Source organism: Vanessa atalanta, chromosome Z, assembly GCF_905147765.1.
Source record: "Vanessa atalanta chromosome Z, ilVanAtal1.2, whole genome shotgun sequence".
Classification (NCBI taxonomy): Eukaryota; Metazoa; Arthropoda; class Insecta; order Lepidoptera; family Nymphalidae; genus Vanessa; species Vanessa atalanta.
This window is the reverse complement of record NC_061902.1, coordinates 10,902,907-10,974,995: the sequence shown is the minus strand read 5'-3', so window position 1 is coordinate 10,974,995 and position 72,089 is coordinate 10,902,907. Positions and strand designations below refer to the sequence as shown.

Genomic DNA, 72,089 nt, shown 5'->3' with positions numbered 1-72,089 from the left:
ACTCCCTTAATTTAGAGATTACGATTTTTTTATATAGTGTAGTCACGGTATAAAAAAAAAAACATGTTTCTTTGAAATAAGACGGATGACAAAATCATAAAGGTATGGGGTATGTATGTTTGTACATAAAATATTTGTACTAGCAAAGTAGGGCCAATTTCATTCAGTATCTTCCTATCGCTTAAACTGAGTTTCATTTCAACAGTCATGCTATTCAAATGCCAGAAAAGAGAATTAAAGATAAAGAAGCGAAGAAAAAAAAGAAAATTCAAATCGTATCAAAAGTAAAAAAAGATAAATATGTAATCATTCAAAGTGTACCCGAACTGGAGCCCGTCTTCGAGACGCCGAAAGAAAATACCAATAATGGTGAGTGACATATTCCTTTTTTAAATATTAATTTTAAGACCGAATAAAGGGTTATCTAGCCACCGAAAGTCAAGGCTTGAAAAATTGAAACACTAATTGTGCATATTTGAAAGGTGCTATGAAAAATATCGTCAATATCATGTATATGTGTTCTGTCTATACACTTAAAAATTACATTAGCAGCCTGTTAATTTCCCACTGCTGGGCTAAGGCCTCATCTCCCTATGAGGAGAAGTTTTGGAGCATATTCCACCACGCTGCTCCAATGCGTGTTGGTGGAATACACATTTGGCAGAATTTCGTTGAAATTAGATACATGCAGGTTTCCTCACAATGTTTTCCTTCACCGCCGAGCACGAGATGAATTATAAACACAAATTAAGCACATGAAAATTCAGTGGTGCTTGCCTGGGTTTGAACCCGAAATCATCGGTTAAAATGTACGCGTTCTAACCACTGGGCCATCTTGGCTCATAAACACTACATACACTTAAAAATGCAACAATTTTTTATTCAATATTCACAACTTCAAGATTTTTACAGGAGGATGGGAAACGATCCTGAAGATTATTAGGTTTCCGTAGACAAAAACTTTGCATCGTGTTATTCTGTCTGTAGGATTTGACCTTGGAAAATATAACATGATGTGCTATGGACACAAGTCCATAATTACCATTTCTATAAAATCGACTCGAAATTTATAACATAATGCTTAAAATCATACTCGATTATTATCGTTGTAAAGTAAGACTAGCATTATCTCTGAGGTTTATAAAGGGATCGTAGAAGAACTATAAAGCTGCAACGCGCTTGTATGTCGTACACCGTATGGTTAGCTTTATCTCCTACTATAGTAAAACCGAAATTGAATATGATTATGCAAAATATCTACGAGATTGACAGGTAAAATATTAAGATAATTTCCTGAATGGTAAAACGTTTCTGTAATCCGATATAATATTACGGCTATATTTGACTAACTTTAACTTTCAGTAACAATAAACACTTAATACAATGAAATAGTCGGTGTATCTTCTGAAGAGAATTTACCCGAGTTGTTATAAAAAATTTGTATGGCAAAGAAAAAAAAAATCTGCCTAATAATTTATTTAAAAAAACATAAAAAAAAGAGAAATTAAATTATTCATTATTATTACAGAGCACCAAGGATCTTCTAGAAATTGTATACTTATCATATTCTCGGGTTTATTACAGAAGTAAACAAAATTATTTTATTAAGGTAATGTACATAATTTTTTTTTTGTTCGATTTGGGGAAAATATGCTACGGAATACATGCTTGTTTATGATATCTATGGTATGATTTTATCTTTAATATAGTTTGACGAAGTTTTAGGTTCGTGTTTATCTTCCGTCTATAATATTTTGTTATGCAGTTGTCCTGACGCCGCCGCCTGCTCTTGAGCTAGAAAAGAAAACGCCCGAGATGATAATGGACATTTCAAGTACGCTCAAATGCAGCATCAAGAAAGAGGTACGATGTATTCGATATATACGAACATTTTGTTCCTTTAATACCCGTTTATTTTATTATTTTAAAAGTTAAGTCTTTTTTTATATAAATGTATTTAAAATAAATAAACACATAATATTGCGACTTTAAGAACTTTTAGATTTATTTTATAGATATCCTTATTGAAATAGACCTGTATCGGAGAACACCTCAAGCACAGTTAATTTATACATTTACTTAAATAATTTTTTATTCAAATTGAAATCATCATCATCATACTTGTGTTATTTTAAAATTTAATGTAAGATTAAAGATTATAATATTAATTTTCTCTTGTCTCAGTGTGGTCCGTCTAACACTCCGGTTGTCACAGCATTGAACTGCGTCACTCGTACAAGTCGTACAGAACATTGCATGGTAAGTGTTGTTATTCGTTTTACGTACACATTTACTGACAATTATGATTCAATCAATTGTCATATTCACATTGCATTATATAGATATGAGTTCTTTTACATTTTCCAATTACTTTTAAGACAAAAATAATGACTGATCTATAAACTTATGTAGAAATAATTACTTTACTAGGATGGATTTTCGTGTGTGATATCGATGCAAGACGGTATCGTGATGTACACGACTACATCGATAACGACGGCTCTCGGATTTCCCAAAGATATGTGGCTTGGCAGATCGTTCATAGACTTTGTGCACCCACGAGTGAGTAAATATTTGCTGTAATAATATTATCATAGTATTTGTTTTCCGATTTTACAAATAATCTAGACCAGGCATTTCTTAAGTTTAACTTCCTTAAATATAATATCTCATTGGCACGAAAGACCTTTCCTATTAAGGAGGAGGCTTGGACCAAACGTTTGACAGACACATGAAGATTTCCTAGCGGTGTTTTCGCTTGCCGAGCGTCAGATAAATTATAAAAACCAAAGAGCCCTTCAAATTCAGCAGCGCTTCTCAAATTGTCGAGTCGTTGGGCTACACGCCTCATTAAATCTAAATATTGATCGCAAACCGAAAATAAAAAATAGATCATGTAGAAAATTTATTAAATTTTTTTTTAATACAGTTTTGTGTCTGGAAAATATAATATTAGTATATCTTTAAAATACGTTTTTTACTACAATAATCTTTAATTATTTATTGTGTATGTTATTAATTAATCATATGTGGCAATTGATATACTGTCAAATCTGTGAAGGCGTCGAAAAAGTAGTGGCCAACGGTTGTCCACGACGTACACGCACACTAGTATGATGATTGGCGAGTGTTAAGTGTCCAAAATTGACCCATTGTTTTAGTTTTTATCAAGGGCGACACTCTATATATAATCAAGGAAATGAATTTAAAAGAGCTAAAACTAAATAAACGTAAATACCAGAAGTGTTTAGCAGTGACGGCTTATTATAACAATGTCTTTATTTCATAGGATCGCAACACATTCGCATCTCAGATAACGAGCGGCTTGACAATTCCAAAAAATGTAAACGGTACGCAATTAAAAGGTAATTTTTTATTAACAATCCATCGTGCCAATTTTTTACACGTTACGTGGCCTCATCGATCGGCGTTGCGTGTGTTTTTTTTTAAATAAATCTCGAGCGAAACACTATCTTTCACATACAAATGCAAAAATATTTTTCATTATTTCAGCATATTAATTAATAAAAATATATGAAATTACTAAAAATATGTACAGTTCATTTATAAATGGAATATTCTATAAAGGTACGTTTAGTAGCTTTTAATTATTATCAATGGAAATCGAACACTCAGTTGAGTCTTACTAAATCATAATTAGGATTTTTTGTGGTCACAGTACTTACATAAATCTGAATAAACTCATGAGGTATCTTTCGTTTATAAGGTTTCAGTCGATAGTGCTGTCAATCGTGATTTTCGTTACGATTGTATCATTGTTACACTTCCTGTCTAAATTTTTACTAATATTATAAATGCAAGTCTAGCATCGAAGAGAGAAATCAAATCAGTCAGTTTGTCTGTTTGTTGCTCTTTCACGGCCAAACCACAGAAACGAATTTGATTTATATTGTTACGAAGCAAGCTCTAACTCCAAAAAAGGACTTATGCTACATTTTTATACCTAATACCTAACGACTAAATTTTAAAACGCTAAACGAATACGCGGTCGACAATTGGTATTAAAATAATGTCGCTGTCGATTTGATAATTGAATATTTATAATTTTCCAGATATTTGTGTTCGTATGTGGAGATATAATGGATTTTTTTTAAAGTAATATTTACCTTTTTAAACTAGTAATGAAAATAATTGAAATTCGTAAATACTATTTCGTAATAATTGGCACATGGACCAAGTGGACGCTAGTAACAAGAAACGTTAAAAGTTTTCAGTCGAATTTTAGTTTTTATTTGAAAAATATTTTTATATTGTACTCAGTCGATTGTAACTAGCGTTTACTTCTTTATGTTTTGTTTTTAAGCATTTATATGTGTGGTTGTTTTAGAATTGCATTAACTCACCTGAAATGGCTACCTGGACAATAAACCTTTTTAAAGGTATCTACAAGTTCGGTGTTGGAACGTGATCTTAAAAATCTATAAATTAATTCTTTATTAGAACCTTTTTTCGATGAAAGTTAATTTCTAATAAACGACGTTCGGTTTCACGATATAAAAAAACTACAGCGACACTGTTCGGGTTAAAATAAATACATATATGTATGTATGTGTTAGTATATACAACATATTTTAACAGTGGTGGTGTAAGGATTTCACCTATTCGTTAGCTATTTGTGTTGACGTGCTCCGGTTCGAAGGACGACTTTACCACGTCATATTAAATTTCAAAATCGGTTGCGCATTGAGTTAAAATTAGTTAAGGTGGTCGATTGGTTCGCCCGCTCATATAAATAACCAAAGAAATATCTAAAAACTATTGAATCATGAGTAAGTTTTTAAATGTTTTAAATATTTTTCTAAATTTATTATATAATAAATTAATATTAATGAATAAATTATAATTATAAACATTTAAGCTCTATTTTCAACAGTTCCAGCTCAAGGTAATCAAACGTCGACCATGGTTTGTCGGATAAGAAAATACAGAGGGCTCACGTCAGGATTTAGAATTAAAGAGAAGATCGTGTCATACATGCCCTTTCTACTGAAATTTTTCTTTAAAAATATAAGAGATGAAGAAGGTCACGTCATCTACCTAGTCATACAGGCTACTCCATTCTTTTCGGCATTTAAATGTAAGTACTAACAACCTACGTATTTGAAGTTGTTAACTATAAGTTTATAGACAGACAAAGTCGCTTCCCGCCGTATGTATATAATATACTAAGATCTTTTTAATTACGCCTAGAATTTTAATTGCGGTTTTCATCAATAAGTAAAGAGATTCCAAAGGAAGTTTTGCACGTATAAAACATGCATGTTATAATAGAGAAAAAAAATCAACTTTTCTTTCCGGGACCTACGCGTCTATGAACATATTATCTGTGTTTTTTTTGTATCCATATCAGCAGGCAATGTCAGTCAACAGTACCATATGCATTATTTATCATGTATGATCGAAAATCATAAAAAAAATAAAAAATTCGCGGTATAATTTTTTATGATTTACCTAAAAGTATAAGCTAACCTTTAAATATCCTAAAGGATATTTAAATTTGTGTAGGCAAAGTTAGGACAATAAAAATAAGAAGATAACTTTATAACAGAAACAGTGTTGTAATGAGAACAGAGACGCACGTGTTCAGTCCGTGTGCCGGCTATAGCGATCAATTGTACCTTCCACTGAACTTAAGCAACTTTGTACGTAGCGCGTCACGTGGCCGGCGGTCACGTTCACGGCTTGCTATTTATACTGCTGTACGTAACGTCTTTAGAAAATTTATAAAGATAGCTATGATAGTTCGATTAAATGATATATTTATAATATTTTCAGCGGCGAATGAAATCATTGTAAACGCAAAACCATTCGTAATAAGACATTCGGCGACTGGAAGTCTAGACTATATAGATACCGAATCGGTACCATACCTGGGCTACTTGCCTCAGGATATCGTTCAAAAGGATGCGTTGCAGCTGTATCATCCATCAGATCTTGGTTATTTGCGTCAAGTTTACGAGGCCATTGTGAAGGAAGGCGTAGTGGAGCGCTCAAAGCCTTATAGGTGAGTCTTAGGCTAAGATAACACCATCTTCAATCGCTTAGCCTTTCTTAAATATATTTGCGGAAGGCATTTTTGCCTATGTAGCTTGTGACATGGGTTGATTTGTTTCCCGTCATCACTGGCATGGAAGAGTCTCGGTGATTGAAATGCACTAAAAAAAATCACTTGTTTTATATAAAACCTTCTTCATCGTTCTTATATGTAACCTATGGGAAAAATGATTCAGAGACCAACTGCACTAGATTTAGAATTGTAGAATACGAACGTATTCTATATCTCTATTAAAATTATAAATAGGTGAAATTGGTTTGTATGTATGTTTGGTTATCACTGGAAATAATGGAAAAATAAAAAAAAGGGAGAAATTATGTTTATATAATACAATTTTCTTTATTAGTAAATTACAACCGCGCGAAGCCGGCGTGCGTCGCTATTATCATAATATAATTATAAAAAATATTTTAGTAATATCATTTATTATTTCAGGATGTTGACTCAAAATGGGGATTATTTAAAATTGGAAACTGAATGGTCTTCTTTTATTAACCCGTGGTCTAGAAAACTTGAATTCGTAACGGGCAAACATTTTATAATAGAGGTAAACAGTTGTTAATTCATGTTTAAATACTTTCTTTAGAAAAATATGATTGATACTTTAACCTTTTATAAATTCGTAAATAATCATTCTAATACCTAATTTTTAATTTTATATCCCAGGGTCCGAGGAATCCGGACGTCTTCCAGACAGTGGAAACGGAAAGAATTGATAAAATACCAGACGAGGAACAAAAGAAAGCTCAACTTTTGAGACAAAATATAACTCGAGTAATGAATGAGGTCAGTCATAATTGGCCGTACATAAATCTGTTTACTAAAAATTTTGTGTATATTTTTAGCTTTTATTATACTAAGTCAATATTACAAAGATATGACACGCATAACTGCTGTACTTGGTTGTAGGGCTTTTTGCTAAACCATTTTAAACCATTTTAGTGATAAATAAAATGTCTGGGTAGGTAGTAACTATATTCTGCCGCCAAACATAATACTCAGTATATTTGTGTTACGGTTTGAAGGGCAAGTAAGCTGGTGTACGGGCACAAGGTTTAAGCATCTTAGCTCTCAAGGGTGGTGACGCATTGGTGTCGTAAGCCCGTCTGGGTAGGTACCACCCATCATCAGATATTATACCGCCAAACAGCAGTACTCAGTATTGTTGTGTTTCGGTTTGAAGGTTGAGTGAGCCAGTGTAACTACAGGCACAAGGGACATAACATCTTAGTTCCCAAGGTTGTTGGCGCATTGGCGATGTAAGGAATGGTTAATATTTCTTACAGAGCCATTGTCTGTGGGCGATGGTGACAACTTACCATCAGGTGGTCCATTTGTTTGTCCGTCAAGCGGTATCATAAAAAAATACGCTAATGGTAATCATTTACCATCAGGTGGCCACTAGCTTCGCTTTCTATTTATATTAAATATATATAAACTACTCATCTGATTAACGTGAAACTTTCATGATATAGTAGCTTATATTTTGAACAATGTCAAAACTACAAATGATTTATGTAAAATATATATATTTTGAAACAAGTTAGTTTTTTAATTAATTAATTTATTAATAAAAAAGGGGAAGAAATTAACGGCAATTTCACTTCGACCTTCTGTATCTTCATAATAATAATAAACATTTTATATTCACTTCATATTTGAAATAAGTTTCAATCGTAATATATCCATCGCGATGTCAGGACCGAATTGTTTAAGTTAAAAATTGAATCGAAATCAAAATTCAATAAGATTAGTGAAGGCAATGGTAATCGGTTATCATCTCAGGTTATTAAGAATATTGAATTCCTATTTTAAAAATAAGTAAATAATTTTCTTTCCATATATTATCTGTGAACAAGGTTTGCTAATGGTACTAATTAAGAAGTTTTAATAACAAAATTTAACTAATATTTGACCTCTATATTTTATAATCTATGTAGGTCAAAAAACAATAGTAATAAAAACTACATTAAGTATCAATGTGTGTGCGATATTTAATAAATGTTTTATTTTTTTTATTGATATGTTTGTATTAATAGGTTCTCACTAAGCCAGCGGAAGCTGCTAAGCAGCAAATGGGGAAAAGGTGTCAGGATTTAGCGTCGTTTATGGAGAGCCTGTTGGAAGAAACACCGAATAACAACAATGACACGGAATTGAAACTTGAAATACAAGATCCGGACAATAGTTTCTATGTAAGTATTTTTTAATTAAACTTACTCTGAAAGAATCTATTGAAATTGATATATAATCGAAATCAATTGTATCTGTTTTTCTGTTTAATCAAACTGAATCCTTTAAAATGTTCTTTAACTAGAATTTAAGTAAGTAATAAAACCAATATCCAAAATATATGTTGCTGAAACTGATTAATAATAATAAAGCGAAATATATAAAAATATATATATAATTGATTGTTTGTAATATATATTATGTTTGTACATAGGAGCGAGATTCGGTGATGCTTGGTGGTATGTCGCCGCATCACGATTACAACGACAGCAAGTCAAGCACAGAGACTCCTATTAGCTACAATCAGCTCAATTACAATGAAACTCTTCAAAGGTAAGCGGCCACATTGTAAATAGTTTATTTATTTAAGCCAGTAGTACCCAGCTATCAGATATTCTACCAAGAAACAGCGATACTTAGTATTTTTATCCAGTTTGACAAGTGAGTGAGCCAGTAACTATATTCACCAGGGACATAACCACTCAGTCTTTAAGGTCAGTGGCGCATTGTCGATGTATGGTGTTGATACTTCTTAAAATGTCAAAGACTGAGTTTTTTGTACAAATAAGTTCAACGTTTGGGCTAATGTCAACAAATGAAGTTTTTCAGACTCAACTCAAAAATAGTAAATTTTTTAAATATTAAAAGTTTAATATAATTAAAAATGTTATTCTTAAAACCAGAGGTAAGCACGAAGGTTTCCTTACAACTCATAGTTAACAGTAAAAGTCATGGAATTATTTGAAATAGTTTTTTAAATAGTAAACTTTAAATTAACATCTGGTGCTAAAATAACACTAGGTTCCTTTATTACAACCAATACCTCGGTTATAATTTAGCGCATAGTGATCTTTTGTTGAGATTAAACTAATCTATATTTATGACGTACATTTCTTCTTAATGTCCCAAAAAAGATAATTGCTCATTAATATGAATTTGAGCAAGTTACATTTTATAAAGTAAAATCTTTGTCTGCAGGTATTTTGATAGTCACCAACCTTATGAAGAATATCCTCTGGATGATAACAAACTAGAATTAAGAGAAGCTGAGAATAGGTTTGTATTTGGTTTTTCATCACCTCTGCTATTTATTATGTCAATGCATTTATGCATGCATACCATAAGCGGGGTGATTTAAAGTGTGCGAAAATATTGCGCTCGGAATTAAAAGTTTAATCAACAGACATGTTGCCAATTACAAAATTTCGAAATATATTTAAAGTTACCATTATTACGTTACTTCTTATCGTTATACGAATATTTCAGATGTTTGTATAAAAGTAATATTGTTTATTTATTTCAGTAAATGCGCGTTACCAGCAGAACGAGAAATTGATGAATTTGGCGAGAAAGGAAACCTGTTTGGGGCGAATTCACTTCTTATGACACAATACAGTCATCCCTTAGGCGACTACCAAGCCGTTCGGTTAACTGAGTCCCTGCTGAGCAAGTTCGTTTATTTAACTTTATATATATAACTCAACTTAATAAAACACATAACATACAGTATAAAACGTAACAATTGTGGTAAAATTGTAGCTTTCACATGTTGATAACTTAATGTAAATTCTTTGGAGAAAATACGAGAGTCTAAAGTTAAATGATTGTAAGGGAACTTTATTCAGATCTCTTTCATGAATCCCTGCTTTCCCCTTCAACTCACTAATATTAGGAAGCTATAGTGATGCGGGCAGTTATCAAGTGGCGATTAAATTCCTTACTGTTGTACTAACTATAATCGCTTCGGCAAATATTCGGAATTTTGTATTTTACAACGATAATTTGTGAAATAAAAACAAACTTTTTTGTAATTTAGGATAATAAAAATACAATAAGCAATTCCGTTTAATGTCTAAAATGGTGTCTCCAGGAAATAAATTCAAAAATATTGTGTTACTAACTATTAAAGTTGCAAATACATTATATTTTTCTGTTTCCCTTTTAATAGAACCCTTTTTTATTACTGTCCTTATCTTGCAGGCATAACTCAGAAATGGAAAAAGAATTAGTCAAAATGCACCGTGATAACCGAATTTATAGCAAAATCGAGAAAGAGAAAATATCAAACGAAATGAAACAGAAAAAAAAGGAACATCTAGCGAGATGTAACGCCTACATCCAACAATCGATCCTCGAAAATTCAGAACAAAAGGTAATAAGTACTACTATTTAATTTTGAATTAAGACCTTATGAGCATTCTGAAATGAGATTAGTTTTCATAGTAAAGTTAGAACTGAGTAACTTTACTAACGTCAGTCACGTTCTCGTGTCTTTCCCATATCGTTAAAGGGGAGCTCATGGAGCACCAATCCGATTTCCATACTACTAACTGCAAAACTAGTGGTAACTTTATCTTTATTGGGGGACATAACGAGATCTCGGGATGGTATCTCAACTACGCGATGGATCACCTAAACGGGCTTCCACTGCCTTGAATATGCCTCTAAAGATCTCTCCCACATGAACAGCATTTTTGTCGAATGATAAGTAGCCGATATCACTTTACTTATAAAGAGTCAGTTCTTTTTCAACGTCTATAAGATCATCTACTGATAAAACAATAACATTTTGTCAATACTAAGGATATTTAAATAATTATTCGCCAATATTCTATAAAAGCTTTGTAATATTTAGAGATATGAAAGGATTATTATAAGAGTCACTCGCCGTGATAAGAACACGTGAATCTTAATCGAATATTAAAAGCGGATTCAAACCTAATTCACTTGTTGTGTTCCGGTTTGAAGGGTGAGCCAGTGTAACTACAGGCACAAGGGACGTAATATCATACTTCCCAAGGTTGGTGGCGCATTGGTGATAAGGAATGGTTAATATTTCTTACAACGTCATTGTCTTTGGGCGGTGGTGACCAATTACCATCTGGTGGCCCATTTGCTCGTCCGCCTACCGATATCATAAAAAAAAACGAACTAACTACATGAAATTTGATCCGATGAATTCATCTTGTGATTAGCGTTGAAAGAAAACATCAATAATACCTTTGTACTCCTCAGGCGCAAGGTGTAAAGCGTTCATCCAAGCAGTTAGAAGAAGGGACTGCGCACAAACACAGATGTTCGTCTGCGAGATTAATAAGACAGAAGCAGATAGCGAGGGCCGCAAATACGCCGTCCACGCCGACGCCGACAATGGGTGAGTAGAAAAAGAGCCGTCACCGATGCTTTGAACCATCACACTACACATATAATTATTATACAAAAGTACTCTGACCTGTACTATTTTATCGGTATTTGTTATTACTGCTTACTCAACCTGGCCGTCGAGTTAATTCAACGGTATAAATACTTACTATAATACGTATAGGTTTTCCCCAATGAACATCTTTACTCAACAAACAGCGCCGGATGACAATAACATATTAGTTAGTTATTAAAATCATGTCATTTAATTCCGAATACGTACTCATATAATTTAATAATATTATTTCAGGAGTAATTCCGATGTTTTATACTCCAGCGCCAATACACCATGCCACTATGACATCACAGGAATATCATTTAAGCCGGACTTCACCACATATGCCAGGACATCCAAGTTAGTTTTGTTTTTAATTAGTATAAATAAGTTAGCCTGACCCTGCGGTTATTTTCTATAAGGACTTAGCTTATAATACTCCTGAAATGATACGACTGATGCGCTGATTGTTGGGTTTAGAGCTCATTCAGATATCACGCAGCTACAACGCGGGTTGGTAGATACGTAGGTTGCAGAATAAGACACATTTTAGTTTCCTCGCGATGATTTCTTTCACCATAATGAACACAAATTATGCACATGAAAATTCGATATTGCTTGCCTGGTTTGAAACCGCAATCGAAATCCGTGACCAATCCGTGTATCCTTTCAATGTTATAATATTTAATGTCGCATATTTATTTTGATATTTCAAGGTCGTTTTCGTTTATCGTAACTCTTACTTAATAAATGGAATGGTAATCTCTGTCGCCGTTAAAAAAAATTATGATTAAACTAGTGTAATTTATTGAATGTAAATAGTTACAGATCGAATGACACCGCATACTAGTATGAGTGGTGCTCATTACCAAGGACACAGAAATGAAGCTGAGGTACTATTTAAAATGAACACTAAGTGTAGTACTTCAACTTCACCTTCACCAAGTACTCATGTTACAGCTCCGTATCAACCACACCAAAGTAAGTTTATGTTTATTATTAGGTTTTACGTTAAATTTGTTTGACTAACTGTACCTGGCTCTTTGAGGTACCGTATGTTTTAGTTTCGTATACAGATTACAAAACCAGTATGATTATGTGATGTGCAAAATGTGGCTTAAATTTTACTCAAATATGTAAATTTACGTCTCTTTTAAAATATGCAAATCTCTTTATCTACCAGTCATATTTGATAAAAATATCTTTGCATTTGATTGCTCAATTTTAGTTTGTAGACTATTTCACGTCTGCGACCCATGAGGGCGGAGAACGTCCCTTAGGTTAAACGCCGAAAAGACCGAGCATAATAGCTACTACATACATAGTGGTAGATCTTCTTGTAACCTCGTCTGGATAGGTACCACTCACTCACCAAACATTCCATCGCAAAGGCAAAAATGAGCAGGGTCTTGATTCAAGCTATCCGAACAGAAATCTTGTTCGCTCATCAAGCGGCTTTCCAATTTTACATATGTATATCCAAAAATCTAACCATAAATTGGGTTTTGCTTACTATCTACCCACACTATAATATTCTAAGGGTAAGCGAGCCATTGTAACTACCGGTACAATGACGTAATATGTTAGTTCTGAAGGTTGATGGTGCATTGGTGATAGGAATGACTTATATATCTTATTGCACTTTACATTTGCCAGTCCGCCGACCTAAATTATATAAAAAGACAGATATATCAATCATTAATATTAAGATATTTAACTGATAATTGTCCTTATTTGTTGCAGTGCCTTATTTGATGTTTGGTCAGGCTGTCTACGCACCGCCTTTCATGTATTCGTCCATCGATCCTCAAATTTCATATACCCTGCAACAAAGCTTCGTTCCACAAATACCGAACATACATTCTTTAGGAATTTCAACTCAAAATTATGAAGAGGTAAATACATTTATAATTACTAATATGATTAGTATATATTATATTTAATCATCATCATTATTATCATAATATTTCCTCTACCATACACATAAGGTAAATATATCCAAATTTATATGGGTACCTATGTATGATAGAAGAATTAATAAAAGTATATTCAAAAAAAATATGTAAAGGCCACTCTTATTTACAGTAGTTTAGGGTTGACAATTCCCTAATATTCCCAGACAATAAAAGTTATACACTTGCAATATTAGTAGATATATTATTATATGTATAATGTATATATGAATAGAACTGTATCTTAATCATAATATATAACTAATCATTATGCTTCTACTGCTCCGTATTAAATTTCTACCTTGACATTTCTTATTTGCGATATGTTATATATTTACAGATATCTATATAAATATTATGGGTGTATTGTCAATTTCGTATATTTTTTTATATAGTATATAAAACATAAATCTCGTCAAAAGGGCAAAAGTTGCTTTAAGGCAAAAAACAATAATTCTGGTATTAGACAAAGTTACTCCTGTGATCTTTTTATTTCATCGTTTAAATTTTTTATTTTCTTTATCGAACAATTTACAGATTTAAATAAAAGTAAATAATCTTAATAGAGTTTATCTAATTGTTGTTAAGATATTCTAATTGCATTAGGATTTAACAATTGGATTTTAATTTAATGAGAAATAGATATATCGGTCTGGTGTTATTAACGGTGCATGTGCATAATGTATTTTTTAATAAGTACTACTTAGTCACTGCTGATGGGTTTTGCTAGATATTTGTCGAACTTCATGATGATATTTATTTAAATTAATTTGAATTCGTCGATTGTATTATTATCACTGTGCATTCATACAATTTACAATATACAGAGAAAAAACACAGATAATTAAATCTATTGATTAAAGATTTTGACTCAAATGAGGTTGTTTAATTATTATTTTGTTCGAAATATCGATTTCGTTGCTATCAAGCTCCTTTGTCTAGTGCGTTTATTTATGTGAATGTATTGAATTAAAGTGAAAACGAATATTGTATTTACTTGTTTGTATCAGCAGACAGGTCTATACAAAAAGCTTATTAAAGCTGACCTTAAAAAAATGCTGTTTCCGAGATGGGCGATGATTCAATATGGAACTTACTTCATCACCATAGATCAAAAAAAGAAAGAACCACAACCACAGAAACGAAACACATTACTATGTGAATCTGGACAGTATTTTGTATATAGTTTAAAATAAAAAAAAATACGATTGAGTATTAGCAATGTTAAACGAGTACTCATCAAATTAGAATCGTTTTCGTGTATCCTGTGATACAAAAAATAAATAAAGACTATGTTAATTAAAATATATCATATTCTCATTATATCTTTGATAAGGATATATAGTTTTATTACATTTCATTGTCGTTCATATGAGGTATAGTATATTTATACGTAATTAAGTATCTGGACTTTTTTACTCTTAGCAATTTGCTGTTTATTTTTTGAACAAAATTACGTATTGAAAATTTTATTTTTAAATAGTCTTGGCGACGTTAAATTGAAACTTAGTGTCAAAAATAGAACACAGTTAGGATCAGAATAGAATCATACAATAAATCATTCGATAGTGTTGCTATTAAGGAAAATTTTAAGGAGGTAATGACATTTTATGGCAATTTTAAGGAAAATGTTGAATTTTAACTTTACCAGTACCTTGTTCGACAAGACAGGCTAGAAACGCTAAACATGTTTGCTTAGATTTTACGGCGACTGTACTGCGTCAGCTTTTCTTGTTAAAACTTCTTACAGACTCGGGTTTGGGTGTCTCATTTTGCCGGTTAAAGGTTCACTCTTTTAATGTTATTTGTAAAAGATAATTAACCATATAACTCCGATGTTTGTATGTAGAGAATTTAGTTTTACATTGATCCATCCATTAGTCGTCTTCCATAAATATATATGTAGAGAATCGAAAATACTGAATTAAGAAAATGATTAGTAAATACGTGTCTACGTAATAATGTAATAAAACATTTATATACTTCTATATACGTAACGTTAGGTACAAAATTATTAACTATTTATTTTATTATTATTATGTATATTTTTTAAGTTATTTAAAATATTTATTTAATAATAATAATATATAAGAATATCAATTCTACATTTCTGTCAATCATCACATTAGCTGCTTGTAAACTGTGTTTTTCATTAATTTCTTTGTCTAACTTCATGTGTTCTAAGCTTAAGTAAGTTAGCTACTACAACTCACAATCATACTCATAATGAATCATCGCAGGCGTGTAGATTGACTTTACTACCGAAGACTGCCAAATCATTCAATTACCTTACAAGGAAGAGGGAGAAGATAATCGAAAAAAATATATTTCAAGCATGTGATGTCAGTATCTATTCTGCTGAGGCTTCGATCCGGGTACGAATGTCTTATTTTCATTCATCAAATTTGTTATGCATTTGCAATACTGTTTGTAATATCTCAACAGAGGAGCGTGTCTTTTACTGGTCGATTGATATGAAAATTAATCATTGCTTCTTCTTTAAATTGAATGTAAAGTGATATGATATGAATGAATGATAATTTCTATTTAATTCGCGTAACATTTAATAATAAAATGTTTTCTCTGGTTTTATGTGTGATCATCACATAGATATCATTAGGCTGTAAGAATTGTGCGAGGAAACTAGTGACTGAAAACGAATTGATTTATAATGTAAAAAACCATAGATAATACTGCGTAGTGATTATTTAATTTCTTTAAACTTTCAAACGATTAATTAGTATTCATGTTATTTGTAAGCTTTACGAATAAGGCACAGTGGTCTAAACTACCACATACCAACAACTATGTATTAAGTAAACCATTGGTTATCTGATAAAAGGAATCGAATGGCAGAAAATGTGCTACAGTTCGATAAAAAAATATTTGCCTTTATTCGGCGTATTTGTTTCTAGTTTCTACATATACCAATTAGCGTCAATTTGAATATTAATAGATTTTTGGCAATTAGTAATTTTTCGATATAACAATGAAGTGTAAATCTTGGGATTTAAGTCATTTTGCCTTTTTTACCTCAAATACGAGTAGTTACAGTGTCCTAGTAACACGAAAATCGTTTTGTGGAAGTAATTATTTGGATTGACTTAAATATGTAAAACAAAACAGTTTAAATATTTGAGAACATTTGATCTCGGTTTACTTACTATTTTACATGCGTTACTTCGCTTGTTTTATTCAAACCTGAAGTGCGAGGCAGGCTTGTAAGTAGTGCTTGAAGCAAGATACATATTTTCATTTTGTAGAGCATAACAATTTTTGTTCAGGACCATGTTAAAAAAGTAGTAGAAGAATTTTGTCTGCGTGAAAAGTCTGAAGATTAAAGAAATTAGCAGTTTAAGAAAGTGAAGAATATTATTTAAAAAAAATTGAGAACATCCTGTATATGTCGTGCTACTGGGCTTAAGCTTCCTCTATTCGTGATGAGTGTGATCCACCGCGCTGCTTGGATAAAGCGAGTTAGAGGATACATCGATCAGTCAATCTAATACGGATTTCATTACGATTTTTTCACTCGTGGTAGTATGAGTTGAGTTATAAACACAAAATTGGTATAATTGGTGTTTAAACTCACAATATTCGGTTAAAGTACAATGTATTTTAACTACTAGCCGTGTATCTTCTATCGTTTACCATTTCACAGCATAAAATATGTAGTTTTTATCCTTCGGCAGTTATCATACTTTAACATCATGGCATATTGTGACATGCTTACTACTTAACTGTATCAGTCCGAGTTTCCTTTCATATTTTTTACTAGTTATGATCATATATTGTATCAATTATTAAATGAATATTTGAATATGGATATAATAGTTAACAATATATTAATGAATACACCGTAATAATAAAACTATGTACATTAACTTATAGAGCACAGAAGCTATCATTGAAAACCGTAATAAGAGGAAGCTGCGACTGGGCAACAGTGACGGTACGAACGAAAAGACCGACGAAGAGTCCAGTTATTCTTCATTTTATTCGTCATTCTTCAAGACTGATTCTGGTAGTAACGAGGAAAGCGATGGAAAAAATACGAATACTGGAGAAGGAAAAGTGAGAATTATTTATAATATGTTTAAAGTTTTTACGTAAACAATTATCCGATTACGCTACTTTGATGGCACTGTGCTGTAATATAGGTCTATCGCAATTTAACGATTTCATACAATCCACCTCGACGTCGTAAAGGTGTGCGAATTTCATTAATTTCGGGCAGGTAAAGCCACGCGTGTAGCTCTAGCTATTTAATAAAAAAATGTTGCAGTGCTGGCGTAAACCAAATCAAAGTGGGGATGCAATGTCATTTCAGAGTTATGAAATGGTTAATAGTGAGACAAAGGATAAGATCGCGCATAGAAGGAATATTGAACCGCCATGGATGAAACAAGTGAGTCACACTATGGTATAATTATTAGGATCATTAAATACATTCAAATTAAGTGACAGATTTATAACATTAGGTATAAGTTCATCTTACAATGAAACATTAATCATCCACTATTGGAACTGATAATACAAAAAATCTAATTATATTCACGTTTGACATACGTATGTATTTTTTCATGAGGGTTTATATAGTTGTCACTTTGTTATGCTCACTTGCCGTTAGATGGCGCTGCATCTCTTCTTTATATAGTCACGACTATCATATGTATATGGACGTCTGATGGGTTTTGCCAGTAAAATATTTAATAGTTAAATATAAAGGTTTTCGTTCCTAAAGTTTCAATAGATTAATGGTACATGGCCTGCATTATATATAAAGCCAGTAGATTTGATACTAATCCATTAGACTTGCGTTATGGCTATTGGAGTTTGCAATTTAATATTATAGAAAAGAAAAGACGTGCAATTGTTTTTAAAGTTATATGATAATTTAGACTAGTATCGAGTTTAGTCAAAATTCCGATCTTTTATAAAATAATAGTCGCCCATTAGTCCGTAACGTAATTGCTTATAAAAATGTAAATTATCTAGACTTGAAATATAACAAGAATGAGCCTTAGCTCTATTATTATTACAATAAAAAAAAATCATGTACAAAACGCGTTATTGATTTTTTTAATTTGATGTGGCGTGTTTTGTCTATGGCAGTATGAATGCAAGGAATGAATGTTTTAATTATTAAATTGTAGCTTTCTGTAGACCTTCTCTATTTAAACTTTAACTATGCCAAATCTCAAACTGCTCAATACGCGCTTATGCGTAAAAATATATATCTTATATTAATATCTTAGATTATGAGACAATAGGCAGAATAGCGCGAGGCACAATAATTGCTTTCTTAGACATTTACCATGAGTACGTGACGGCGGTCTAGAAATACGTGTTCCATTGCGTGTAGGTAGCCCACAAGGGCAATGAAAAAAACCTACTAATTTTTACTAAAGCGAAAATTATTATACATTTCAGTGTAATCTGACAACACCGAGCTCTTTTCTTTGAGGTTTTGTGTTCCAAGCCATCAGTAAAAAATAAATAAAAATAAATTTAATTAAATTCAAATAACACTCACTATGAAATGACATTCCATCGTCGTTTTCAAATGCCTGCGGACCGTTTTTATAAATACACAAGAGGGCTTAATTATTTATTAAAATGACAGCACTTTCGACGTTTTATTTAATAGACGTTTCGATACGTACTTATCTATATCAATTCTTATATTTTGTGTCTTCACTCACTTAGATGCGGCCCAGCACGTCTAATTATCAGCGTGCAACAAGTATAATCTAATTTGTATTTTTTGCGCCCTTTGTCTCACTTGTCATCTCACGCACACTAAGACATCTTACAATCACGAGCGTTACTCTAGCATCCCAAAGATTGTTTTCGTTTATTCTGTTTCATTATAATTTTCCGTAAGCTTCGCCTGCCTTTTGTTTTATAATCTGAGGTATTCATACCTACTATAACCAATATTGTTAGTTACAGTGGCGGAGTTACATAATTTTCAAGTACATACTGTTTTTGCCACCCGTGCTTACCCCTGAAATAATTCTTTTTGATAAACAAGAAACCTAGCTTTTTCTGGTTATTCTAACTCCAATATTACAAAGGAAATTTAAAAAAAATATCCCTATAACAACTTGCCGGCAAATCTACCACCCTAGGCTCAAACATACCGAGCTTACTAGTAAATCCGCCACTGATAAGTTACTTATATACTATTTGTTATTATCTTATTAAAATGTTTTTATTGTAAAAATTGGTATTCATGAAGACAATTTTTTTATTTAGAACCCAAAGCCAGTCGGGAATATGGACCGTTTGTTGGTAAGTGGTCATGTCGGACCACAGACGTTGACTTGGTAAGAAATTTATACAATTTCTTACAATGTCAATGCGCTGTCAACGCCGAGACATGAGATGTGTGTAATAAATCTCGCACTTATATCGATCACAGAATTAAAAAGTATGGAAGTTTGTCGGTAGATTTCATGGTGTGTCCGTGGTACCTTATCTGTGGGCTACGATAATTCACCATTAGTATATTTAACTATTCACATAAATATTATGTTTCCTGTCATACAAAATAATTGCTTTTTTTTTTCAAATTAATAAACCAATGGTACTGTAATGAATTTAAAAAAATTAAGTACATTAAACAAGGCCAGTGTTAATTTGATTAAAAAAATGTGAATGGATACTGTGAATTCTATTGAATAATATAACTCCATATTCTCCATATTCTGAGGTCTTGCTTCATGTTCTGTCCTTGTCACTCATCAAACAGTGATCAAAGCTTGCTTATTATTATGAATGTTAATATTGTAGCGTATTATTTATAACAAAATTATTATTTTTCTAGGTACGTGTCACTTCGGAACTTATTTACAAATATCAAATACTCACCAAAGACGTGGATGAGGTTCTGAGTTGTGATAAGAAAAAGTTAGAAAAATTAGAACAAGTAAGTATCGACACTAACAGCCGTTTAGGTGATTTGCTTCTTTGTTTGTTGCTTCTTTGTTTGTTTCTATGCTTCTTTATGAAGTAAATAAGGAAGATATTAGTAGTTTGAACACGTGAATAGACCAAGACAGTTTGAAATGTGTTTAGGCACCAGTGAATTATCACTTGTCTAATTTGTATTTATAATTCATTTCGTGCTTGACGATGACGGGCATCGTGTATAAGCCTGTGTAACGTAGATGAAATTCTGTCAGTCGTTTATCCACCAAACCGTGTTTGTGGAATAAGATCGAACCAACATTTTTCTTTCACCTGTATGAAAACAGAATGGAAGGCAAATAAGTAAATCTGTTATTTATTGAATTGGCCACGTTCTCCCATAGTCACTAAAATTATCAACCGTTTTTACCGTCAAAGTGCCTTCAATACAGACTAGAATAGATAGAGTTGGAGGAGACCGATACAGAAATGCACGCCGAGTTATCGGACACATTATAATAATCTGTCGGTACAAACATCCATGTATCATACCACATTGGTTCCATGTATTATTTTTTATTAAAATTCTAGCTTTTTTGTCACATTTTATAAGTATACATGTATATTCAAATGATTCAAATAGTTACACATTTATTTTTTATTTCAGCCTTCATTAGTAAACGAACAACTTGACCAATTATACTTGGATCTTCAGTTACAAGGAGTAGCTGCGAAACTAACTCTTGAGGAGGGCATCACTAGTTCCAGCAGTTCTGGTGAAGAATCGTATGTCACCACAAAAACAAAGGCAAGTACTTAAATCTAATATTCAAAGTTGAAAAAACCATTCAATGTCTCTATTAATTCTTCTTAATTTTGAGAAAATTTAATAAAGATTTGAATTTAATTGATTTTTAGATTCGCCGCCGAAAGCGAGAGTATAGCAAATTAGTAATGATTTATGAAGAGGACGCCCCCCTCCCGCCTCCAGACGAGGAAGACGTTCCTTTTAGTGCGTAGTGTTACAAAAGAAATTTAGTTAGTATTTAATTTAAATTAAAAATACTTATTGTAGTTATTTAATATATAATAGTATTTGTAAATATGAATGCCCTTCAGAGGCATTAACAGCACAATATTGTCATGCCAAAGTTACATTGCACGTTCGTGTTTTTGTATAGGTAATTTTAGTAATAATAAATTCGATATAGATGAACAAAATAGTCGTGTGCATTATTTAATATAAAATATAATTATTAATAGAACTAGAGCTAAGTTATATAATTAGAATCCGTGCCGGTAGCGTGATTGCTCATGGGATATGTAGGATGAACAATCCATCATCGACATTTATTAATAATAATCTATATTTGTTACAATCATTTTAAATTACCTAAATAATCTCTAATTATATCCCGGGGTACATGTATAAGTTTCATCATAAAGTGTTGTATACGCTTACTTGTTTTTTATTTCTAAGCGATCTTACTCACTCTAATATTTTAACTATTTTTTTTTTTTTTTATCTATAAAATATTGGTGTTGTATACAAATTATTTTATAACGTTTTTGTTTTAGATACGTTATGATATTGATGATTTATCTGTATGTAATAGAGCTATTGACTTCTGATATATAAGTGTATGTTGTCCATAAATCATAAAGGGAGTGATATACTAGTGTCGTTATTGAATCGTTTATAGATTGGTGATTTTATATTATAAGTTATTATAATAAATAACTCGCATGAAGTAAAGTGCTAAATCTCATTCAATTTAACATACAGTCTAATTTTTATACGTTCCGTTGCCGTCTCATGCCAAACTGTTTCAAGATAATAATTGTTTAAGCATTCCATATATATATAAATATACAAAAAAAAATAAATATACAAATTGTAAATAGTTCAATATTATATACACTTTGATAATAATAATGAATGTTTGTAAATTATATATTTTAATATCTATATTTGTATTATGAAGTGAAGAGCTTGGGATTGGTAATCCAATTTAGCAAAGAAAATGTTATATGTCGAATGATCGTGGATGATACCGCGGAGCACACCTAGTTTTATAAGAATTTAAGATAAGGAGTATGTTAGAGGTCTGTGATATAATGTTTTCATTATTATTGAACAAAATTTATTGATTACTTAGGTATTATCTAAGAAAGAAACCATTTTCTATAATATATTAAAAATGGTTTTAAATTTTTTAGCTTCAAACTTAGATAACACCGATAACCAAATCTAGCGGCTTCAACTAAAAATGTTTTTTAGTTTGGGCGTATATTTTTTTAGAAAATATTTGCACGTAAACATTAAACATTATACGATATTTATGTACCTATGCATAAAAAAAAACTTATTTCAAAATGAAGTACAACCTTTAATTTAGCATAAGTCTTGGAACGTATAAACGAGCATTTTATTTTGCAGTAAAACGCAATTGTTAGGTATATTAATAATAAATTATTATTAAATAAAAGTCAATATATTAGTTTTTTTATATTAAAAAAAAATAGAAGCATTGTGTTTATTTTGATCACGGTGCTTATCTTATTTAAATTATTTGTGTAATACAATTATAAAGAAAATAATATCATTTTATGACTGTTATGTGTATGTTAAAATTATGTTTGTAAAGGAAAATATCAACTATTAAAATCAAATATTTTCTGCTGCTAAATGAAGGCACAGAATTTTAAAGATAAATAGATTTATTTGATAGTTTATGTACTTGTAAGTTTATAATTGTTTTCAATTTAAAAATTATTAGATTAATAAATATTATACTTGAATCTTATCTGCTTTTTGACTTCCTATCAATTACACCACACATTCGAAAAAAATTTAAAACAATATAAAATATTCCATATTATATCTGTTTAATAAAAAAAGAAACGAGGTCTACAATATCTCTTATTGTTCGTCTTTTATCAAAGTAATATAATAAGATAGTTTATTAAAAAATATACACATATATATTACCTACCAGTTTCCGAAAGAATGAAATGAAAATAAATTTAGTTTTTAAACGGAACACAAAACAATATTATGCATGACGTCAAATTGACAATTAACAATGAGAAAACTAAAAAGAACTGTATGATAACTATGATATAATTTTCAAATAAATTATATTATGACATAGACTTTCAAAACACTATTAATTGTACAAATACCGTCGAAAACACTTAAATAAAACCAACTACTGTACCTACTTATTATTAAAAAACTATTTATATTAACATTGTATATAAAGCTGCATAAATAAATATTTAAAGTCTTATAAACTGACTATAGAAAATCCCATAAAAAATATGTACCTAAAATCTATAATGTACAAATTGAGACCAATTCAATTGTTGGAGCTCTTACTTAATACAGTACCTCTGGAGTCTGCAGCAAGTTAGAGATGGATTGGGTCTGCTGATTCTGCAGCATAGTATAAATTCATATATTTGTAGTACCAAGAATGTTTGTTAGTTATGTAGCAGTAATAATATTGTTTTTTTTACAAACACGTAATAGCCAGTAGAATTTACATTAAAATTAAGATAAAAAACATAAAAAAAATATAAATTAATATGTAAAAAAACAACTTTATTTAATTTGTGTCGCTGCCAGTGATGCACATAGTTGAGAAGGTGAGAAGTATATAAAATTGACTGGTTGATGCTTATTAATAATATATTGTACTCTTATTATCTGATAAATGGAACCATCAAAATAAGTAAAACTTGAACTAGCCGATAGTTAGAGATGAATAGGTTGTACAGCAATGCAGACAGATGCAGATGAGGATTATAATGTTTGATAGGTGTAGAGTATTACTGCTGGCAACAGATGAAGAAGCTGTGACAATAAAATAGTACATCAATTAATTACAGAGGCGTTCAGAATTAAAGTATTAGTTAATGTAAATTAATAATATAGATTGAGTTTATTAGTTATAGGTAGGTAGGTAGGTTAAAGGCTAATTTACTATTAGATTTGAAAAATATGTTACCTTTATATCAATTGCATAAAAAAAAGCTAGTATTATGTCTATGTCAATAGATGTCGCTGTAATTAGTATACAGTCACTAGATGGCACTGTTTAAGTGGTTGTATAAGAATAATGCCATCTACTGTCGGGAATGCATTATATATTCGTGATAATAGATGGTAGTGATTAAATTATTAGTATCTCTTTCAGTCAATAGATAGCAGGAGTTGGATAAATTCGACGAGCCCGAGGCAAAAGGCGGTAATCGTCAAATTCTAATTCTATGCTACGCGTTTTTTTTTATTAAGTACTTATGAAGTTTTGATGGAGCTTGATTGAGATGAATTTTCTGGAGCTTGTAATGTAATGCAAAATAATCATTTCTAAAGACATTGTTATAAGTAATGTTGGTAATTGGAGCTTTGTGCAAGCACTTCTGGGTGGGTTCCACTCATTCATCAGATGCATCCTACATCCAAACAGTAAAATTTAGTATTGTTGTGCTCCGATTTGAAGGTTAAGCCTTTGTAACTATAGTCACATAACAGCATAGCACCTAAGGTTGGTGGAGTATTGGTGATGTAATGAATGTTTAATATTTATATGTATGTCTTAAGACAGTGGGTTACTACATGGCCATTGGCGTTGTAATAAACTTACCTTAAGACGATATAATATATGTCTGCATAACTATATTATAAAAAAAAAAAATGTTTTGCTTACGTTAAGATGAAATAAAAATGAACTTTTCATTACTTTTGCATTAGCTTAATATAAGCACAATATAGCCTTGTTTACCAAGTTTGTGATTTTTATTTAATCAAATAACATGTCCTCCATCTCAGTTCAGTCAATTTGACATACAGTAAATATTCTAAATTATTTTAGTTCCGACTACCGCCTAATGCCGCCTTCACTATTTGGGTAGCCCCAGTCCTGCCGATATTGTAATTCCTTCAATGATAGTCCACACATAGCTTGCTCATTAGCACACTCTATGTGGACTATAGTCTCGTAACAAGTCATAGTTTATTGCTTCGGCAACATGTACTTAAAAGACATCATGAGTTGCGGTTACATTTGACGAAGAGTGCCAAACGTTTCCATCCCAAATGCATTCTTCCGTCGTCATACATGTCGATGTTGTTCGATGTCGACGTAGTTCCTACCCTTTCATGTATTCAGGTAGGTAGGTATATTCACCAAAAACTTCGAGAAATTTCCTACCGACGTATTTCGGTCTTGGCACGATATACCTCTTGAACATGACCTTTATGATGAGACTGATTTATCGACATATGAAAGCACAATAATAAGACATTTTTCTTCTTTATTGTATTTTCATATGATTGTACATGGAATTTAAAACAGATTTCAGGTGCTAGTGTCATTTACGGACATTTTATTCAAATAAAATGCAAATAAAGATTTTAAGTACGTTTCAACGTAATTTCAGTCGTGGAACCCAAAGTCGTAATTCGCAACACGTGGGCGTACGACAGGGCTCACGTAGTCCTGAGAACTCGTTTGCTTTTTCACGATTTTTACCATGGAACCGTAAAAAAACTATTTACAGCTTCGCATTAAATATAACATTTCTTTTTTTTTTTAATTATAAATAACTTAAAAATTAATCATCATAATCCTAAATATAAACAAAACTTTTATATTTAAGATTGTGGTCGAAACATATTTATTTGTTGGTAAAATATCTAATGACGTATTTTTCAAACATATTTTAAGCAAAATACTACTAACTCGTATACTGCGCATTGCACCGACTTTAGATTTTTCAAAAAATATTTACCTAATTAAAGAATAATTCCTACTGTATCTCTGTATTATAATAACAATATAATACTTATACTTTATTTTATTTTGATTTTTTATATAGATTCAGGTTTCAGTTACTTTTTAAATATTTCAACAAATGTAATAAGTGCCTACAAGTTTGTATGGATAGAATACAACGAGGTTGAACTCTATAAAACTGTATAAAACTCTATTGTACATCGTCAAGCGCACACTTGTTGGATGCACTGTGGATACTAAGTAAATAATTACATTTACGCACACAAAGAAATTTTTCCACCAACACCGAAGTCGCTCTACCTGCGCAAGAGTCACATTCCGTCACCCACCTTCACGATTGGCCGCCGAGGCTGTGAAGGCTTCGAAACAGTTTTAAATTAATTTTAGAAAGTTGGCAGTGTTAATAAGTGTATACGTAGTTTAGTGACAAAATGATAACGGCCTAAGGTGAGTTGTGGTTCTATTTTTATTTATAGTTAATAAGTTTAGTGATTGTATTTTTAGTGTTAAATAATGCCTTTTCTTATCGTATTTAGCGTATCCGTTTACAATCGTGTCATTAGAACTTGAGAACGTTTTGATCGTATTAATTTACTGTTTAAAATAATTGATGGTATGGAATAACTTTCGAAATGTACAAAATAGCGCCGTTTATTGAAACATATTTTGTTCACTCGTTATTTTCTTTAACATGATATTCAAAGTATCTTAATAATTTACTCGCTCATATTTCCATCTGCATACCAAAGCTAAATTTATTGCGTTTGTAGGTTCACACTTAAAGTATTTATTTACTTTTAAATTCAGTCACCCATTTTTTTTTTTAAATTGCTCATGTTCAAAATAATGAATAATAAGGAGTGCATATTAAAATTAATTATTAAATTATATATATTTATTTTATTCGTTTAAGATAGTCAATAAATACACAATAAATATTCTTTAGACTATCATTTCCTTAACTGGCGCTTTAAGTCTTAAATTAAGAGTCTTAGTGCTATTATGTAAGTATTTATGAAGATTTAGTAATCCGGCTTAGACCAATTTTTAATCACCTAAGGTTAATAAATTTTACACATGAATACTACAATATTTAGTCATCACGATTATTTTTTTTAACCTCAATCTAATATTAACAATGATCTAAGACGTTTTTTCTCAACATTTTATCTAGATGAGTCATTTTATTCTTTGTAAGATAGGCTAAGAGGTGTATTGTAGAAGTTGTCTTTTGGAATTATGTCAGGTGTCTCTGGTTATTAAATTCAGAAATATAATACAGTTTTATTATACTAACAAAATTAACAATATTATCTCTGTTAGTATTTGATTAATTTGTATCTTAATACATCACCTTAGTGATTATTAGTAAATAATGAATGTTTTAAAGGTTTTGTTCAAATTAATATAATATTAAATAAAAATATTATTTAATAAGTATGTAATATTAAACAAAACTTCGGGCTAATATAATTACATTCTGTGTGTTCCTTTGTAATCCCATTGAGTACATATTTATTATTGCAAAACAAAAGGGTTTCTCACTGTTCGTCCAAATACTGTAAATCCATATCAGAATCCCACGCAAATGGATGCCGCGAGCAAAAATGTTCGTAATATTATTCAATTACAAAATTAAATGAAAATCTCATACTTACATACTTATAGAAGAGTAATTTTGGATCAGTAGATAGAACATAATGATAAATGTGTGATCAACGTGGATCACGGTGATCCCGTGAATGAACCCGAAATCCGGGCAAGCACTGAGTTTCATAATCTTAATTTGTTATAATACATCTCGTACTCAGCGGGGAAGCAAAACATTATAAGGAAAATTGCATGTGTCTTCTGACACAAATGTATTTGGAGAGTGACAACATTTTAGCATCATTTTGGATTAAGCTCCAAACTCTTTGCCCGACAGTAGGACATCAACGTTAACTTACTTTATCTTATTCCGGTATGATTTTACAAGGACTTATGAATAATAATTAAATATAAAACCTTATATTCTAGATATAATAATAAACTAATACAATATAAATACTCTAGTATAAGCATAAACAAAAAAATAGTTACTAATAAACAAGTGGATTACAATTCGGTAGATAGCCCAGCGTCGGACAGAAAAATCCCTTCATTTTTTTTATTTTGTTTATTTCTAGGACTATATGATTATGCGTTTATTTAATAACAGATACTACAAAAATCAGCCGGTTATTAATAATTTTATAATGTTTTTGAACCAAACCATCTGTTTCGTAGGTCATACCTTTTTCTTGTTTTACGTCAAATTATCTCTAGAATAAATTGAAAAACAAAAACTTAGTAATGAGTCTTAGACAATTGTCATATCGATTTTCCTCTCAAACGATTATTTTATCTACCTATACGGACGTTTTTGTGTACGGAAAATTTGGCCGTCTCGTCGAAATTAACCTTCTCGTGAAGTTTCATTTTGATATGTATCATTAAAATATTTTATGTAAATCAACGAAAGGAGTTATATTAAAACCGTGCGATTTAACATCGTCATGTTGTTTGGTATTACGTATCTATATATAAAAATTAATACAAGCTTAAAATGTTAAATATTAACTGATAGTAACGTATTGTCATTTTTAATTTATTAAAATAACATTCGCGATAGTCAGACATATCATATTGCTATTAAGCTCGTATAATTCTTAATATTAATTAAATTATAACAAGATACAAAGCATCGTGATTAATAATAAATCATTGTAACAAAAATTAATGTATTGCATTTTAACAATATATATATTACTGTAAATGCTCGAACCTTTACCGACATGAGTTGGTAAATGTAAGTATTAATTAAAAGGGACGTCTTTTTCGGACTTTTACCATTCCAACCTAACCTAACATGTAAATCCTAAGATTTACCAAGTGAATGACGGTAAAAGTTCGAATCCCAAAGTTTTATGGACATTTACCATTCATAATCGGTAAATCTTAGGTTTAATGGAAAATCTTAAGATTTACCGTAGTTCCACCTTTTACAGTAACATATACATTCAATTGTAAAATTTAAAAGAATCGTTAAAGATCGTTTGTGTGCTAAAGGATATTATAATACTAATGACTTTTTAGTTGATTGCACACCTTGGAAATGAAATAATCGCCTCCAGGCTGTTTCAAATAACGAAAATACGTTTATTATTATTGGACATGAAAACATGAAATATATACTACTATACTTGTGAAAATGAAATAAAAGAAAAATATCCCGCGGAGTTTTTACATTGACTTTGACAATGGCAAATTTAAATCATAAATGATGTTCAATTAAGCTTATATTATGTTTTCTCTTTATTATTTGAATAGTAATGCAACGCTACTACTGAAAGAATATTTAATTAATGAGAAAACTTTACAAAACGTTCCCTGCGTACACCAATCGGAGGACGCGCTAATGAGATATAAAATAAAATTTACACGAAATACACTTATTTATTACGAATAATTAAAACTCAACTAATTCGTCTGACTACCTCTGTTGTGTATGTAACTACGGAATAAATTATTTCATACTGTATGTATATCAGTCAGTTATTTGCTAGAAACGGAACGTAAATAAAATTTCTAAGTTGTCACTGCTCTGAGGGCAATTCCACTAACAAATTGTCACTTTGTCGCAATCGAATCGAAACGTATATTAACTGTGCCTTACATTCAATCCAACAATAGTTAATCATCAGATCTTAAAAGTTATTCACGTCTGTAATTACACTGGCTCACTTAGCCTTCTAACAGAAACACGATAATAAAAAATACTAAAGCCGTACATTATCAATTAATTTTATCATGTTATACAACATATACCTAATATATTTTTCATAAAAATAAAATTATTATTAGATATTCGTTTAAAATTTAGAATTTTTTGGATTAGTCTTTAAGTAAGACTGATCCAAAAAATAATTATTTATATTTCTTAAATACCAAGACGATCGCAAAATCTTCTTTTGTTCTAAAAGCAAGTAATTATTTTCTTATTTGAAATTACAAACCAAGTAAATTGTTTTTTATAAATATAAATAGGTAAATTAATGTATACGGACATGGCAGGCGACATTCGGGATTGTTTAAGGAAAGTCCTTTCTTGTCTCAATCTTATGACAAATCACTTTTAATGAACGGAAGGGAGATAAGAGGCGTTTCTTACATCGTGATAAAATATAAATCATTTTCATCATCGTGATAAAATATAAACATGTACGAGTACAAAAAGTGAAGTAAAAATATTTTAAAGAGCTACAATTTTAAAATTTCGTGATAAGATATTTCGAGGTAACTCGTGTTTGTCGTTTCATCAGAATAGAATAGGTGCACCTTACTTATATTACCCAGGGTACGTTTTCGAGAGACACAATATCTGGGTGGGAAACGGCTCATTATGTGAGCTTCGTTCTCAATAGGAATATAGAGACGATGTTGTCCTAAGAGCCAACAAAGGAACTTTTTGGGTTTCGGAACGTAAGCACCTCAATGTATAGTGTGGTGATACGACGCTAACAGCTATAGCATTCCTAAGTAGCGTCAGATATGTAGCCGCCTGAAAACATCTGTCAAATCATTCTACTATGTATGCAATAACGCCTGCGGAAATGGCACATAAGTAAGCGAGTGACGATGATATTTATATATTATATATGATGACAATATAAGTATATGAGATTACTTATTCAAATTGTCTGTATTCAAAATAAATAACACTTATTTTTGACACAGAATTCGCTAAAAAAACCGAAAAGTTTATCATTATATTCAAATATTTAAGCAGCTCGATACAAAGATAAGAAACTACATTGACATGAACACATTTCAAAACAATCGAATTCATGCAAATTTTGTTTTTATCTTTAAAAAAGTAGAAAGGGATCCCGATGATAAGTTATGTATATTGTTATATATCTTATTATAAGTATATTTTATTGAATCGCAAATGTAACACAGTAATACAAAAGAATTAGATTTTGTGTAGCGGTAAAGTACTTGGTGAATGGGTCCACACAAAGCCCTTTGGTACTCTGGAGCACATTACATAAGTCAGTCAGTCAGTCAGTATTCCTTATTATCGATCAGTAATGAATATCCGGTGATGGAAGTGATGCGGTTTTTTATTGTGACCACATCCTATTATATCCCATTTTAAAATATCCGAACTCAATATTCATATCGCAGGCCTCGCTTATATTCACTATTTTAATATGTAATTCTACGAAGGTCAGTTAATTACTTGTTGGTTATTTAATATATAAATATAACAAAAGTTATTCCTAAATTAAACATGTATTTCTTTAGAAAATGGACAATTGTAATGACAATTGCTTGTAATGTCTGTGTTATGAAAATGGCGTCCGGTAAGTATGTATTGTCTTTTGAGAGCAAAACAATTGCAAGAAAATATCTGAAATATATCAGCATTGGACGTGTCATATCTTATAGAGTATCTAGCTCAAAATATTTTTTTGAGGTCGGGAGGAGTGTGTGGCTCATGTTTGGCAGCCTAAGGTTCGTCATAGAATATCTCAATCGTAATCATTAGATAACTTTATTACGAAGCAGATATTGCGATGTTGAAGAATTTGATTGGCTGCCTCATTAATCAGTCCTTACTCCAAACGTCATTATATAATAATAATTATATCGTTTATTAAATCTAAAGCTGAAGTGTCGAAAGTACGGAACTCGTAATGGTCACTTTTTAGGAAGAACATCGTCATTTTCAACACATAGTTATTATGTTATATCTTGCTTGGATTACAGGGGTATAAAATCCATGTAGTCCCCGGAAGGTAGACCCTAAAGGGCTTTCCCATTAGGGTCTACCAGGATAGGGACTTCGAGAAAATTGAAAGCATTATTATTTCGATTTTATTTGGAATGTGTTTGGAGTTCGGTCCAGGGCAAAAAGATTTAAAACATAATAGGTACAAAACTTTTAAATGTGGATGCTTCGAAAATTACATCAATACTGATTCTAACATCAATACTGGTTATTACGATATTGAATAGTACTACCGTTCACAAGAGCACTACTTTCCTGACAATATCAGGCTTAAAGGTAAAGGCACTTTGCCATTTTCAGTGTTAAGTTTCGTCAGACGATGCCTCCTTAACTTGCGAGGGAACACTTTCGTGTCGTGTCAGCTTTTTAATAGTTCGGTAATTATCTAACAAAAACGATGCACTTTCTCTGTGGAAAGAAATACTTACGAAATGTGCAATATGTTGACCAGCATGGTAGTTTCACGTGAATATTTTCTGTCAATAATATCATCATATCTCATCCATCGAATTAATTTTAGAGATCTATTTAGAGCTTGGTGGAACTTTGGGATAGGTTTGACTGTTGTAGGTCGGAAAGGACTTAGTAATTTGGTAGACCAAGTTATGCAGTCGATCTTTTGAATTCGAATTACGGTAAGGTGGGTCGCAAACAAGTTCAAATGCAAATATTATTCTTCGTTAGATGACATTGCAACAAAGCAGCTTAAGGCAGATGGGATACCGATACTACAAGAAATACCAAGTCTCTTTAATTTTGTTTTTAATGGACCTTCCACCGGAAACGTGGAACATGACTAAGGTGATGATGTTTTCAAAAGAAAGAATGAAGAAGAAAAAAAAATCTTGAAAAATACCGTTCAGTTCAAGAATCAAGAATTACAAGAGGCGAGACAACTCGGCGAAATCTTACCCCCATAGCAGGCCAGTTTTCGATCTAGCTAGAGTACATAGTACAGTGTACATGTTTGTATTGTTCAGTAGAATGTACATAAGATTCATGAATCCAGTCAACGTCACTTTATACTTTGTGCGACTTACGAGAAATTCTTTCAACACCTAGACAATACTCGACTTACATCGACATATATACTATCGGTGACAACGTTTATTTTATTTATGAGTTTAAATAATTGTTTTTTTTTTTTAAACACTGTTATACAAACAATTGATGCAAAATCTAATGGTACGGGTGCAGTAAATATTAGGAAAGTTTTAATTTCTTACATGCTTATGTGGATGTGACAAACACTCAAGTGAGCCCAAGTGTAGACAACAGTCAATTTTATGTCATAGCCACAGAATGTTAAGGAAAGCGGCAGCGACACAAAGGCGTGGGGAATGCCAATGCTGTATTTATTGTTTTTATCTCATTTGTATGCAAGAGAGCCTTCGTCGCTCGAGCTCCTAAAGGCTCTCGGTGAATCTGTGCTTGAACAAACACATACAAAACTGTATTTCAATAACAATTAACTTTGTGTAGGTATGCATTTGTATATCGTATTTAAACAATCAATGTCCTAGTTACTTGTGTCTTTTCTAATATTCGGGTATGCATTTATTTATTATTAATCAGGTACACTATTATTTATTTTATATATTATTATTATTTTTTTAATAATTTCAAATTTAGAATTCGAAGTCCAAGAGTAAATGTCTAAAATAAAATAATTTATTAATTTTGGTAAAATACACATTGCTAATATTGTTTATCATCAAATACTCTGTCAGAATTGATTTCAAAGGATATGCAACTGTGTAATGTATGACGTGTCAAAGCTACCGGATATGATTGGCGAATACTGTTCTGGTCCGGATATTACACCGAGCTGTCTCAAATGCTGTTTGCTCACCTGGCCAGATAACGGGCGTATAGACAAAGTGCTGCTTGAATAAAAGCCAATAAAATATTCACATTGACAACTATGGCGTTGGCAAAAAAGTTAACTTTTCTATAATGAAGCAATGTAAAATTTTCATAATTTTATTTATAATAAAAATAATTATTTTTTAGTAAAATTATGTCTTTTGTTTGTATTGTACTTCATTATAAATTATTTCAATATTTTTATTAGGCTTAATGATATCCGAATGTGAATACTACTAGATGTCTTGACTTATTCTAAATAATAGCAGTTCTATAATATCACCGAAAACCAATTTAAAATTTAGTCTTTGTTAATAAGAGAACCCTTGGTTGATTTATTAATTCATGACCTAATTAATGCATTTAATAAGTGTGCGTTAGTCAAACGATTTCCGAGAATCAGATTGAGTTCGCTTTATAGAATAATATTTTGTTAAGCCGCAATTCCTGTTAGAACTGGGATTATATTGATAGACAGAAAGTCTTACATAGCTTTAGTTTTCATAGCGATTTCAGTTTCAGTTTATATTTACAACATCCGATGCAATATTCATATTGCATTTATGTTAGAATGTGTAGTGCAGGATTAATATTTGCGTGAAAATCCTTAGATATCAGCCATTTCGCCAGATGGATCTACGAGAATTCTGACTGTTCATAAATCTTTTTATGTAATCGTGCTTTCTTTTATCATTCATTTCCATTAAAAAATAATTCGCTCTCATCACATTTCTATCAGAATCTAAAATTCCAATTAACTATAGGTTATCATTATACGTGCTTCAATGTTATAACTACATCAAGTATCAGTTGGACCTCAAGGTGATCTGGCGTTTAGATCACTGCACACTTCGCATATGTCACGTATAGTTTTAGTTTATTAGTATTTAAATTTCATTTATTAACGAAATGCAATAAAATGTACAAATATTTCAGAAGTTTTTTCTTGACTTTTCTTTTATTTCATTAAGAGTTTAATGGAATCTATCCTCTCACAAATCTCATATTTAAAGGAAAAACATATAAATATTACCATTTTTTGTTTTTAGATCGTTTGTTCTTGTGTTCATTTGACCCTAGAGAAACACAAATATTGCGAATGTCATCTGTCGGTCCCTGCGTTCATAATTAATTATTAATCAAAAATTTGTTAGATTTTGAGCAATTTACACAACTGATGAAATGCCTAAATTTTAATTTTATAAAATAGTAAATTAGCGTTAAGTATGATTATTATTTAAGACGTGATCGATGTCGTTGACCATATTTTCCCTTGCGGTAGTGAATGCTATGAATTATGTTATGAGGTTGTTAGCTTGGTTACCTAGCAACTATAATAAAAACTGTGCGATCGTCTCCGTCTCAGTGTTGTGTCCTTGCTGGTATTTATTTGTTATCATGTTCAAAAGTAATATAATAATTAAACCAATGTTTCCACCTTGATAAAACCTTTATTGTATTTATCAAAATTAAATTTTCGTGTTAAAATGATTTTATGTGATGTTGGTACGTATTTTAAAATTTTTATTATATTTTCCTTCACAAAAAGTTAAACCGTGTACAATTTCATATTCACTGTTTAGAAATACAAACGGAATTAATATAAATTATATTTTTTACAAAATTTCAAGGCTCTTCTGTTAAACAAGCAACGCAAAAGCAAATTATGCTAAAATTAATGGAGTCACGTAAAATAATTACACGAGTATTTTTAAGCTGTTGATTTTTCATAAAACAATACTATTAAAAATTATAAGTAGTAGGTTAAGTGCATTATTGGTCTCTGAGACATTATTTTAATAGATATCGATCCAGTAAAGATATTTCAAATTACACAAGCTCTAATTTTAAACTATCAAATAACTTAATAGAAGTAACAACCAAAATTAACTTTCAATATCTTAATGACCTTATTAGCAGCTTACAATTAACTAAATATTTTAAGTTTGTGCGTTACCGCAAAAGGAACCTATTTTATGTTTAGCTTCCCTTTGTATTTGTACAGTTAATATTATGATAGGACATTCAAAGTTTTTTTTCTATAGTACACCTGTTCTGTAGGATAATATGGGGCACGTTTATATGTATCCAATACCTGCTCGCGCGCTACCTGCTCGATGAGTCATAGCCTCTATAACGCTTGGATTTTCAACAGTATTTTGAACATTAAAGACGATGACGTGCTGTGCATTAAATTCTTTATAGACTACTTTACTGTTTTAGCGAAAACGCGTCTTAATTACACATAGTTTAAGAATTATTTCTATTTGAATACTCATTTATTGAATTGCTGGTAATAAAATGGCTTAAAATATAATCAATATTATTAACATAAGATATTAAGAAAATACTTTGATGGATAATGTCACTTATTCCTTAAAAAATAAGTTGATGAGATAAAAAACGGTCTACTTATGATAATACTAAAATGTTAGGTGATATTGAAATCTGTGACAACATAATTTCTCGAACCTAGGTAACAACGTCTATAATGTTTTTACATAGGTTGTTGAATTATTATTTTTTTTAATTTTAGGGCAGAGTTATTAGGCTACATTCATTGTTTGCGCCCAAACAAGCATGTCATTAATATAAAATCGACGTGTTATACTTATGATCCTTAATTTGTTTCAGGCAGTATAATGTCTCGAATACTTTGTCTCTTGGCAATTCTTGGCATAGCATCAGCCCAACTCACGTTGGACGGCATCAGATGCGGTCAGCTGACTTGTCAACTTGATGAGTACTGCTCGCCCGAGACCAACCGATGCGCGCCATGCAGCGTCGCTTGCAACAAATCTCATCACAATTACGACTCTGGCCTTTGCATCAAGGAGTGTCAAGGTTTGTTAGTTAGAAGGTTACAAAAAAACGTACTAATTGATATCTTTTAAGGGAAATGTTATTTATAGACGTAGTCGTTTGATTATTCGGACTTTTGTTATGAAGATATTTGCTGGTTTGAACTAAATGACATAATGCATTGTAACACCACTAGTGTCACGGTGACATAAATTTAATTTAGAGCCTAGATATTGATGAAATAGATAATATTCTTTGAACATTTCGTGCTGTGAAACTAAGATGAGTATGTAAAGTTATGACGATGACTAATATTCATGTACATAAAATAATAATGGGGGCCGTTTAAGGAAACAAAAGCGAATATGAACTTCAACGTTTAAGCCATAGAGTTAATTATCGTTCGACCTCGAAGCCAACAACCAGTTTCGTGACCGCAACGCGCCACCTTCAATACGTCTCTCTTACTCTAACCAATTGTGTTTCACTCACACACCGGTTAAAGAATGTAAGTTTCTGGTCAAACATCTTTGTTGAGACCATTTGCAAATCATATTGTTACGTTATCTCAGTAAATAATTTAGATAAAGTCAATTCAAGCTAATTCTCATAAATATAACAAGTTAAAAATCGTCTTAACTTAAACCTTAACTTCTATGTATTAATAAACGATAACTTAAGTTCAAGGAATGAGTTATATTAAAACCATTATATAACAGTCACCTATCATTATACAATGGAACGATATAAGTTAAAGAAAAACAGTTTCTTTAAGATAAGATAAGATTAATCAACAAACCTTATTATTCATTAAAATAAGACTTTTTGTGTCAAGATACTTGGATTTAGGCTCGGATTCCAACACAGGACTTATTGAGAACAATAATTGTGAATACTATCGTCATTATATATGTGGTTATTTGAAAAGAGTATGCGAGTGCCTTGCCATTTCTTCTCGCTGAAACCTGGTGGTAGAGTTGAAATATTGACGATTCAAAACTGATTCATTTGTAAAGTAACTTAAATAAAGTATGATTGATTTAATTTAAATATTCAAGTTACTTTCCTTATTAAAATTTTTCATCAAAATAACCATGCAAGTCGCTTATATAGATATATTTGTGTAATTAGTATGTACGATATGTGTGATTATGCCAATGGGACAATTGCAAGCCAGATTGTCAGTAAACGAGCTCGGATGCAAACAAATAAACTGAACTGGAACGTAAATCTTTTAACGACGAATATAGCCATTTGCCTCTAGTTTGTTCAACGAGAGTAATGTTCCAGAACAGATATATATTTTTCGTTATTATTTACTTTTGATTATTCAAGATAGTAAAAAAATTGTTGTAGTTTCGTTGTTAAGTGACAAGGCAAATTGATATAACCCGAGCTCAGTCAACAGGTCATTGGCGAGGGTAGCAACAATGCTATAAAGTTACGGTCGGCTGACTTTGACAGTACTACGCAACATGCATGAATGCGTTCGAGTGTAAAACATGTACAAGTGTGAGTCGAACCGTACTGGGCAGAACAGGTACCTAACCTACTTCTGTAACAAACTAAAAAAGAACTTGAATGCAGATTCTCGGAAATTCCACCTTTGACAAATAGTAACGGATGAAAGTTCGTTGAAAATAATCTCTCAGGAACAGTCAGTTTTTAAAATTAAAAAGCCTTTGTGTTAAATCCTTTTTAAATGTCGTACCTTTAAAATTCTGTCAAGCAATATATGAGAATTTTGTTCGAAGCAAATATCATTTACAACATTTTCCCAGAAGCGTGAACGGTATTGTCCATAAATTTAAAGCTGCCTTTACTAGTTAGGTTCAGTACAGTTATACTGAGATGGAGTATGAATTTTGAAGTAGACAAAGTCGATACATACAACTGTGCTTAGAAGATTTATATAAAAAAAAATACATATTCGATGTACATTTTAACTAATTTATTATACCAAACGACAGTTCAATATAGGTTCAGTGTCGTAGTTTAAAACAAAGTCGCTTCCCGCCGTCTGTCTTAGATCTTTTAAGCTATGCAACAAATTTTAATGCGATTCTCTCAATAAACAGACTCAATCAAGAGGAAGGTTTATAATAATAACACATGTTATAGTCGAGTAAAGTTGTGAATTTCAACTTTCCTTGCGGGATTTTTATTTTTTTATGTTTTTTCTCCAATCTAAAATTTGAGTTTAGATCCTTATTGTACCAAAGTGAAGCTAGGAAAAGTAGGTAGTTAATAATATAAGGATTATATTTTTGCTAAAATATTTTATATTATATTATATTTTTATTGTCTATTGGTTGTTTGAATTTGAAATAAACTTTGTTTGCGTAAAAATGTAATTAGTTTTTCTTTAATTTAAAAAATACTGTCCGCATATAAACAGAGCAAAACCTACTCCGACTTAATTAGTTTCTTCTGTGTGCTTGCAGATCGTGCTTCTGTATAATGAGCTATTGACACAGACGTTTAGTATAATCACACATCACTATCATAGTTTTAAATATTGTTTCAAGTGCCTCTAAAAGTGCTGCCTCTGGGCATATGTTCTATTAAGAAAAAGCATGAACTGAATAAATCACCAATCAGTACCCTGATTCTGTATGCCACCGAAAACATAAACGAACTTGTAACGCGCTCGCGTCGCATTATTGGCTAAAAACGGTATTCCTTATGCCCCTGTCAAATCAAAAACAAAACCTAATGTGATGTTGTCTTAGATTTTCGCGATTATTACACATTGAAATAAAACTAGTTTTTAACGGATTTAATCGCGTATATTAATTATTTTAACATCCCGACGTTTCGAGCACTTTGCAGTGTTCGTGGTCACGGGCAGACTAAGGTGACATTTGTCTGTTCGAATTAAAAAGAAATATTATTTACAACTACCGCCAACGATTTCTTAATTGGTATCTTGAGTAGCGTTCCGGTTGCACGCAGAAGGCACTAACTGTATCTTTAGGTCTTGCAGTCTGTTGGATTTGGGATTTTAAATTTTTAATAAGTGGATCCCAAGTGTTAGAAAGTCTCCAACCATCTTCTCTATTGAAGTTCGGATGTTTTTGAATTTCAATAGCCTCGCGTATCATTCTAGGAATGAATCTGTGTTCTCTAGCGAGGATCTGTGGTTTATCAAATCGAATAAAATGGTTAGGTTTATCCAGAGCATGTTCACAGACTGCAGACTTTGAAGAACGCCTATTTTTGACATCTCCTATATGTTCCTTGACCCTAGTACCGATACTTCTCTTTGTTTGGCCTATGTAAGATAAACCACACTCACATTCGAGTTTATATACTCCCGCAGTTTGTAAAGGGATATTACTCTTGATAGGTCTCAAGAACTGGCTCACTTTCTTATGAGGCTTGTAAATGGTTTTAATCGAAGCTCGCTTCAAGATATTGCCAATCCTGTCTGTAACTCCCTTCACATATGGTAGAAATGCAGGTTGTCGCTCAACTGTGGGTGGCTTGATACGGCTTCTGCGATGCTGGCGAGGCACGGGCAGCTTGTTCTGGTGGAGTGCAAGCTTGACCTGAAGTAGCTCGTCCTCTAGGTGTTCAGCATCGCAGAGATGGTGGGCTCTCTGAAACAAAGATTTGCCAACGGTAGCTAACTGACTAGGGTAGTGGTGCGAGTCACCATTGAGGTATTTATTAGTGTGTGTGGGTTTCCTATAAACTGTGTGACTTAATGCATTGTCAGGATTCCTGATAATAAGGATGTCAAGGAAAGCTAAAGAATTATTTGCCTCTAATTCCATAGTAAATTGAATGTTTTTATTTATAGAATTGAGATGTACTAAAAATGCAGATGTCAGATCACTAGGTAGTATTGTGAAAGTGTCATCTACGTACCGTTTATAAAACCTAGGTGTTATTGGTCCGGAGCGAAGAGCCCTCTCCTCTAGGTCTTCCATGAATAAATCAGCGACCACGGGGGATACTGGGGAACCCATGGCTACTCCGTCAACTTGTACATAGAATTCATCATTCCACAATAAATAACCAGATGTGAGGCAGTGATGTAACAGCTCTGCATATTCAATAGGCATGTTGTGTGTCTGTAGCTTCCTCTTGACAATTTCGATGCAGTCTTGTATGGGTAAGGATGTAAACAATGACTGGACATCAAAACTAACCATTGTCTCGTTGTTGGTTAATTTAAGGTCTTTGATTTCACCAACAAACTGGTAAGAATCCGTGACATACGCCGCAGTGTGTCCTCGGAGGGGTGATAATATCCTTGCTATGTGTTGAGCCAATCTATATGTTGGTGTATCGATTTGGCTTACAATAGGACGCAGCGGAGCATCAGTTTTATGGATGTGCAAAGCCACCTAAACTGTATGGGTTACCTAAGATCCATAAAACTGGTGCTCCGCTGCGTCCTATTGTAAGCCAAATCGATACACCAACATATAGATTGGCTCAACACATAGCAAGGATATTATCACCCCTCCGAGGACACACTGCGGCGTATGTCAAGGATTCTTACCAGTTTGTTGGTGAAATCAAAGACCTTAAATTAACCAACAACGAGACAATGGTTAGTTTTGATGTCCAGTCATTGTTTACATCCTTACCCATACAAGACTGCATCGAAATTGTCAAGAGGAAGCTACAGACACACAACATGCCTATTGAATATGCAGAGCTGTTACATCACTGCCTCACATCTGGTTATTTATTGTGGAATGATGAATTCTATGTACAAGTTGACGGAGTAGCCATGGGTTCCCCAGTATCCCCCGTGGTCGCTGATTTATTCATGGAAGACCTAGAGGAGAGGGCTCTTCGCTCCGGACCAATAACACCTAGGTTTTATAAACGGTACGTAGATGACACTTTCACAATACTACCTAGTGATCTGACATCTGCATTTTTAGTACATCTCAATTCTATAAATAAAAACATTCAATTTACTATGGAATTAGAGGCAAATAATTCTTTAGCTTTCCTTGACATCCTTATTATCAGGAATCCTGACAATGCATTAAGTCACACAGTTTATAGGAAACCCACACACACTAATAAATACCTCAATGGTGACTCGCACCACTACCCTAGTCAGTTAGCTACCGTTGGCAAATCTTTGTTTCAGAGAGCCCACCATCTCTGCGATGCTGAACACCTAGAGGACGAGCTACTTCAGGTCAAGCTTGCACTCCACCAGAACAAGCTGCCCGTGCCTCGCCAGCATCGCAGAAGCCGTATCAAGCCACCCACAGTTGAGCGACAACCTGCATTTCTACCATATGTGAAGGGAGTTACAGACAGGATTGGCAATATCTTGAAGCGAGCTTCGATTAAAACCATTTACAAGCCTCATAAGAAAGTGAGCCAGTTCTTGAGACCTATCAAGAGTAATATCCCTTTACAAACTGCGGGAGTATATAAACTCGAATGTGAGTGTGGTTTATCTTACATAGGCCAAACAAAGAGAAGTATCGGTACTAGGGTCAAGGAACATATAGGAGATGTCAAAAATAGGCGTTCTTCAAAGTCTGCAGTCTGTGAACATGCTCTGGATAAACCTAACCATTTTATTCGATTTGATAAACCACAGATCCTCGCTAGAGAACACAGATTCATTCCTAGAATGATACGCGAGGCTATTGAAATTCAAAAACATCCGAACTTCAATAGAGAAGATGGTTGGAGACTTTCTAACACTTGGGATCCACTTATTAAAAATTTAAAATCCCAAATCCAACAGACTGCAAGACCTAAAGATACAGTTAGTGCCTTCTGCGTGCAACCGGAACGCTACTCAAGATACCAATTAAGAAATCGTTGGCGGTAGTTGTAAATAATATTTCTTTTTAATTCGAACAGACAAATGTCTCCTTAGTCTGCCCGTGACCACGAACACTGCAAAGTGCTCGAAACGTCGGGATGTTAAAATAATTAATATACGCGATTAAATCCGTTAAAAACTAGTTTTATTTCAAAACCTAATGTGGTTTAAATCATAAATATAGGAATTGAATCGGATCGTACTTCGTGAAATCTCTCAAAAAGCATAGACTCCATGTCTTATGGCATATAGAATACTATTTTAAGAAAACGTATTCGTGTTAGGAAAACACGTTTGTGTTTCTTATCGTGTTATGACGTCACTTGTTTTAGCTCATTACGATTTGTGTCATACAGAATCAGGGCCTTGTACGCGATGTAAACATAAATTAAGTACATTTAAACAAAATCTCTTGGTGGTACCCACTCATCAGATATTCTACCACCAACCAGCAGTACCTAATCAGTATTTTTGTGTTTCGGTTTGAAGGGCGTGTGAGCCAGTGTAACTACAAGCACTAGAGACGTAACACCTTAGTTCCCAAGGCTGGCTATATAAAAAATATTTAATATTTCTTACAGTGCCATTATTAATGGGCCGTGGTGATCACTTACCTTTAAATCCTTGCTCATGGACATTAATTTTAGAAAAAATGGGTTTACTGTCTTGATTTGAAGTTAAAATGTTAAAAAACTTCAATAAAAAATCTATACCATCGATTAAAATAAAATGCTAATGAAATTTATTTATGTTTTTTCAGGATATTTGTTGGACTTGAGATACATGCGCAAGTCGGAAAGCATCGCTCCGCCATCGGATATTAACAGTGAGGATACTTTTTTACTTGTGCTACTTGTGTTACCTTTAGTACGTTTACAAATAAATAAAAAAAATCCAACATCGAACAATATTTACCGTGCTAACTATTGCAACTTTTATTACTTTTATAGAGAGTAATCTTTGTGCATGGCTTGCTGTCTGATATAATGTAATCGATTCTTTAATTACATTACATTACCGATTAATAATAAAACTACCAATATAAAAATGTTTACGCGAATTCAATATTTTTTAAATAAAAAATATAATTGCGCAGCGAATGATTTTCTTTTTGAATGTACTAAATTGATCACAGTTTTACATTTCTTTGTATTGCGAATTTTTGGCAAACACAAATAAAAAATTGCTATTGATATATTTCCAATGTTATTTAAACATTGGAAATATGTATGTTTTATTGATATTCAATCCATTTGGTTTTAAGTAAATAAAACAAAAACTCCTATAAATGTATTTTTAAATTAAATGAGTAAAAGTACACATTTTTATTTTATGATGTATTAATATATATTTTAGCCAGGAGATGTGTTTTATGCAAAATTTTTAGTTAAGAAGTTCTAGTTTATTTAAATGTGTTTGCTTTGCGAATAGCGAATAATATGCGATAGAACAATATTGTATATATTTTACATAACATGGATCTATGTAAATGATCGTTATGTACAGGGAGCAATTCTGCTAACTTATAACGGATTTGGATTCGTTCAAGAAGTGCTAATAATTCAGGAGATATTCTAATTAATTATAACTTGCTTTTGATGCGTGTAATACTTATATATAATATTTTTAATCAAGAGGTTGTCTAGATGTCTGAGTATGTACCGCTTTTGTTTCATTAAAATATGCATATACATAATAATTTATCAGCTCAGCTATATTGTACATTACAAACAGTTCTTGAATGATATATTTCTATTTATTATACAACATAATTCCTTAAACCTATTACTACTTATTATATCCATTTTAATTTTACTTTGGAAGCTCCGATATAGCTTCATTGACGTTAAAAATGCATTATTTCGTGAATCCATAATGAATATCATAGATTATTCAAACTCTCGACCAATATAGCGTCAAATTGATGTGAAATGTTATTAATTTAGCTTATATACTCTTGCGGTTGAAATACGCTCAACGTATTCGTGTCTGTGCTTTTTCTCTGAATTACAAATTAAGCATTAAGATATACGAGATGACGAGTGCAGTTTACAGATTGCTGATATTTAATTTAAGGGCCTCGTGCGCTACTATCGTTGCTCTACACTATCAACCGGTAGCGCTTTGAATTTGTTAAAAATAGGTATAGCATGATTTGCCGATATCCGTTTTTGGGATATCGCAGATGCATCTGGAAGCATCTGCGATGAACTGTCACTTGTAAATTAAAATAAATTTCAGGGAAGCAACAAGAACCATGAACAAAAAATATGACCCGTAATGCATTTTTAAATAAATTTGTAGCACTATAAAGATTCTGTATTGATTCGAACTTTAATTGTGATAGTTATAAAATTTAAGCCAATCATGTTCCGACACGCTCTCCGGCTCTCTAATAACATCGCTCTATGATAAAGTTAGTTTTGTAACATGTTTAAGAGTATAAAGGACTTAAGTTGTTGGTGCTAAGATTCTTATGATATTCTTCCTTCTTCCATTTCAATTGTTACAAAAGCTTTGCGATCTTGTTGCGACTTTTATCTTGTTTACTCAATGTAAAAATGATTTTTATTCTGAGATTGTAGTGCAGAAGTAACGTATGCGTACACAATGTATTATTATATGAGGAAAATTTGAATTAACAAAAATTTAATATATATGTTTATGAAAATCATGCGTAAAACTAAAAAGTTCTGCTGCGGCTGCTTGCAATTTCAATGTGATTTTAAGTAAAGAAACCGAATTATCCTAATTAAAAATAGCGATTTATCGAATTATTGATATTTAGCGAATTACCATTTATACTGCTTGCACCTCGTGTCGCATACTTGAAAGTGAAATCAATAGTCATGTATATCATCGAAATGAGCATGCTTATTACTAGCAATGATTTTTATACATGCCACTGACTAAGTCATAATTGCTCGTTTATATAAAGTAAGCTATTAAATTTATATAAAATGCGTATTAGCTAATAAGTCTTTTGTATTAAGCTATAAAATAATTATAAATTTCTTTGTAAAGGTGTCCAGCGTCAAGCGCAGACAGCGTTGATTGTGAGCAGCGTGGCTCTCGCTGTACTTCTTTTAGTCGTTATAATACTTTGTAGAGGAAGACTGTCCTGGAGATATATCAAGCAAAAGTTACAACCGAGTAAGGTTAGAATAATTTAATATTTTTCAATCTATAAATTATAAACAATCTTATTATATTAATGCTAATTATCTTTTTAGTTTTTTGTACACCGTCATTATGTTTATAAATTGTTTTTTAAAGTCACTTTTTGATGAAATACCACGTGAATGTATGTAGCTTTAAAATATAAACCCCAAATATATTTTGTCGCTGTTGTTTGTTTATTTATAATAAAAAAACACATCATTTGATTAAAAGTGCCTCTATGTTTGGTTTTGTTTTACTCTAAAATATTTATCAAATTCAGTACGTAAAAAATAAAGCTCGATGGCTTACAAGCCCGTCCGTTATTCTATTTTCCCAGTAGTTCTACCGTCAAACAAAAATACTTTATTTAACTGTGTTCCGGTTCAAAAAGTGAGTGAATCAGAGTAATTACGTGTACAAGGGACATAACATCCGCGGTTGGCGGCGCATATGAGGACTAAGAAATTATTAATTCTTACAGGCCCAGTGTATAAACGGGACCATTCCTGAAATAATATTTTGAGTTCGTATATATTAAAAATAATCACTTATTATAATAGACGATTTTAAATGAATAAGTGTATAAATTTTAATGTTCCCATAATGTATAATATTTCAGAATCGCGTTAAACAATACCCGACGGACTTAACACATCACAATCCACACGCTGAGCTCCCGAAACCTAAGCCCGAATTGAAATTGGAAATACGAAATTCCGAACCACCGAAGCGACAAAACCAACAGCCACTCAACGCCAGGGATTTAGATACTAGAACACAAACTGAAGGTAGCCAGGGAGCTACAACACCGAAGACCATAAGCACTGCTCTTAGTAATAGACATCCGGCTGAAGATACGACCTTAGATTTTTCATACGACAACATGGGTATGAATGTGACTCCACCCGAACAACCGGCAGCTAGTCATAAATTCTGAGAATCGATTATGACACTCGGCAGTAAATCCGTGACATTTACGAACGTTACCTAGAACAATCAATAGTCGTCATCAAATCGTTCATCAAGAATTTGTGGCCAATCAATACGGTTCTACTAATTTGAAACGATATGATGTTTCAACTAAGTAGTTACAATAAGCGGAGGATCGCTTTAAACATTTCACAATAGTAATAATTTCAAACATTTTTTAATATTCCATTCGTCGCTAATCACTAAAGCCAAACGTTCGTCCGCAAAATCGAGCAACTTAGTCGACTCATTAGCGGAATTACGAAACATCACACAGTTCATAGACATCACAGACTAATATCAGGTATTATACGTAATGTTAGCTGAACAGGAAGGAATATCGTCGGATATCACTAATTGATAATATTAAAACATGATACGGCATTGTGATGCATACTTAATTACATAATATTGAATGTATATCTTATATTTGGAAATAATTTTAATTGAATATATGAAACTTAAACTACGCAGCATACTTTATAATATCGATTTAGGAAGTTAAACGAATAAAAATGTAATATATAATGTATATGAGATTTATATTACGTCATCATTTTTATTATTTAGAATTAGTGTTAATAATGATAATGAGTAATATTTTATAATGTGTGTATTCATTAAGCAATACTTGTAGTTGTACTCGTTATGAGAATACATTTATATTGTTTATAATTTATCTGTTTGTTGCCAGATATATTTATGGGGTAATATCGTTTCTGGTAAATAGGTAAATAATAAAATTTTGAACTGCAAGCATTTAAATTATACAGATATTAATCATATACATAGATTATATTTACGTGTGTATGTAACGTGATTTTAAATGATGTTTTTTTGTATGTATTTGAGTGGGTGGGTGATTTTAATTTGAGAAGGTGAATTTGGGATGTATATATTTCCTATTTCACCCGAACGAAGTCGGAACGGGCAACTAGTTCATATTAATGTTGAAAATGATATAATAATAGTAACAAAGATGTATTCAATAATGAAACTATGATAATTGATAAAATTTTGAAATATAGTTTCAAAATTAAAAGGCCTTTAACTGCCTCACACACAGCACTTTTAAATAAATATTGAATATATTGATTAATCTACCGATGAACCGTTACTCGAATACATATTTCTCCGAACTGCTTCTGTAAATGTAATAAACATTTTAATTACTTGCTTTAATAAAGAGTTGAACTCTTGTTAAAATAAATATTTCAGCATGGCTGATGTAGTTTTTTATTTAAATGTTTTATTGTGTAGTTTGTATGTAATTCTGTATGCGTTCTCATTAATCACTAGTTATAAGTATTTCATAAAATTGTATGTGTTTACGCGTGCAGGTTCGGTTTTATTACGATCTGTGTTCATTTGTCCGTCTGTGTCCGTTTGAATACTTACGTTTTTGTTAAGATTTATCGTTTAAGTCGATTATTAATAATAATTTTTTTCATATAATTGTGGATTATCCCGCTTATTTTATATGAATGCAATGCGACGTCTTACATAGTACACGGAAAGGTGCGTGATCTGTTTAAACCAATAATTGAACTCATTTCAAAATTTACATTACTTTTTTCTTTACCTTTACAACGAGGAGTACTTGAATCTAAGATTTTATCTAAATCTATACTGATATTATAGAGACGTAAAATTTGTTTGTTTGTATGTAGGGGATAATTTTCGGAACTAATGATCCAATTCTAAAAATATATCACTTAGAATGTTATATTATTCAACCGTATCGTATCAAATACACCCGTGCGAAACCGGGGCGGGTCGCTATGTATTAATAAAGAGAGCAAAACCACGATCTGTCTTTTAAACATTTTTCGTTTAAATTTCAATCTCAATTCCGTTTAACTCTAAGTTATACCGCGGAATATCATTGCAATTTCATATCAACATTCTAGTTATTTCGTGGAATAGGAATGTTCCCATGTGACTTGATTACTTGAAGTACTGCGCCAGGTATATTAATGCGTAATGAGATTTAAAAGTACAGATATCTTAATACAACTATATATAATAGATATTTGGAAAACAGTTTTTGTGTATGTATTGTATTTACTTTTCAAATAGACAGATTAATCCTCGTTTGTCTTTAAAATAATAAATTAGGTAACTGATTGTGGTTAATGAGTTACTCTTAGTTATAGCTCGACCAAATTCAGTATCAGTAATATTTTTTTTTTGAATTTATATAAAAAAGCTTTTAGTAACTTCAATGTTCCACGATGTAATCTACTTCCTTGTCACATTTCATTACAATGCGTTCAACTTAGTGTTTGAGTAACGTATGTACCAAGCACACGCCTTTGCATTTATAATCTTAGTAGGACTTTATAACAAAACACAGATTATACGGTAACTAGAAGATATTATATTATTAATTAAATAAAGTACTTAAATTCAATTTCTAAACGAAAAAAATCACAAACAAAATCATTTATAGTGTGTTTTGAATTCATATGTAATATGTACTTAATGGTAGCAATTTTGCAAGAACTCACTTCGTAGTCCACTCGTGAAATGTGAAATATTACGGCGATACGCCATTTTGATACGTGTATCATATACATTTTATAATTATGATAGTGGATGTCGCATATAACATTCCGACATTTCTCGCTCATGTTCTGCGGTGAGTTCGAGTTTCTTCTTACAGAATACCTCCATAGTTTCCGAACTATAAACTGCGTATATCTATAAAATTACTTCCAGCTCTTACAACGTTGCTTCGTTCAACGTGAAATATACAAGAAACATACTTTCATTGTTTTTATATTAGTAAGGAATTTTCTAGAACAGTTTATTATACGAAATATAATCTACGTGTGTACATTCATACTATCCGTGTATACACGTATATTCAGCGTACTAAAAGTTAAGGACGAAAACAATTTAGTTTGAATTTTTTCTTCAAATTTTTATACGTTTATTTTTTTCAGGACAGTTGCTTTAATGTTTAAAGACTTTTTTTAATAATATGTTTTTATTATATTATATTTAATATCTAGTGTTAGGTGATTAAGGATTTAATTATTATAGAGAGTAATTTTCACCGTCCATACGATACATTCCAGTATTTAAGAAAGAAGGGGGAATATTACATTCGAATAGTATTAAGTATAGATTTTAATTGTAAGAAATAAGAGGTATTCATTATATTTTGTAAAACAAAATAGATTAAATTTTCGAATTAATTATTAAACGTATTAAATTTATTAATGATAAATGATTAATTTCCGATTGAGTATTTACGTTGTAGGTTTAACAAACGAAGCTAATGGTATGTCCGATTTGTTATAAGGCATCGGACATAATTGTAGTTTAAATATTTATACTGACGTTTTTGATATACAAGAATAGATTCACGCTTGTCACGTTAGTAGTTCGAAGCGGGTGAAACGGCAAAATGTAGTTACTTACGTAATAATTTTATATTCTACAACTTCGGAAACGCTCCACATCTTCTGGAATAAGTTTTATTACCATACTTATATTGGTTTTGTGGATTTTAATTTTTTATTACTAGAATAAAAACCTTCTCATTTATTACTATAGATTACAGCCTTTAAGCAAACTCTACTATTTGAGTAATGTTTGCTTCATAAGTAAGAACATTTTCATATAATGACATATTTAAAATCCGGAATGCAAATATGTGTAAACCACGTAACAGCCTGTAATGTTCTACGGCTGGGCAAAGGTGCTCTCTTAAGGAGAAGGTTTAAAGCTTATTCCACCACGCTGCTCCAATGCGGATTGGAGGCTGTTTAAGTTACCGTGTTTCAAAGGACACATGCATTTCAGAGATGCAGCCCGCTGACATATGCGGTAGTTTATGCAGTAATTAACAGTTGACATCAATAATAATTACAAACTTAAGCGACAAAAGTTATAACAAAAATACTACGTCGTTTTTCCGTACCGGGAATTTGCATTCGCTTTGATTTTTGACTACATATAATATTCCGTACGCTCCATCCGCCCTTTGAGATAATCCGTTACAAGCAGTTTATTTTCATCGATATTATAGAACACAAGATTAATTATAAACAAAATAAGCACACGAAAACTCTGCAATGTTTCTGTCGAGAATTACGTCAAGAATCTAGTGTGAGTTTATTATATTAAAAAAATTAAAATATTTATAAAATTTATAGAAATTGTTGTTTTATAACACGATATTCCGATTTTATTAATATATTTAAGCTACTTAGATTAAAAATGTTTAACTCCGAATAGTCATTTTTTATTAATCTTTCTGATATGATATACAATAGGTAAATACATTTGTATCTCGTAAAAGTTATTCGAAATAAACAATTCCATATTATAGAATCATTTTTGTAACATAATTTTGAATACGCATACAATATAATATAAATAATCTCGTGAAATAAAACCGTACTTTGAGTAATTAAAACATTTTACACTCGATCGTAAAACGTAGTAAAGTGACTTAGGGTGATGGCGATATTTTGATACGTGTTTTTCTTTTTATTGGTATTATAATTATTGTAACAAAAGACGCTTATAAGCAATATCACTTTTTGACATTTTGCGATCGGTTTCTCAATAAAGTTTAGAGATTTTTCTCACATAGTAATTTAAATTTACTGTCGAGATACGTAGAAGTAATATCAAGGTCTTAATATTCTGCGGCAATATTATACTTAAATAGGGTAAGGATGTATTTAGCCCTAATTATTTTATAAAATTATGTACTTTCAAATTTTTAAAGTAACATTATATTTTGAAAAGACAAAAATAAGTTAGTGTGTATAATATTAATATAATCACAAGTAACTTTAATATTTTTAGTAATTTTAAGATTGTATGTATATATTTGAAGCCCTTGGGAAGTCCGTCCAATTGATAGATTAGTAATTATTTTGTTATAAGTGTTGATATTATTATTATTACATTTTTATACGTAAGTGTGTCATAGAATAAAATCAATTCGATAATGGAAGGTAAACATTCGCTACTGTCGATTTTATTAATAAATTAATATTTAATTTAAGTGCTTATTGTTATTCTCGATTAAATTTGAAATAAAATTCTAGTAATAAAACAATAAAAATCTTTATTCTATTTATTTACCGCCGCGACACAAGATCGTGTTAATTATACACATATATACGTAGATCTGTTCACTCATGAAGTCACAATCCTTCACGTTTAATTATCGGCGTGCATTACCAAATATAATCGAATTTGTTTTTTTTCTTTTCTCTATTTTTGTATTAGTCATCTCACGCACACTAAGACATGTATGTAGCGTCACTCATACTAATGCAAGCCTATAATTTTGCGTGTAGGGCCGCGCTTTCATGAATAGTACGATATTTTAAGGTTATTTTATTCTTATACATCATACTTATCAGAATACATACAATAAATTACCTCGCATTGGACATTATTATTTTGAGAGGTACTTTTTCATTTAGCGTAATAGTGGTAATCGTGGTCCTTATTAAACCCAGTAATAACATGTACTTTGAAAAAAGTATACATTTGTGCAACTGGTAGGTACTCTATGAATACATTTCGCTAACAAAAAATACCTCATTACTGATATCAGTAGTTTTTAGGTTAGGTTAAAGATATTTGAAAAGATAAATTAATTAATACAATTTTGTTTTTTATTTATTTGTAAATATGGTATATTCAAATATGAATACTGTTTACAAGTTTTATAATTTAAGTAGAGAAGCGTACATATAAGATTTTAAGAAAAAAGCAGTTGTAGGGGTGGCAAGTAATTAACTTTATGTTAAAAGAGCGAATGGACATTTTTTACCTTATTGTACCCGTCTGTCTATATTTTCGAAGAAATTTTCATTTCCAGCGTCGACGATGTAGATATTCACGACTATATAAAAGTTTACTCAGTTTTCTTCTTATCATTCTATCTTTATGTTTCTCGAGCACATCAGCATATACGTCCGAGAAAGGCAGTATATTTATGACACCATCATCGCTAACTATTCCAGGTAAGCCTGGTACCATGCCTACCTGGGGTGGAAAGGCAGGAGAGTAACTAGGAATCATAGGATTTGAATAAGGTTCAAAAGGCATAAATGGTAAAGGAGGCATTGCTGGTATTAGTGGTGGATATGGTGATGGTAAAGGGGGTGGAAAAGGTGCTGGTAGTGGTGGCGGGATAGGTGCTGGTAAAGGAAGTGGAATAGGCAGTAAGGGAGGAGGAGCTGGTAACGGGATCATAGCTGGAACTGGCTTCTCAGTAGTCCTAAAATTGCAATAATCTGGAATATGCTTAGGATACCAGTACAACGGATTACACGGATCGTAGCTTGAAGAAATTTTGAATTGTCTTAACCGAGCACATTTTGTCAGAGGCGTGCAAGACAATAAGATCAAAACCTGTAACAAGTAAAATATGAATTAGTGGTAAAGTAAATAATATTTTTGAATAAACTGAGATAGTTCTTGCGTATTATTTGTATACCTTTCGAATGAAGTTCATGTTCCGCGAATTTTCATCAGCATAGCGGTTGATTGCAATGATTGGAGTTGTGATTTTAAAGTGGAACTTCTTACTGTGTACGTTCTTTTCAATGGAAGGACTTTTTTGAGAAGACAATAGGGTTTTTTATTGTTTCCATAGAACAATGAACACAAAAATGGGCAAACTTTTCACTTTATTAAAACAAGACGGAATTCAATAGAACTGATTTTGTGAAGACATTTCTTATTTTTCATTGTTTTAAGAAAAATATGTAAACTATATTATATTTTTATATTTTAAAGGAATTGACAAGTGATGAAATTTGTTTTTCAGTATAACATGAGAAACTTTATGAAAAATTTAGAATTCCGAAGATTTCACTTATATTATGACACTTATATTATTTTTTACGAGCTTTTATTTAACTCGCAATGTAAGTATATACGGGTGAAATCTTGCAACTCAATTATGAAGCAGATATCTTTAACTTGATTGAAATTTTGTTCACACGTTCAGTTTGGATGATAGTGCATACAATGGTATACATTTGGACATGCATATTAACCGAGTAGGCTGATTTTCGGATATGTTGTTGTTATTGTTGTTTTGGATGGAAGGGTTTTGAAAATCTTAACTTGATTTTGTTGACCTCGATTTCTTATGTGCGTTCGCCGCCATTTTGAAGAAATGGTTATAAGTAATTTTTTTTTTTTGTGATAACTCGGCTGTGCGTCGTGATACAAGAATTATGATAAAACATGTTTTTGTTGTTTCATTTACGCTCTACAATTTAGATCCTATACATTTTTAACCTATCGTGGCTAGAAATGTATATAATAATATAACTGGTGGCGCTGGTTATTGAGATATCGAGCAAGAAACTGAAAACTAAAGTCATCGTACAGTTATGACGTTATTTGCTGTTTTCACCTTTCCCGTGGTGAAAAAATATTAAAAAGAAGGGTTGTTAAAAAACTTATAAAGCATGTTGATACCTACAAAATCGTTTTTTTACACAAAAATTACACTTTTTATGTCATATTAAATATTTTTATTATTTTTATTGTGCACTCTTCACGAGTAGTTGTCTCTGATGGCACTGTCGATATCGGATTGGATTAGGCCATTATTTTAATGAGCTAGATTGTTTGTGGGTCATATTTTGACACATCTTCAATAGTAATGTGCTAAATGTGTAAATTTTCGATCTTGACCCCTGGGGCTTTTGTCGTCCCCACTCCTAGCTTAAGCTTAAAACTTAATTGGAAGGGTAAATAGTTACTTCTTAAAATGGGATTTTGCTTCCTTATTTACCTATTATTTCTTAAAATAAAATGATATTGAGCATAGCTTATAACTACTCTGTATATCTTGTGTATCTGTAGGACTGAAGAGAGTGAGGTGTGGGTGGGTGGCTGTTAGTGGTGGTAGAAATTGAGGTTTTAGTTCCTCCCTTTGTAAGACAGGATCATTTGGAGATTGTATTTGATGGCTTTGTTGCACCCGTTGAGGACTACTTTTCCTTTTAATCGACGTTTACTATTATATAGTTGGTTCTCAGATCTGGTGTACGTACGGTCTGATTACTTTCCTGAGTCCTTAATGGGTGTCTGGGTCGTTGACGTTTGTGTTTGTTTTGTATCTCAGCCTGTGACCCGGTTAACACCAAATACTTTTGCTCTCCGAATTGAGGGTCACAAGGCTCACCTTCTTAAGAGCATGTAGTAGGGAAATAGGGGGGATGATGCAGTTTAATCTGAGTCTGAACCCATGCTGGTACTCGATACTCTGCCTAGCATATGTTTGCTCCGCGATTAAAATGAGAGCTTGTTTTACGAAGTTGACTCTTTCTGAGAGTCCTGTCCCCTTAGCTTTGCTCCATAGGGGAACGGCATGCAGAGCCCTAAACTTCTTCTGTAAGATTATTACGTTGAAAACAGCGGAGCTGTGACGATAAAATGCCTGTCCTGCTTACTGGAAGTGATATAATCATCATGTCAGTCTCTCCACAGCCCCAATGGCTGTGCGAAGACTAAAGCTTTGCGTGCCCATTTCTATAGCTTGGGGCGGCGGTAGGGGTAAGAGTACCAGCAGCCTCCTCCCTCACTCACAGTAAGAGGATGCATAAATCATTTTCTTTATAATTTCATTTTTGATTTTTTTTTTAAATAATGTTTGCGTGTGCATTGGTGCTTAGTTATTTATTAGGTATATATTAAGTATAAATTATGTTATCGAATCGAAATCGAAATAAATTAATATAAAAATGAAATAAATATTGATGGTATAGTGACAGGAAATTGAAAGGTGAATGAAAGGTAAAAAGGCAGATCATATTGCCTCGACCATTTTTCAATTCAACCACTATTAACTTATTTTCACTTGACCTGTATGGAAGCGCCATATAAACACATATTTTATATCGTATTAAAACATAAAGGCAAGATGGACACTAATTAGATCATCATATTCTATTTACTCTGGAAGGCGCGAAAATTTGGATTTGATTGGAGGTAGCCCTTCACATTACCACTCCAGTAAGTGACGCTTGTGATTGACAGTTATATATAACTTTATTTTATTAAAAAATAATGAATTTTCACCTTCGTGTGTAAATACACATACAATATAGCATTCTTTAACTTTAAAAATTTTATAATTTTATCGACGTTTCTTTCAATAATTGATAGAGCTATTATCGTTATTTAGCATAAGAGCGGGCAATTTTTTTTATCATTGCAACACTTTTATATGAAATAGGCTGTTTATACAAGGCCATCATTCCTAAATATGGTGAAATCGCTAAATCTGGTGAGCTCGGATTATCTTTAACATCTTTTTTTAATAATTCGAACAATATTTCAAACGGAGACGCTGTTTCTACTTCATAAATTGGTTCTGAGTACTGCGTGTAATGTTTTAGATCGTCTAAATAATATTCAAACTCAGGAACATCCGACCTTTCTTCAACGACACGATACGGTGAAAATGAGCCCAGTCTGGAGCGAATTAACTTATCAAATATTTTCAAGCATTTATCCGGTAAATGAAGTGGATGCCAGTAAAGAGGATTGCATTCATTAACATCTCTATACCGTTGCTCAAAGTCAAAGTTGTCCATGTATGTGACGCCAGTTATGGAGCCGTCTATAAAATTCAACATTGTCCAATGAAATATTAGAATGCAAGTCCATGCCAATATTCTGTAACAAAATCGTAATCATTAATTAATTAATTGAGTTTTTGTATGGTTATTATTTGGTTTATAGTATACATTTGAATAAAGCACTTGGGAGTTACACTGCCGGGTGAGCACTAAGGGAAACATTTAATTGGCTTAAGCTCTTAACAGGGAATCTTGCAAAGATCAAAGAAACACCTTAATCACACTAGTTGTAGTATTATAATTGAATAAAAAAAATAATAGAAGACGTCAACGTTTAATAAATTGTCGTGTGCGAAAAGACGAATTTGAAATGGAAAATAAGAATTATAAAAAAATTCTTTGACAAAAAAACTATTTCCTCATTTTATAATATAAGTTGGGTCTTTTTAAAGTCTCTAAGTATTGTCTAAAGTTAAATCTTATGCGATATTCTTTCTAGTTTGCTTCTTTCTCCCAGTTTTACTAGCGTTCATAAGTAGTTATTAAAAATAAAGTAAATGGTTATGCCGGTTTTTCGATAAAAAAACTATTACTTTGTTGCAATACAACTATATTTCATGTTTTAATATTTTTTTAATGTTTTGTCTAGAATTTCTATGTTCTCCAAAATTACCGTCACACATTAGGTCAATATAAATTGGCGTCGTATTTTGTTTTTAAAAAATAATTTATCAGACATACCCTCACAAATTTGTTAGTGGACATATGAGGGGAGTTTCACACACTCCACCCCCCTGACAGGGTGTACCTCCCTTCGCTATCACTAAGCATTGTACCGGTTGCTGTTTCCTACGCTCAATTAGTAGGCTATTATACCTTAAGCCTTTAATCTTCTCTGTTATTATTTTCTTTCTAATTTACAACATTTTTATTAAAATACTATATGCATAAGCGGAGGCAGCTGTAAATATGTATCGTGTAAGACTGAGATTATATACTCGTTAAAAAGTACAGTGGTCCACATATCTCCTATATTATTATATAAGAGATATTATATTATATGTATACGGACATGTATCATCATGACGATGTTTTTGTTCTTTAAAGATAAATTGCTTATGAAGGATTTTAACCCACAATCAATTAAGATACACGCGTTGTTTTACTTAAGCTTTTTGGTTCACAATTTATAATTATTTATATAATAAGTTATGACTAAGAAGAAGTAAATAGATGTAGAGAAATAGAAATCATATTATGCGTAAACATAGATAAAAATATGTGGAATAAATATAATGTCGACGCTCTTAAAATAGACTCGAGAAATATAAAATGTATCACATATAGTACGTACCGTTTCATTTTTCAATAACGTTCTGAGTGAAACGTCAACTCGTTTCAGCGACGTATTGTTAACATCTGTTTATAGTTTCTTTCTCTTGGCCCGCTGAAAAATGTCAACGAACAAATTTCACAGACCACCTGCGCTGTGATGTAATTGACTTAATGCATAAGCGAAACACAATGTCGCTCGTTGTAAAACGGCGCGAAGCCAAAATAATGAAATGACATTCTTTTGTTTTTGCTTTAATTGACAAGCACTGTAAATGTGTTGTATATTCGATATTTTTTATTTATTCCGTCTCTTGTATTGAATATAAATGTGAAAACATTTTGAAATGTTATTAGCATTCGAATTCGGTTTTACTCGCATGTTTTTTCCGCGTTATAAAGTAAACTACATCACTCTCCGACTCGTTGACTATCAATATGATAACGTCACCTGGACGCGATCCGTGAGCATTTTGAATTGAAAAATATTAGTCGGGACAAAAAAAATAGACGACAAAGAAATGTTGAACTTTATTAAGATATTGGGAAATCGAATAATAACAACTTAATAAAATACTAATACTAAATCTGCATAAATTTAATATCAGCCATTCCTGGTTGTCGTTTCAATACTCGATGAGTCTTTATAAAATCCATAGAGTGCAGTAATAGAAATAACCCGCTAAATTTTATCTGAAATTATCCTCTTACGTCGACAATATTTATATTTCTCAATAAATTCTAGTTTCTAGTTTCTGTATAATCTTCATTTTGTGTTATATGTCTAGATTTAATAGTAATTAATAGGATTAAAGTTTATTCATTCTCTACTCTATTTGGTTCTACCGTCGCGTTTTGAGGGTATCTATAGATTTTTATAAAAACTGGTAACAGAATTATCGGCGGCCGGTCACAGTTTGATTTACACTCTGCAAATTTAATAAAAAAACATTTCGAATTTTCGATTTCTTCATTTTTAATGAAGATAATTTTTGGTTGAGTTAGTAATTTTTATGTAGAATTACCCACTTGGTGTTAGGATTTGTGCAATTTCGTAATAACCACTCATCCATTATATATATTCTAATGACAAACAGCAGTAGAAAGTATGTTTCTGTATCGGCTTTAAGCGTGACTGAGCCAGTTTAACTAAAGGCACAACAATTTAATGTTGGTGACACATTGGTGATATGAGGAATGATTAATTACAGTAGAAACGTCTATGGGCAGTGATGACCAATTTCAGGTGACCCATTCTTCAGTCCATCTAATAATGACTTGAAAACAAAGCTAGAATTACTAAGTCCAAATAAAAAAAATGTCAATGAAATTAAAAGTTCTACCAGTATTTTGGTCTGCTATTTGCTGTTGTAGTTCGGCACCTGATAAAAATGTCGCGAGAATAACAATCAAAATTATTGTACAATACATAATGCATATATTATGTAACTGCAGCAAATAAAAAGAAACAATATTATCACTTCGAAAATGCTTATACATTTATTCACGTTGAAACAGTAATTGAAATGAAAAATACATTATTGCTACGAGTAAAATAGCGCTGTATTCAATTTTTACTTTATTTGAAAGGTAAAAGGTTGTTTTGTGAATAATAACGAATGAACAATGCTTTTTACTATTTATTGAAAACGTAGCATTTATTGGAAAAAAAGACGAATCCGTGTTAGTGTGACGTGCCACACTAATGTCACAAAGAAAGTAATATTATAAAGAGTTTTTGCTCGTTTGATTTTTCTAGATTCACAGAAAAACTGCTAAATGACATTTAACTTTAACATTATGAGAGATTTTAGTTTCAGTACGGACGTCGCTTAGAATAATAGATATATATTTTCGTTGTACTTATTGTCTACTTGGTTGGCTTGGATTGCGTTTTAGGGGTAGGTCGTTAGTTGTTAGGAATTAAAAAGTTTTTGTCCTCCCTAGGGATTCAAGCTTGCTTCAAATCAAATTTCATCGAATTAGATTCAGTGGTTTGGCTGTGTAAAAGCAACAGACGGACAAACAGAGTTACTTTCGTATTTATAATATTAGTATAGATTATACTATTGTGAAATGTATTTGACTGAAAGATTAACTATTATTTTGTTTCGGCCCATTTTTCATCAGAAAAAATTACATTTCGTAATAGTTGCTAGCTTCCCTTTCCTGCATCGTGATTTAAATGTGATGCTTATTAAATTGATTCTATAATGAGATGTTGTCTATAGTATCAACTGTAACGATGATTATATTATTCGTTATTGCACTGTCTCACTCATCCTTCAAATCGAAACAAAGCATTACCGATTATTGTCATTAGCCGTTGGATAATTAGCACGACTGTTATCACTATTTATCGTAACGACTAGATAAAAAAATAACAAAGAAAGAAATGTTAATGAACATTGTTAACGTTTTTTTATTTTTCTTGCAAATTTTTTTATATATTATAGATTGACTTAAATAAATGTGCCTAATTATAGCCTTTTATATAGCTAGATTAATTATAATAGATAATAATTCATCGAAAGATAAGCAATAAAGATATTATATAAGCCTCATATGTATAAAAATACTTCTCTTGTAATACTGGTTTAATATAAATAGGTACTTGTTTAAGTTTATATTTTAAATAATATGTAATTTATCTTTTGGCGTCTAAAATTCACGTAGCAGGAAGTCACTAACATAATTAAAAAAAAAAAACAATCCTACGAAAATTAATACAATATATATTTTTTCATATTTTTAAATTATATAAACGTGTATCTAATGATGTGTTTATTCATAACACACGTTGCCATTTGTATCACTCGGATTAAGACGTGATAGATAAATTCTACAGCCAATACTGAGATTATTATCTTCATTATTATTCGAAGAATACAGACAGTCACATGTGTAATGAACTACTTTTCTATTTATATGATCAAATACTAACATCTTCGTAATATAATACACTAATTTAAATGCCTCATTTAAACGCGTCTAACGTGAGCGCTAAGCTCACTCAATCTACTAATGCAACAATATTATATTTCCCACAGTAATGTTATCTTAGATTATAATGACATTGCTACGCCTTTGAAGAGTACTTCACAAGCCTAGTCTCGTCTAGGCCGAGAAGATGGTGGATGCCATGCTTAATATTCGGAAACCGAGGTGGGAAGTTCACCATCTTTACGTTGGTGTCGTGCGATCGATGACCTCCTATGTGGTACCGTACTGGAGGGCTCTAGCGTTGTGGTACTATCGTGTCAGCAAATAATGATTCGCTCACAAACGCATCGTTGGACCTATCCTGTCGGAGTCTGGATGAGACGAAAGCGAAGCATCACCGACAGGTCATGGTTTTTTTTTGGAGAATATCTGTAAAAGATTTAACGCGAAATGTCGATGTTTATGCTGGAGGCGTTCCCGAGTGGATAGGGGAGAGGTAGAAACATATGAGCAATTGTGACTGTGTTACTTCTTAGGGATACGACGTGAACTATCACAGCCTTAGTCTGTGAGATTGTCATAGTCCAAAATGAATCTGTCTCTTTTTGGACTATGACGATGATGATGAGCGGGAATAAAAAAGAGCCGATCCCGCTCGCAGGAGACGATGAAGGCGCCGTCTCAGCCCTGTCCAAAGCTAAACGTGTCCAATGCAATGTGATCGTGGGGCCGTTGACGCGTTGACGCCTCTAAGGAGGATGGCAGGCAAGATGGCCTCAGACTACCGTTTGCACTAGTGAGGAGTGCTCAGCGAGATTAACTTCTTCCCCCGAGGACAGCTCTGCTAAGACACGAGTGGAGCACAGCACGGGAGGCGCCGCTCCCGATGGGTTATATTGACTCTACCCAGAGCCTCTCTGCTCGTGTTATTGGGTTATATTTCACAAATCGGTTTGACTGCCCAGGGGTGTTCTTGAAGGTTATTATAAGATTATTATTAATTTGATTCGATTTTTTGTTCGCTTATATTATCGGGATTATAAGGTGAAATTGAGTTATATAATAATAATGTCTCATAATATGTTAACCAATTATAAAGACAAAATTAGAACAATAATTTGAAAAAAATATATATTATTAAATATATCAAATTATAATTAACTCAGTTACAGTAGTTTTATTTATTTTATTTCAATTATTTACCAATATAGTAGCCATCCTCCGAGGAGTAAGTGTCAACACAGCTTGTGATAAACAAACAAACTGCAGTTATTGAGAAATTTATTACGTGATCATAAGGTAAAAGTTTATTTTAGAATCTGTAACACAGAAAAGAGCAGCTCTGTTGCAATGCTAATGGGCAAATACTTGTATCGGAACTGCAGATATTTGTTTCAATTTGGTGTTTTACCTTTGAGTCTCTGAGTCGTGCCGTGGAGGGTATCTCAAAATGTGGCATAACAAGTATAGACAAAGATAATTTTGATTTAGTTTAATTTTTAGGAACATTATTTAATTCAATATGACACTTTTGGTTTTAACTAGTTTCCATTTTATAGTAAGAAATTTTTAATAAATTAGTTTTTTGAGCATTTTATGTTTGGTAACGAAGGAAATATTATAATCATACGATTATCATTATCATATGTTCCATTTCATGACGATGAATTGGACAATTAAAAAAAAAAATTAAAACAAGGTATATTAGATTTAACAAGAATGAGGATACAAATATAAGGGACTCAACAATGTATATTCTAATACTTTTATGGAACAAATTGTTGTGTTAATTTTAATAATAATAAAAACTTTACATATGTTTTTTCAGATTTGTAAGAGCCGAATATTTAATTATAGAACTTTTTTATTTAATCTTTCAATAACTTCGTCGAACTTCTTATTCGTTATAAAAGCAGGAATTTTAACAATTCTTGTCGGACAACAACAATCTCTAGTTAATTCTTTTGAATCTAATATAACATCGCCATGTCTTTTTTTCCTATTTAATATTAATGATTCATTAATTATTTTGCCTCTATTGTTATTTTTTCGAATTATTTTTTCATTTAAATCCTCTTTCAGTTGCATCAATTCATCGTCTTTAATTATACCTTTCAAATTTTGAAAGTAAATTATATCCTTGTTGATCTCGTACTCCATATTACACTCTTAAACAAAAAATACAATTTTAAAATTTTGATTTTGTTTTGACTCGAGATGTCTTATCTAATCATTTAATTTTCTAACAAACAATGAGATTTAAGGAAATTGAAATAAGTGGTTCATATGAACACGTGCAAGGTTAATGTATGTGTGGTAATTTGTTGCATTTTATATTTGTGTATTTTTTCTATTTTTAAGTACACTCATTTTATGATATAAACCTATTTACTATATTTAATTGAATACTTATTATAAGTTAATGATCAAATACACAGGAAGATGAAAAATTTCTAGAATGATAATTTTAAGGGCAAGAGAAATAATTGACGAAGACAGCGCAACAAGGACATAACTTTTAACAACTGAAGCGGACTAAAGTTCCGCCTATGCCTAGCATACCTAAGTGGTAATCTCGTCTGTAGTCTGATGAGAATTTAAAATTTTTATTTGACTTTCTTAAAGGACATTAGCAATTATATTTAATAAGTATAAGATACAAGTAATATTTAACTATAATAATAATATTAAAGCCTTTATTATATACAAAGGCAGGAATGCTAACAGAATTTTCCCGTTTAATCTGGGAAATAATGTAACCGATCTCCTGTCACCATTGCAGGCAACAAGGTGTTGTGTTAATCTTTCAATAAAACAATAATCCTATTATGCGATTTATTTTACTGTTTACTAATTTCTCATCCATAAGAGAATGAGCTGAGGCTGGTGTTAGTAGTAGTACCCTTGTCCTTTTTCGTACCCCTGACAACATATATGCAAAATGTTAAGATGATCTATCGAGTACTGAAGCCGTAAATGCGTAACACCAAACTCACTTTTCCATTTATATTAGTTATATTAGTTACCTTTATTTGGCGGACATTGGCAGTGAATTCTTGGTGTTTTAATTGGCATTAAATTATTTTCATATCTTCGGAAAAAATGCCCAATAGGTGCTTGAGGCATCGACCATGACCAATGTTCCCAAGGTAATGCCGCTTGAACGTTGAAACAAGTACTTGATACCATTATAAGCATTGTCTGAAATGTAAATCACTATTTCAAGTAATGTGTTAGTGCAGACTATCATTAAAATAAAAATGTGGTATTATTTATAACTGAGTAAATATAAGTAAATACTGAGATTTTTTTTTTTTCATTATTAATGGCAGAAAGTTAAATTTTGAAGAATAGATCTCATAAATGATTGCATCATAGATAAAGTACGAAAAAGTTTAACAACATTCTTAAAATACGTAAATAAGTATAATTATAATATCAAGGTTCTTTTGGGAAAATAAAAGCTATGTATTTGCTTTGAAAATTTATTTTTAAGGTCATTATTAACTTAGCAACTGAAGATCATTATTATTATTGAGTAAACAGCTGTACTCTTCACTTTAATGTTATTTTAGTAGAAACGGCCAAGATGTTCGGAAAGTTTTCTTAGAATTCCTATAGGGTGTAGGTGGGAAACGACGTTTAAGTGTCTGTTCCGGTTTGGTAAAGTAATTGTTTTCACTGATTACCTTGCCTTTGGTCGTGTAAATTTTTTTATCATAATTTACTTTACTAACTCTATGCGAACATTCTGGCCTTACGGTTGGTGCTCTCAATTCTTCTCCAGACGTTGTGGTATGAGTAGGACATAGCGTGTACGGGTCTCTTGTAGTACTTTTCCTAAACGGAGCATTATCTTCTGATGAAAATCTGTTCTTGTTGTCTCTTGGATAGAGAGATTTATAAAGAGTTTGACTTCTTTTTAATCCAACGTGAATTGGAAATATCATTATAAAATTACTAACATTTGATTCGCATTCTCCTTTACAAATTTTAAAAGGAGCAGTAAACATCAGGCTTTCTGGTCGGACGGTTGGTTCTAAAAAAAGGTCATTTTTCTCTTTTCACTAGATCGCTTATAATTAACTAAATGATATTTGTAAACAAATTTAAATATGTACTAGTAATAATATAATTGTTATTGTAAATACTCATCCTAAGAGACTTGGTCAAATTAAATTAAGAAAAATATGTGTGTTCGTGAATTTTGGCTAAGAATGGATGTGGTAATTGGCGCGCATTATTAAATATATATAATGCTATAATATAATATTTTACCCGATATCGTAAAAATCCGTACGGAATCGGGACGAGCAGCTAGTGATTAATTAGTTAATTAGAAAACACATAAAAAAGTATACAGTTTTAATTAATTAAATTATTTTTGAGTTTGAGTTTTAAATTAATAATGCAAAAGTAGTTTTATGGTTACTAAAACTTTTAAAGTTTCACTTACTTTTGCCATTAATAATTCCTTGTATAAATTCCTGCCCGTCTGTGGCACTTTTATTTTCTTCATCTAGTATATCTTTTGAGGAATCAGTTGTAGCTATTGAAATATAATCTAATAAAAATATTATTGGGTAAGCCAGTAATAAAAACATTTTATAGCATGTTTTTACTGTACTCGTTCGATATCGTTCGAAATATGTTTGCATCATAATAATGTTGAAAGACAAAGTATTAAGTTATAGATTAAAAATAATAAAAAAAATACCTTTTAAATAAAACTGTATTAAACGAAAAAACAGCTTAAAAAAATAATTTTGATATTTACTTTTATTTGATAATATATGGATGAACTAAATAACAAAAATGAAGTTACAAATAACATAAAACACATATTAAAAATTATAAACAGGCTAAATTGCGTTTTTGATATGTAACATCTTTGCTCTCGATTTCTTTTAATCTGAAAAGGGGCGGATGTGTGTAACAGGAAGCGCGCTATTTGATTTGACCAATGCTGAACGCTTTTTAGTTTTATTATTACCAAGGTGAGATGTCAGGTGTTTCACATAATAGGTAAATTTTTAACGATTAATGGTTTAGGGTATCAGTTTAATATTTTTTATCCCTTTTCAATAAACATAGAAGCGAGAGCTAAAACAGAGATAGCCTTTTTACTAGTTTTATTTGGTTAGCGCTTTGCTTAATTACCTAGATTGATATGTATAATTTATAAAATACTAGGATAAGTAAGTTTTAAAATAATTAGCGTTAACTACATGGTCATTTTTATCATAAAATATTGTGTAATATAACAGAAAGTATAAATCCAAATATATTTTTTTTCTTAATATTTATTTAATGTGAAGATTAATACTATTTGTCAAATAATTTGTTCTAAAGTTGTTGGTACGCACGCCCACGCGTAATGTCTCTAAGAGAGCGTTAATATTCATTGATTTATTATATAACTCAGAATTTACAGAATCAACTAATACAAAACTTATTTTATTAAAAAAGAGTTACGTTATATACTCGTAAAACATATAGTCACCTCTTTTTTATGTCGGTAAAAACTATATTGTCATGGTCGCCTCTAATATCGGAAGACGCATAGTGATGTAAAATATTTTTGTATATCAATTTATAACTGTCATTGTGTATAAACTCTTTCCAATTGGCGAAAGAGTTCTTGACAATTGTTTTGCCGAGCACTAGATAAAAATAACTATTGAAGACAGTGGCCTAGAATGAGGGAATGTTGATAAATATATCTCTACATGTGACATAATTGAAACATTGTTTTAGGACCCAGCCAAATTTCTGGGAATTCTTTGTAACAAGGGAACAAGCTCGAAATAGTACTTTGGCGATTCACAATATAATTGGTACGTTATTATAATAGTATTTTCGAATGAGGTTTTAATCTTGATAAGGTAACATTATGCTGTAACACCAGAACAAAGAGTATTGTGATTACATTATCTGTATCACGGATATGTAGATCGTATTGTAATTTGCGTGAATAATAAACACGAAGAGCACGCCTACGTGTATCTTTCAGAACGTTAATAAATAAGGTTTAATGCGTTTAATCCAAACAGGCAGCAGCGCACTCTAGTTTTAAAACAAGCTATGCGTGTATATTAATGGGGACGTTTTTAAATAGTGAAAATATAATATATAGGGCGAGGATATACATAACTATTGAATAAAATTATATAAAACAAAACTTCAATAAAGTATAAATCGGATTGACTTTTAAAAAAAATACATTACATAAATTTATTTCAAACAAAAGAGGAAGATTAAGAGGAAAAAAGGTATACGTTGTAGATAATAAATTTAAAAAAATCCAAGTGATTTGTCTTGGAACTTTATAAAGACATAATTATTATAATATATTCATGAGTAATTGTAAATTGGGAGAAGTCTGTTTTTGAATGGAGTGCCATCAAGTCGTGTTGCTTGCGTAAGTGAAAACGGGTACTGTCAAATTTACAAAAGCGCTTCTCATATCATATGTACTGTAACTGGATAACCTTGTCAGTTATGTATTTTTTTCAAGAAATAACGTATAAGGTCGCTTTGATAAATTATCTCAAAAAACTCTTAACATACTACTAATGAAACTGTTATATAAAGTGATTGAGTTATGTGTGCCTAGTGTGAGTGTCACAAAATTACTCGTACTTCACCATCGCGGTAATCGAGTTAACGTCAAACGTAACGAGCATCATAAACAAACGAGTGCTAGTTAAAATTATCATCTTTATAAAATTAAAACTGTATTGGTATTTAATAAATTGTTAGTAAGATTTTTCAGAAGACTTCAGGAGATTTACGGCATCAATTTATAGACTGTAAGTTATTGTTATGCTGTGCTTTTGTTGTTGTACATTTTATATTGTTCTGGGATGTTTTTTTTATTATTAAATTCTTAAAAGTATACCTATAATATATTGTTATTTATTTCAGATGCCGAAGCGTAATCTAATCAGTGAGCACTAAAATGTCTCCACTTCATGCCAGCAGAGCAAGTAAACTAAAACTTGCTTTTTAATAGACTCTAAAAGATTTTCGGTACAAATCTTATCATTGGCACAAATTATAACATTATCACATTTTCATGCCTTGGAGTGTAGGTTCTCCTGCGCAGTTGGCTGATGTCCGTTGGAAATGCTCGCCGCGACCAAAAGGAGTACTTAAATTTATTCAAGGAATAATAATTGAGCAATATCAATTATACTAATGAATGTGTATGGCATAGATTATATATGTGGTACAATGTTGACAATCGTACTTCACTACATTGTATAAAACAAAGTCGCTTACCGCTATCTGTCCCTGTGTATGCTTTGATCTTTAAAATGACACATCGGATTTTGATGCGGTTTTTAATAGATAATTTGACTCAAGAGAAAGGTTTATATGTATAATACATACACAATAGAGAAACATTGATTATTGTAGAATTTTGTAAAGTGATGTCGTAAATAAAAACATTTTTTGGGCTTACATTGCAATAAATCTACGAGATAGATCAAAATAATGTACACCTTACAAAAGTCTTCAAAAAAGTCCGCGATGGTACATACATGTCTATGTCTTAGGTATAACCTACAATAACCATTTTTATCCTTTATTTTTACGAGAAATAATGGCTTATTTTTTAAGCAATACAGAATTAAAAAAGCTGTGAGCGCTGTAAGACATTCTGTTGTATATATAGTATCAGCGTTGCACCGTGCGAAGCCGGAGCGGGCCGTTAGTATACTATAAATGTGAATGTTTGTATGATTGTTACTCAATCACGCAAAAAACTGCTGGACTGATTTACAGACTGACAGACAGCTTATACCCTGACTTAACATATAGGCTATAATACTCGTCTCCAGGTTCATGTTGAACTGCGGTCGGAATTTTGTAAAATAATAATAAGAAGTATACCGTGAACTTTGTAAAACGTTTATGTGTGAAGGTGACATCTTACTATCAGACGGTCCACTTGCTATAAATGAATATACTACTAATTCCAAATTTAAATTCTCAGAACAGCTATAACTGAAAAGACCTTTTTTTAATATGAAATGTTTACATAGATTACTTGAAACGTACTTATAAAATATATTTAAATTAAGCTCGGCAAGCATCGAAAATAAACAAACATTTTCCAATATCACTAAATATACTTCGGATTCTAAGTGAAGGGTAATGAGGTCGTTGCCTATCATAAGCTTGTTGATCCTCTCTCGACATAACAAACGATATTCGACTTCTTTCATCATGATATTATGATGTTAATTACGAAAGGTAATAGGCACTTTTATTTCATCCTTGATATTCTTTTATTATTTTCACTTGTGTGGAACTATCCAAGTCAATTTATGTACATACTAATCATTGTATAATCCATCTCTTTATTTTTTATTTATTTAATATGTCAAATTGGCTATCTTATGTCAAGTGGTCACCATTGCTCATAGACATTGGTTGTGTAAGAAATTTCAACCATTCCTTACATCGCCAATGCACCACCAACCTTGGTAACAAAGATGTTGTTTTCTGTTACCTGTATGTATGTAGGTATTTCTGCTTGTAAATTATTTTAATAAAAAATATTTTTTAATAAATTGACATTACTTTAGTATTTTTGCAGCTTGACAATAAAACAATGATAGCTTTTAATAAGTGAAATGGCTACTATTGTTACAAACCAAAGATTGGGATTGAAACATCGCATACATTACACTGAAAAAATGTTTATACACCTATCTTTTTGTCTTTACGAGATTAGAGAACTGGTTAATTTTTCGCCCAGAGAAACTCGATTTAACAGAAATGTTGCTGGCATTCTTCTCACCAGTCATAATTTATATATCATTAATGTACAGAGTATGAAAATATTTAAGTAGTTGGTTAATAATTCTTACGTTAATTTAAATTGTCTATACATATAATAAAATTGGAGTGTCTGTTTGTAATATTAAAATAACCGCGTTTTACTCATTGCATATGTACGTATACACGGTACATATACCTAAATAACATTTTAAAAATAATAATAAAGTCACGATTTTTTAGTAAATTCAAACGCGCACGAAGTCGCGGGCACAGCTCGTATTAAAATAAGTCTCAAAACAATTACCGTAAATTCTGTTATAATATTATAAAAAGCATAAAATTCACACGGCTGTTACTGTCTGTTATTATAACATGCTTCGTTTCAACGTGTTTTGTACAGCTTCATCGATTATGAGCCGTTAATTAATTTAGTTCATTGTTGAGATTTTATAAATCAAATGCTTATAGCAATCGGGTTTCGGTGATTAATACACAATCCTAAAATTATAATTTGGAACAAATGAGTATTTTAAATTAACAATACACAATAAGCAATGCAACGACGAAATTTTATTAATAAAGGCACATCTACAGTACACATATTGAACGCTTATTAATTCAAAACAAGTAAGTAACATTAATCTGATACATGTACCGATCACAGATATTCAGCTGCTTGACAAAAAATTACTAAATAATTCAATTTGGAACGAAGTTCTTTTATATATATATTTTTTTAATTATCGTTAATTTTTAAGTATCTCAAACTTTATTAATTTATTTAATTGTGCCTGTCATTTAATAGAATAAATGTTATATATGTATGTATATAGCGTAAGCGAAATTGTTCCGAACCGTCAAACGATACGTTCTTTTTTTATAAAACCACAATTCGAGTGGAGCTTAATTAAAAAAAACGAATAAATTTATTCTAAAAAATTTGTTATGAAGAATCTAATTGTTTATTAATTTTACGCATTGTATGTTTGTTCTATTACTCACACGTTACTAAACTAATCATCCGTTTGTGATGAAACTGTAGCAAGTTCAGCCCGCGAAGATTCCAAAAAATAATTTAGGAATTTTTCTTATTCTTATTCTCGTTCAATATAAACGTTTTATGAAGACCCTTACTCTTTCCGTGTAAAGCCGAGACGGCTAGCTAGAAAATATTTTTATATCCAGGAAATAATAATCAAACGTGTAAAATATTGGCTGAATTTTTTAGCATTGTAAAATTTTGGCTGAAGTTACTAGGAAATAGAAACAAATGAATTGTTTTCTGATACAAGACATCGCATTATTGACAATACCCATGCGACGGGGAGATGGCACGCTCGTTGTAATTTATCAATATTTATTAATGGAGGTCAGTCCTGTAGCTCTAACAGCCAAATCAGTGAATTGTGTAACAACTTTAAATTATATACCAGTCTTCTTACTAATTGGTCGCTTTTCATAGCGGTTGTACAGTTGCACAATTCATTGTCTACTTCTATGGAATGTTAAAACACTAATAATAGGACGAGACGAATCGGTATCATTACAATAATAAATAATTTTTCATAATTTCGTTTAAATTAGTAAGATATGGTAGAGATCAATATTAATATTTCCCTTTTTATAATCATTGAATGCTTCTTACTATTTGTACTGAAAATTTATATTTTACAAAGGTTTATTACATCACAAATATATTAAAAATTATACATTTTTAGCGATTGCACTGATATTAAAATATACTACGAAAACCTAATAATGATTTCCTACTGTCTCCGTACAAAAAACATGTGTAAAACTTTCGATGTCGACGTTTAAAGTCTGACAATCTTTAAAAAACCTAATACGTATTTATTAAAATTAGTTATTTATACTAAACAATTTTGTGAAGTATATTTGCAAAAAAATATCTTATAAATTAAACTATCACGAAATTTTTAGTATGCCTTTAGTTCAGGATAGATCAAAATAATATACCCGGTTCTATGGAAGGAAGATGCATTGGCTGAATGTCATTCAGGGCGCTGATTGAACGGCGCCGCTTAGTGGAAACGTTAGACCGTTAATTGAATGACAGGCAACTAACTTAATAAACTATGCCTGTGGCATAAATTTCCTATACCTTTGTATTACAATAAAAAAAAAAAAAATAATATAATATTTTAATAAGTTCAGCTTAAAATACGTAAATATTTATAAAGTGCGGACCTAATTGTATATAATATGTTTAAAATAATTATAATAATATAAATAAAATATTTTCTTGACATAATAATAAGCAAACTTACAAAAATGAAATTTGAGACGTAAAAAGTATCGAGACAGAAGACGTGTGTGAAATTATCATCTCAACTGTAGCATCAACTGTCAGAAAAATCAGAACTCTGTCAGAAAAAAATATGGACCAATTTTATATAGACTAGACTCATATAGAACAGTAGACAATAGTTTTCGACACTTATGTAGTCAAATTCTCGAAATTCTTTTTTTTTATATGGTAGCAAATTAACAGGAATCTCTTCTGATGGAAAGTGACTGTCCATCATCGATGGATCTCAGTGACACCGGAGGACTTGCAGGTGCTTTGACGGCTTAAAAATGCTAAATACGATAAAATGCGATGATTTATTTACGAACTAAGACATTTTAAAGCTCGATTTATAGTTTGATTCTTAAAACTCTTCCACTGAAGTATTTTGTGAGATGCTAAATATCGCACGTAGAAGATATAAACAGAAGTCACGTAAGTTTCAAATGAATTTCGTTACAGTAGACAAAATCAATGTGCTTGACATTTATGTTGGAATTGATTGAATAAAAACTTTACTGA

At 31.5% G+C, this 72,089-nt stretch overlaps 3 protein-coding genes across 18 annotated transcripts in view; 2 read left to right on the top strand and 1 right to left on the bottom strand.

Annotated features, from left to right (window-relative positions):
- Positions 1 to 22,887, top strand: part of LOC125076188 (period circadian protein) — a 32,158-nt gene extending 9,271 nt beyond the window's left edge. For 3 of the 16 annotated variants that reach the window (XM_047688202.1, XM_047688205.1, XM_047688203.1), the window contains exons 6-30: positions 203 to 369; positions 1,766 to 1,863; positions 2,185 to 2,259; positions 2,431 to 2,562; positions 3,290 to 3,365; positions 4,895 to 5,098; positions 5,797 to 6,025; positions 6,512 to 6,623; positions 6,743 to 6,862; positions 8,116 to 8,271; positions 8,523 to 8,641; positions 9,287 to 9,364; positions 9,612 to 9,758; positions 10,289 to 10,460; positions 11,324 to 11,462; positions 11,760 to 11,864; positions 12,327 to 12,485; positions 13,248 to 13,399; positions 15,697 to 15,831; positions 17,348 to 17,530; positions 17,742 to 17,864; positions 19,718 to 19,753; positions 20,289 to 20,390; positions 21,039 to 21,179; positions 21,290 to 22,886. In XM_047688202.1, the coding sequence (XP_047544158.1) occupies positions 203 to 369; positions 1,766 to 1,863; positions 2,185 to 2,259; positions 2,431 to 2,562; positions 3,290 to 3,365; positions 4,895 to 5,098; positions 5,797 to 6,025; positions 6,512 to 6,623; positions 6,743 to 6,862; positions 8,116 to 8,271; positions 8,523 to 8,641; positions 9,287 to 9,364; positions 9,612 to 9,758; positions 10,289 to 10,460; positions 11,324 to 11,462; positions 11,760 to 11,864; positions 12,327 to 12,485; positions 13,248 to 13,399; positions 15,697 to 15,831; positions 17,348 to 17,530; positions 17,742 to 17,864; positions 19,718 to 19,753; positions 20,289 to 20,390; positions 21,039 to 21,179; positions 21,290 to 21,391 (3,262 nt within the window). In that variant the 3' untranslated portion in view covers positions 21,392 to 22,886. Of the gene's footprint in view, positions 1 to 202; positions 370 to 1,765; positions 1,864 to 2,184; positions 2,260 to 2,430; positions 2,563 to 3,289; positions 3,366 to 4,894; positions 5,099 to 5,796; positions 6,026 to 6,511; positions 6,624 to 6,742; positions 6,863 to 8,115; positions 8,272 to 8,522; positions 8,642 to 9,286; positions 9,365 to 9,611; positions 9,759 to 10,288; positions 10,461 to 11,323; positions 11,463 to 11,759; positions 11,865 to 12,326; positions 12,486 to 13,247; positions 13,400 to 14,466; positions 14,695 to 15,696; positions 15,832 to 17,347; positions 17,531 to 17,741; positions 17,865 to 19,717; positions 19,754 to 20,288; positions 20,391 to 21,038; positions 21,180 to 21,289 lie in introns of those variants that run through there. The other 13 variants (XM_047688206.1, XM_047688204.1, XM_047688208.1 and 10 more) reach the window with 12 other exon arrangements.
- Positions 22,888 to 26,470: 3,583 nt separating this feature from the next.
- LOC125076190 (protein grindelwald) lies at positions 26,471 to 51,739 on the top strand. The gene is made up of 5 exons (XM_047688218.1): positions 26,471 to 26,622; positions 36,494 to 36,703; positions 43,237 to 43,302; positions 45,501 to 45,634; positions 46,258 to 51,739. The coding sequence occupies exons 2-5, from the start codon at positions 36,502 to 36,504 to the stop codon at positions 46,573 to 46,575; spliced, it is 720 nt and encodes a 239-aa protein (XP_047544174.1). The 5' UTR covers positions 26,471 to 26,622; positions 36,494 to 36,501; the 3' UTR covers positions 46,576 to 51,739.
- Positions 51,740 to 52,454: 715 nt separating this feature from the next.
- LOC125076326 (formin-like protein 2) lies at positions 52,455 to 65,014 on the bottom strand. Its single transcript, XM_047688444.1, has 4 exons — positions 64,923 to 65,014; positions 63,493 to 63,667; positions 62,361 to 62,634; positions 52,455 to 52,866 (listed from the first exon to the last, which is right to left on the bottom strand). Exons 1-4 carry the CDS (start codon positions 64,983 to 64,985, stop codon positions 52,455 to 52,457), a joined length of 924 nt encoding a protein of 307 aa, XP_047544400.1. The 5' UTR covers positions 64,986 to 65,014.
- Between the last annotated feature and the right edge of the window lie 7,075 nt (positions 65,015 to 72,089).

Excerpts from the sequence above, each read along its gene's own strand:
- LOC125076326 (XM_047688444.1), bottom strand. The coding sequence starts at position 64,985 with ATGAAGAAAATAAAAGTGCCACAGACGGGCAGGAATTTATACAAGGAA. Across the intron at positions 63,668-64,922 it reads AGGAATTATTAATGGCAAAA|ACAATGCTTATAATGGTATC; the intron begins GTAAGTGAAACT and ends TTTACATTTCAG. Across the intron at positions 62,635-63,492 it reads CCAATGTCCGCCAAATAAAG|AGTGTAATATGGAGTACGAG; the intron begins GTAACTAATATA and ends TTTTTGTTTAAG.
- LOC125076190 (XM_047688218.1), top strand. The coding sequence starts at position 36,502 with ATGTCTCGAATACTTTGTCTCTTGGCAATTCTTGGCATAGCATCAGCC. Across the intron at positions 36,704-43,236 it reads TTGCATCAAGGAGTGTCAAG|GATATTTGTTGGACTTGAGA; the intron begins GTTTGTTAGTTA and ends ATGTTTTTTCAG. Across the intron at positions 43,303-45,500 it reads TCCGCCATCGGATATTAACA|GTGTCCAGCGTCAAGCGCAG; the intron begins GTGAGGATACTT and ends TTCTTTGTAAAG.